Below are 62151 nucleotides of genomic sequence, written 5' to 3'. Positions count from 1 at the left end.
TTCACAAAGCCATATTTTTAATAAGAAAATAGAGTGGTCCACATTTCCCTGAATAAGCCTGAAAGGTTAAAGAAAGGTCCAAGCAAAGCAAGGAGTCAGATTTGGACTTGATATCAGCTGTGATAACATGCACATGTCCAGAGACAGCTGCTTGGCTCCAGTATTGTTTACCTTAGAAACGAGCCTAATTTATCACAATTTTATTCAAAAATCATAAATAACATGACAAAAGTGGAACTGGTCCCTGCAAGGCAAATAATTATATTCATATAAGCAAAAAGTGACATCAATCCAGTTCGTTTCTCGTGACAGTTAAAAGGTATTTTGTACTCAACTGTTACACTGTACAGCACATGTATAAACACAGATTATTATTGCAGACTTTGCTATCAGCTACTATACATAAACTAGAAGAGATGTTCATGCTGTAATTGCCTCTAAGGTTTTTGTTCTACTTGAATATTAACATTTACAAAAGCTGAAGTGGAGACCTGAATTCAAGCCAGGATTTCAACATGCAAAATGACAGGGTTCACAGGAAGGTTTTGGATCCTCCCCATTACTGACATTTGGAAGTGGATAGGAGCTCTGGAGAATTTTAAAACCATTCATAATATGAGTTTCTCTTGTTAACAGCCTTTGGTTTTCCCTGTGCCCACAGGCAGGTGATCTAACACGGGACATGCTGGTGAAATTTAGATTCACATCAATAAACCTCCTGTTAAGGAGAATTCACATTTTAGTTTCGGGTCACTTCTAAAAGAAGGTGGAAAAATGTACCTCAGTATTTGCTGATTTTTAAATTAAAAGCAGAGAACAGTTTGATTGCAGAAACTTTGCTCCAGGCTGTTCTTAAATACTCTTTAATTTATCAGGTAGAACTTATTAATTCTGTTCAATGTGAGAGCAAATCCCTTCATTTTGTCATAATTTTTGTGAAACATATGGGATATTTACTCACCCTATATGGGAGTCTTAGCACATTTCTTTACACTTTCCTCTAGCTTGAAACTAAACAAAAGCACAAAAACCGATGGAAGCCAGATTGATGGAGTGTTGGTGAAGGGATCCACAACTGTTTAAAATCCAGGCTTATGAATTAAATTGGGCCCAAGACAGCCCACTGCTCTGAGGAGGGAGGAGCTCTGCAGGAGCACTGGACATGGGTTATATTGCCAGGGAATATTCCCAACAATGCAGCTTCTGGGTCTCCTACCCCTTTTCAGTGTCAGAGGAGAGTTATGTCTCAGGAAAGGCAATGACAGAAAAATGCAACCCCTGCGTTATTGCTTGTGTAATTGCTTCACAGTGGTCCAGTACAGTCAAGTAAACAAATGAGAAGAAGGTCTGCTGCTGAAAGGGAAGCTCTGAGGCTGGGCAGATGGAGTGTGCCCTCCTGGAATCACCTGATAAACTCAGTTAACACAAATTGAAAGGGAAAACAAGTTGAAAGAGTCACACTGATCAAAGGGAAAACATCTACCGAGGCAAAAATTACCATCAGGTCTTGGAGCAAGACAAAGGTGTGTCCTTTGCCTTCCAGTCAAGCTCATGTACAAAATGGAGGCTGGAATTTGAGGACAGACACACACATAGCACATGCAAACAGTGCTCAAACAATGCCTCCCAGGTTAAATTCTCACAGGGTTTGATCTGGGAATGTGATGGAAAAATCATCTTGGGTGCTTTTCACCCTAAAGACTGAAACCCAAACTCAAAGCTTATTAAAACTCATCAAAGCTCATTACAACATGTACCTCTAAACTCTTCCAGCTTCCCTTTAAGACACAGTTTCTCTTAAAAGCTGCACTTAAAAGTTACATTGAAGTGGAATGTCACCTTAAGTAGAGCAATAATTATGCTCCCCATTACCTACATATACATATATATATATATATATATATATACACACATATCTATACATACATACATATATATGTATTTCATGGCAACAGAAAGTACCATACAGAGGCATTCATTCATATCTGCAGTGAAACAAAGTCTGTGGTGTTCAGTGCTGATTAGACTTGACAAAAGAAACACTTTGATTTAGGTGGGAATCACTTCAGGAGAAATAACAGCTCCAACCCCCAGTTCCAGAGGGAGGCCTCCCCGCCCAGTGCTGCTGAGGGCGGTGGCACTGCTCTCTAAACTCACCTCTCCCTTTTAACACACAGCTTTTCATGGAGCAAAAAGGAGCTCAAATAAATGGCTTGCTACAGGGCCTGATAAATTGGTTGTGAAATCAGTTTGTTAAAAGCGATCATTTTCGTTTTTCTCTTTTTTTTTTTCCTCCCAGGTCAGAAAAAGGGGTTCTGGCTTATTTAGGGTGTACAACAATGACAGCAGAACGCTCCTGGCAGCTCAAGGGCACAGACCCTGGCTGAGCAGCACCTGGGAGCTCTTACCCCAGCAGTGACAATGAGAGGGTAACAGAGCTGCAGCTGAACCACCAGCCCCTCTGTGCCGACTGAGGGGCAATTTTCTGCACACAGAAATTGGATTACACATCAAAACCTGCTGAGAGAGGAGAAGAGAAAAAGGCTCTGGGCAGGCTATGAATGTTAATAGTGAGGCTTTCAATATTAATAAGTGTTGTTAAGTGGCAGCCTCACACTCCTGTCTGCAGATGTGACTATTAAGGGCAGTCCCTGAGCCAAAACCGAAGGCAGATGTGGGCAGGACAAGGCCAGGAGACTTGGAAGAAATGGCTGGCCAGGACTGGAGTCCCCCAGATAGTGATGAAGGCTGGTTTGACACAGGGGACAGCAGAAACAGAGAGAGCATCTGCAGGAGGAACTGCAGTGGGGGAAGAAATGACTGGATTTTAAACTCATTGAAACTGGACCTGATTTTTTCTCTAGCTATTGAGGAAGAACAGCCACTGGAAACACTTATGGTGATAGGAATGACCTAGGCTGTGGAAGAACTGCAACACGAAAAGAAGAATAAAATATTGGGATAATTTACTTTGGAAAGGAAGCAAAACCAAATCTCCTCTGCTCTCATAAAAGAAGGAAAGACAAAACATGGCCTGGAAAGGGTGCTGGTCTTTCTGCTTCCTTGGATTTAGCACAAAGTGGGCAAAAGAAGGAAAAACAAACCATCTCCGCTCCCCAAACAAAAGGTTTCTGATCCAAAAGCAGTTCAGGGGAATACCTTTATCACAAAACTTGGAATAATGTGGAACTTGCTGGTGTAAATGGCTCTGAAGCCAGAAAGCCACTAGCAGTCAGTAAGGCACTGAATAGGCTTGCCCCTAAAATCCAGAAGACTAAAGACAACCTGACATTTACCTGAAAGGGAACAGAAAAAGCCCCACCTCAGTTCTAGAATGCATCTCTGTCTCCTGAGGATTGAGCAGAGACCAGCATGACTAGCTTCCATCTAGAATAGCATTTCCTGTATCTCTCCCTGGAGCATCAGCACCCACCACCTACCATTAACCTGTCACCTAGGGGGTTTAATTTAGCAGTTTCTTCTGCATTTAATGAAGAGAAAAAAATACTTCCAGGGCTCAAATCTCAGCTTGAGTGAATCACCCTGAGGGGAGCCTCCTTCCACAGCCAGGGACATGAAACTGAACGGTGCTGACGGCCGCTGTCAAAATTCTGTCTGGCAGAGCCCTGGGATGGCAAAGCCCTTGTGCCTGTGTCATTAGTCCTGCTAATTAGGACTGCTCTCATTATGCCAGACCTAGGAGTTCCTCTTGCATGGGGATTTCAGGCTGCCTTTGGCAGAACTGGTTCCACTGGCATGCTGCACCTCGAGCTGTGCAGTTTCACCTTACCCACACTTTACTAGGAGGAGGGTTCTTCTCTCACAGGTACAATGAGGCAAAATCTGGCATTTGCTGAAGCAGGCTAGGGAACAGAAGTGCCATTTAGGCTACAGTTGGAACTGGTATATTCCTGATCTATATTCCTTTTTTCCCAGATTTACTGAAAATTTTCCGGTAGCCACATATTCATATCTTAAATTGTGTACAAAAGATAATAATAAAAACCAACTGTGTGACAGATTATTCCCTCCTTTTTTTAAATTTTTTTTTTCAAGAATCTTTGGGTTTTTTTACCATTTAACAAGTGCAACATGATCCCACAATTCTTAAATGGACATGTACAAGTCAAAATGCCTTGTGCCTAAAACATCCAGCAGTTACCCAACACCTGCAACTAACCTGTTTATATCCCAGTATAACCAACAGATATCTTTTTTTTAATATGGCAAAAGTAATAAGATTGATTTCTCAATGAATCATGTTGCCTGCACTGGAAATATTATCTTTAGTATTTTAATAAATTGGTTTCTGGGAGTTGCCAATCTCTGACAGATAAATTAATGCAATAAACTTGTAATAGCTCAGAGCAGGTCAATGCTCTGGGAGCTGCTCAGAGCACCCTCAATAGCCCCCTGGCAGAAGTTGGTACAGGTTCTCTGGACAAATGTGTTTTCAGCTGCACCCTAGCAAATGATACTGTCCATGGGGTAGTAAACCCTCCAAAAGCAGCTCTTACAGCCAGCTGGGTACAGAACCTATGACTTGAAAGACATCTATGATGCCTGGCAAAGACATGTTTATTGGGGGTTTTACACCAGCATTTCTTGAAAGGCAAAACTATTTTTCCAGTTTCCTATGGTGGATAATTTAGTTTCAATCTGTAATATTCAGTTATTCCAAAAGGCTTTGTTTGGCTTGGGAATCTCTGTCACACAGCAGATTTGGCTGGGTTTTTTTCCTAAAGAAAAAAGGACAATGTACTCTCTTGTGTTGACAGAAGTTAAAAGAATTATTGTACATGAACTCACTCTTCAAATCTCTTTAGTGCTAATGAGATGTTTATGCACACACATCAAAGTAAAACATTCCCTATTTAATATTGAAAAGGAGTTCAGATGCAATAAACTCCTGAGGTCTAGAGCAGCTAAAGAGAAAATACTATTTCTTCTGATGTGCAGAGATCACCACATCTGTCTGTCTAGGAATGGCCAATTTTTGGAGACATTTCTTCTCTCTGAGGTCTACAAATACTCCAACAAAAGGGATTAAGGAGAAGCATAAAGCTATTCTAAAAGCTGTCCAAATTATTCAGTGATCACTAGGTGGTTTTATTAGTTAGTCTAGTAGCTTTATTTACTTGGAGTAAGGTGAGTCTTTTAAGTTCTCAGTCAGCACAAATAAAGTAGCACTTGGTAGAAATCATGACTGCTTTGGAGATGGAGTGCTAGCAGAGGAATACAACATTTCTAATGCATGTGCTTAAAACTGAAGATGTTTTTCATACAGGTATTTCTGGAGAGGGCATATATAAATAATATTTAATACCATTTAAACTGCTGGCTGGAATCAGAGAAAGGCTTGTTAATAGACGTGGGGCACAATAGCAATTTTCTACCTCAATGTATTGCAGCCATGGAAAATTCTCTGGAAAGCATCAGGCTTCAAAATCAATTACAGTTTCCAAATGAGGCTTGCTTTCATGCCCAGGGTTGTGTTTGGAGTGTGCCTTTGGGTAATGCCTTACTGTAAGGCATGGGCAGTGCAGGGCAGGATTCTGCCTCCAGCACTGCAGGGTCATTCACGTGGTCAGGCAGCTCCTGGGTGCCACAGGAGCTGGGACAGAGCTCTGTGGACAGGCTGGGGGTCTGCAGGGAGGGCAGGCCAGGTGCACAAACCACTCACAACCTCAAAGGTACTCCAAATGTTTCAGAGGCTTTCAGCCCCTTTCACTGTGGCTGCGGTGAAAGTCCTGGGCTGCAGACACAGCCAGGGCTCTGTGCATCCCATGCTCTGTGCATCCCAGGCTCTGTGCATCCCATGCTCTGTGCATCCCATGCTCTGTGCATCCCATGCTTTGGCAAGGGAAGGCTTAAGGCAGCGGCCCCAGCATGAACCTGAGCTAGAGCACATCTCAGTTACATCTGGATGTCAGAGATGTATGAGCTGGGGATTTTACAGGCACAAAAGTGAGCACATCACCACCAAATCATCTGTGAGCAAAGGTCAGGAACTGTGCTCAAGATTTTAAGGACTGGTTTGGAAACCAGTCCTTAAAAACTAAATCCCTTGGATTTAGTTTGTGTTTTGAGGAATCTGATCTTTGTACAGTTTCCTGGAAGCTGGACTCTATTCCAATTACTGACTTGATTAATATTTACACACACTTCCAGGAATCAGTATTGCAAGCTTTTCAGGAAAAAAACCCCACAAGAGAATAAAAAAGAAAGTAAATTTCACATTTACATCTCAAGCTTTCTTTTGTGATTTTTTTTTCTTTCTTTGCCAGAAAAATCTCACACCTGCCTTGGACAGGTGAGGTAAATGACATTATGGAAGACTTAAATTGTTTTCAGTGGTATGAACATTAAAGTCCTGTGCTTTGAATAGTTTTCATTGCAAAGAAGTAGAAATATTCATCACTTCTGTGTGATATTCAGATCATTTCAGTTAATGAGAATGGATTGACTGAGATTTAAAGAAAAACTTTCCAAGATTACAGACAGGGGACTTACAGAATAAACTGATGGCAAACCCAGAAGTAAAAGTGTGTTTCTAGTTTAGTTGTTTGGTTCTTTTTTTTAAACCTGCCACCACACTGAATCATCAAGGTGAGGATGCCGTTGTTCTTGTAAGATCTTGTGCAGAATTTTTTTCTCCCTGTTACACACTCCCATGGTGTCAAATGCATTTGTGAACCCATACAAATCACCCAGATCAGAAAGGCTTGGCAGAAAGAAATCTGATGTGAGATTTTGTGCTTTCATAGAAAAAACTTTTCTATCTCCCTACTGACTTCCATTTGCAGCTTTATTATTCCTCATTATTTTTACTTTCTCACTGGTATTTTACTTTCATCACCTGGATCAGCTCAGCAAAACCCAGAGAGCTGCAATGTAGCTACATCACAGAAAGGGGTGTGCACACCTACACACATCCACAACCACACAGAGCAGGTTTTGTTACTGCCCCTCTTCCCCCACACTTCTTTTCTAAAGGAAGATTTAATTTGACATGGAGATGTGTGTGATGATTAACTCCCTGCTGGGCAGCTACAGGGGTTTCTTCCCCCAGGGCTGGCAGCGATTTTTAGAGGAATGTGCATGGCACTTGCACTGCTAATCAGGAGAGGATGAGGTATGTCAGGAGGAGGGAGCCACCAGAAAGAATGGCTGCAAGGAAGGAATGAATATGCCCCATTGTCTGACAAATTATAGCTCCCCTCCATCTGGCTCCTTCAGGAAAGAAATCACAGGCCTTCCTTCACTTCCCAAGTGAATGTCTTATTGCTCAGCACACATGGACTCTGCTCACCTTTCTGCTTCCAGTCCCTTCTGCCTGCTCTGAGAGCCCATCTGCTACCCCCTGACAGCCAGGGCTTTAACCCACATCAGCTCAGCTCCTGCTCCATGCTCCCCTTGCACTTCGAGGGATACCTTCACCATCCCTGCTGTCTCTCCTCTAATTTCCACTCTTTAAATTTTTAGCAGACTTTTGGCATTTTAGTCCAACTCTAGCAAGCCCAGTATTGTCAGAAACATTATTAGGAACACAGTGACAGAGTCCTGGTGGTGGGAGAGTCTGCTCAGCACATGTAGAAGCCCTGTTACTCACCCCATTTTAAACGTTGAAGACTGAATAAAAGCTGTTTAATGTGCAATATCACCAAGAGTGTAGAAGGGAAGGGGAGCCAAAAGGATTCTGAGATTTTTTTCCTCCATAGAGCCTGTGCTCGTGTCCTGTGTGTTAATTGTGACTCCTTTTCTAAGGCTTTACAAATTGATGGACACCTCTCCTCTCCATGTTTTACTGCTCCTCTTTCACACTGCCTGCCCTCCTAATCCTAAACTGAGCTCTGTGCTGTTATGCCTCCTGATTCTACACAAGTTTGCTTCTTGAACAGAACTTTAATGGTTTTGTTAAATAAGTGTCTCCTTCAGTCTGTCAGCTACGATATAATTTTAGACCTTATGCAGAAAACAACACCAAGTACCCCATACTGATACACAGAAGAGAAATTCCTCCTCCAAGAAAGCCAGGAGAGGCAAAGTAACTGTTTCTTCTGTTAATTTTTTTTTTCATCATCACTGCTGTAGCTAAAACCATGAGACAATAAAGGATATCTCTCAGAAATGGCATAAATTTTTAGAAATTACCTTTTCTCTCAGGAGTCAAGTAAAACACCACTAAGAATGGCTTCATCACTCTGAAGTGAGACCTGCTTTTACATTAAAGGCAATGTATAATGTACATTCAAAAATTTGATAAATCAGACATAGGGTTAAGTAAATAAATGACAAGTTGCCATAATTTTAGAGTTTAGATTACACAGAAATCTATGCTTGACTGTCTTTGATACAATCAGTTTACACAATTTCAATAAACCATTAATACAAAAGAATCCTAGGTAGGAATCTTCTTTCCAGGGTGGTATTATTAAAGTACTTCCAACTTTTGCTTTACTGACATTGAGCCAGGCTGCATCCCACTGTTCAGGCTTTATAATTCGTTACCAATGCCTCTTTATAAAGTAAAAACTCGACAAACCAAACCACAAAACCCCACAAACACAAAAATCCAACAAAAAACCTACTCTTTTTCATAGACAAGATTGGTGATACAAGGTTTTGTTCAGTGCTCACAGATTTGTTCAGAAAATGATGATCTGATTTTAAAACTTCTCCTGATAAAGAGATGCTAAAAAAATATATTCTTTTTTTTTCTAGCTTTCTTCCCACTGTATTCCACCTCTCCTGATTCAGGTGGGCTGGAAAATACAGTAATTGGAAAAGAAATCTTGTAAAAAATAAGAACAAGAGGCGGTCCACTCCCACTCCTACTGAAGTCAGTAGAAACATTTCTGTTAGCTTCTGCAATCCCTGTATGCAGATACTGAAAAATCAGCTCAAGATTTCAAAGGGAAAAGTCCAAATCTTCCTTGGGCTGAATGTCAACCACTCATGATTCTACTGTGCCTGCTCTCCAGTTTACTCTCTGGTGCACGACCACATGTTCTCATACTTGCTCTGACTTCAGCTGTAATCCAAAATCTGATGTTAAAAATCACCCAGAGAATCCCACAACAACACCATCCTTCAGTATTGCTTGCTGAAAGACGGCAGAAACATTGCAGAATTATCTCTAAACGGTGGATGAGCGGATGGTGGTTGCTAGTTTGACCACAGATATACATTTTTATATATATATGTACATACATACACATACACAATCTCTATATACATATTTTAAATACAATAATTAAAAAATCGTAAAAAAACGAATTTTACTCAAATACCTGATTAAAGTGGATTACTCTTATGTTGCATTATGTGATCTACCCTGTTGGCAGGATGGCCGTGTTAGAAGCCCTAAAACCTACGTGAGCTGCAGTTAAAACCGGAGTCGCCCAGGAGCTACGTCGGGGGTGGGCCCTCATATCTCAGCATCAGCTTGAAGGAGCGAGCGAAGTTGTTGGCCAGGGTGCAGCTGTGGGTGTCCTCTGCCAGGGGCAGCAGGAAGGCCAGGAGCAGCAGCAGCAGCAGCAGCAGCTGCAGGGGAAGCGCTGCCCGGCAGGCGCGACGCAGGAACGAGCACACGCCTCCGGAGCGCTCCTGGGAAACACAAAGCAAAGAGCGGCTCAGGAAAACGCATCAAATACATCCACCTGCCAGGGAGAAGGTCACAACAGCCCCTGCTGTCCTTGCCTAGGACCCAGCCTGGGTGCTGGGCACACTGAAGATGACTGAAGTTAAATTATGTCTTTTAAGAGAATATTTCAATTTTCAAGAATTCCCCGCTGGAAGTTGTGTTCTAGAAGGAAAGCACTGCTGACTTTAAGAAGAAAATGATTGCTTCCAAGCCCATTTTCCAAAGTGGTGGTGCCCATGCCCAAGGTGCTGCCCAGTCCCCTCACAGCCACCATCCAGCACAGAGGTGCTGCTGAACCTCCACAGAAGGTTTGCTGCTCTCCAGTCAGTAAAACGAGAGTGCTGGTGCCTGGGAGAGAGGAACAGCTTCTGCTCTCCATCAGCACAAAGGAACTTCATCTGCAGCTCCTCCAGCCCCAAGGCATCTGCCCTGCAGCACCAGGCACTGGCTTTGGGGTCTGCAAGACTGGAGGTCAGGAAAAGGCCCCACAGTGCAGCCTGCCTCAGCCTGCCTTACACCTCACCAGGCCCAGCTTACAACTTTGTGTGATGCAAAAGAATGAGAGAAACACAACATTGATAGCGAAGGAGACGTTAAAGCCACATCTCTTTCTGTGCAGCCCTGGGGGATGCCACAAAGGAGTCCCATTACACCTTGCTCTATACTGGTGCACACCTAGAGTAGGTCAGTCAACCTCATCAATTTGATCTGGTTTAGCATGACCAGGAGAGAATATATCTATGGCCACAGAATTCAGAAAAGATTAATTAAGAAGGGAGATTTCCACTGGCAAGATTCCTGAGTAACTCTGGCCAATGAGCTGAACTGTGTAAGTTTCCAAAAAAAAGAAAAAAATCAACTCTCTTGAAAAGAAATCTGATAAAAAGGGCTCAATAACCCACTTATTTCATCAAACAAGGATTTATACAATGAACATAAATACAGTTCTTAATCAGCTACATTAGGCACCAGCCTACATCATAAATGTCAGCACAGAACATCCACTGGAGCGGGGCCCACGTTTTCCACAAAAGGAAATTAATTTATTGTGTTCAAGTCACAGGCAATGTCAGTCCTGCAGCAAAATTTGGGCTTCTGCTCCCTATGGGGTGTTTAACAGGCAATGCCTTTGTCCCACTATAGCACTGTTGCCTTTCTCCCAACCTGGAAATGAAATTTGAGATAATTTTGATAAGAAGGTAATATAATGAACATAAACTATCCATGGGAAACATCAGCAAAAAAGATATGGAGGAGATTGATGGTAGAAGAAAGTAATTATGCCTTTTGCTATTTTTAATGATCTTTTCCACCGCTTTCTAAATTACTCAGTCCCTTGTAACTCCATATAAATGCCTACAGAATTAATTACAAAGGTAAATATACAGCTGCAGTTACACATCACGAAACAGGTGTGCTGCAAAATCCTTCTGTTGTAGTTGGTTTGCTTCCATTATATTGAATGTCTGATGAGATTTAATTATTGTGTCAGGCAGATGTAGAGGCAGCAGAGCAACAGCTGCTTGCTCTATCATTTCTGGCCCACAGTACTGGGTTGTAATTTGTTCCCTGAGGCCAAGGAAAGCTCAGATCCCTGGACACTGGAACTGTCAGTGGATAAAGTCTACGTGCCAGGGTGTGAGTGGGACTGACTTTGAGCACCACTGGGCAAGTTCCCTGGGTACAGTGATTAAAGCTCCCCAACCTGGCTGCCTCACAGATGTCACCTGCTCCTTCTGTGACCTGTTCTCAAAGTACAAGGCATAAATAGCTGTACTAAGGAGACTTTCCCTTCTCTAGTCCAGACCTGAAATCCTTCTCCTCCCCTGGATATCATCTGCCTAGGGGCTGAACAAAGCCTGGAGGCTCTTCTGTGTTTACAGTAAATGCTAAATCTATTGTGCACGAGAGCAGCAGGCACAGCTCTTGTTTGGAGCTCTCTGGGCTGTCTCTGTAGTGCCTGAATCAGCCACTTCTTGGTGTGTCCAGTGTAAACCAGTGCACTGTCATCCACAGTTCTGTTTTCATTGCAAAGATTTCTTGTTCTTTATTCTTCATTGCATCCCTAATACGCAGCAATATGACAAATACATTTATCAGAGTGCTCCATCTATAAGGAAAAAGACCCTTGCCAGGTTCCAGAATCCATGAGCAAGTTTGTTTGTAGATATTAACAGGTGAAGTTCTGTCAGAGGAAGATGCAATTTGAGCTAATTCTGCACTGGGACAATTCAAACCATGCCCTTTGTCCTCCCACTAAGGCACAGTAAGTCTTAATGCTGATGTTGTTACAGCAACATCACTGACACAGTTGTGAGGACCACCAGTCTTCCTATCCACACCTAAAATTTCTGTTTTATTGCTGTCAGTCCTTTAGAATTGGTTTTGAAAGCTACTTCAGTCTGAAACTATTCCTTCATGGCCAGGCCAGCTGCAACACGTCTCTTCCCCGTTCCACCTTCCTGCCTGTGAACTGCTGGGAAGTGTGAGTGTGTCCAGTTGTGCCCTGTCTCTGCTCCTGCCCAGCCCAGGCAGCAGGTATCTAATGGGCACTCACACCTGGCACTGGTTTCCTGTGATGACCACACTGCCAGTCAGCCACTGGTTTTCCTACCCTGATTCTTCTACCAATGCAGCATTTGATTCAGAGCAGTTCACTGACTCTGCCTTGATTTCTATAGCAAAGACTATTAATAACTCAGGTAACATTTCAGTCTCAGCCCATTTCTCAAAGTGCTTTGCTTTTAGATACACTGGAAGAAGCTGTGAAATAGTATTGCTTTTCACAGCTCATCCTCCAGAAAGAATTAATGCAAAATGGATTTATTAACAAGCTCTCATTTGCTCTCCTTTGAGCTTTCTGCAGAGGAGGATACTCAAGCTAACCACAGCAGATCCTAGCATTAGAAATATCTGTGTAGACACAGTTACCTTGGGGCAGAACTTCAGAGAAGGAGAAATATTTTGTGTTTATTGGCTGCTTCTCTCCCACCTGCTTGCTGGGTTTATAGGTATTCGTGTTCAATGAACTTTTCACTGCCCAGCTTCTCTGTTTTGTTTGATCACACAGCAAGGTCAGAATGTTGCATTTTAGGCTCCATTTGTTGTCATGGGAATGACTCAGCTATAGCAAACATGGTATTATGATGCCTCTGCAGGACTGAAAATGAGGCCCACAGGAGCTGTGAGGGTTTGGTGTTTTCAGCAAATTTGCAATGATAAACCCTTAATAAATGAGGGCCTCAACCTGCACACACTGAAATCCACAGGAGATTTATCATTAATTTCAGTGTCTGCAGTGGGATTATGCACAGGAACGACTAAATAAAGTCAGGATCAGGAACTACTTGTCTGTGGAGGTCAGCAGGTATCTTACAAATGGGTTCATTGGTTATATGCCCAAGTTGTTGTGACATGAAACCTACATTAGTTCCATTGCTTTGTTCTTGATGGAACAATTGGTGATTTTTTGGGTGATTTTATGGGGTTTTTTTGGAGGTTTTTTTTTGGTGCAACTATGAGAGGTGTTAAAGGATAAAAGAGAATTGAAGGAGACACAGTAAATTTTAATAGGAAAGATGATACATTTGGAAAAGGCATGGAAAATTTGAGGCACTGACTGACTCCCTTTCAGAGTTGGAAAAAAATAGCACTTCAATTTTACTAAGTCAAGATATTCTTTTAGGTCTGTGATGTGAAAAAGAGATGCTTTCAGGTAACTATGGCCCCAACAGGAAATTCAGGAGGCCAAGGCACAAGCCTCATCTCTACTGGACTCAAAGTGATCAGGGTCCTGGAGTCAGGACACACTTCCAACCATTTAGCACATCACTCAGGGTTAGGAAAGGACAGCCTAACACAGTTCTACCTTTGCAAGAGACAGTTTGAATATATCATTTCCATATGAGATGGAAGGCTGATGATGAGAAAGATGAGAAGGTTGGAACCACAACCCTTGCTACACAGTGGAATTTCCCTTTCCCAATCACTCCAGCTACTGGCATCAGTACAGCTACCACCCAGCACCCACAGTGCCTGCAGTGCATGTGTCAGATACAGGCTCCATGAAATATTCTGAAATCAAATCTTCCTCTGAGAAAAACTGGCAAAGCTCCAGCGAAGTCAACAGAATTTTAATTTCCACCATCTTAGAATAACAGTTGGAATACCTGGGTATTGAGCCAAAGCGTCAGAGAGGTTTTTGAAACACACATGGAAAAGGAATAGGTTGGCATTTAAAAGGAAAATATACTTTTCAAGTTCACCATCAGGAATAAATGTGCTCCCCCTTCTCCCTCAAAATACCAGGACAAGCAGGGACTGTCAAGGGGGGGACGGCTGTGTTTTGTGTAATGCTAAATGCACGCTTGCTCCAAATGAACCGCTCTGGCTGTGAAAATTCACATTTGTACTTGATTCATGTTGGGGCATTTGAATGACAAGCATGGGTTTAGATCAGGGAGTGCTCAGCAGCTCAATCTGTTTGCAGTTAATAACTCCTGGCCAAACGCACCGTGGAAAATCACTTGGATGGGAAACAGCAGAAAAGCACTTTAGAACTTGCTACAGAATATTCCTGTGTAGGTTACTGAAGTGTTTTACTAAAAATCAGTGCCCCCCCCCCGGTTTGCTATTGACCACATTCCAGGATATAAGAAAACACACAGTTAATCTAGCTATTTGAGAGAGCAGAGCAATATAGCATCTCATAGCAGCCTCATTAGCAGGGTTTTGCTGCTGCTTGTATGTCACCAGCGTGCCTGACAAAAATCATACCTGCACCACTGAGTCAGTCATCCAGCAGAGAAAAAATATTTAGTCTGGATTTATTCCTCTTACCTCAGAGTATTTCCTGAGAAATGCACTGCTGCCTGAAAACTCCTGCTCTACCTAGGGATAGAGACCAGTGCCTTAGTGTCCCACAGTCATGACACACAGACACCAGCAGCCATTCCACTTCATGCCAGGGCTGTACCCAGCCCAAGGAGCCTCTGTTCTACAGCAGCTGGCACAGATGCATAGGTAGTAAGGCAAGCATAAATAATTTCTCCTTAATATTCTCAGCCTCCAGCTACTTTCAGTTCAGGCAGTTTCCTGAGCCTTGACAGGGCTTGTTCATCTGTTTAACATTCAGGGAATCTTTCTTCCAGCTAATTGTCCAGTTTCCCCTTAAACCTACACAAACTACACAGAGTCCTCAACGTTCTTTAGCAAGGAGTTCCAGCTGGCATGAGGAACACATCCTTTGTGTTAGCTTTGAACCTGGCTCCTGGTTTGCTCTACAACAAGAGATGGAGAGTCAGCCATCATATATGCTCTCAGAAAAATTCATGATGATGTGAAACCCTAAATTAAATGCAGGATAAATCCAGGCCTACCTCCACAGTGGGAAGGTCACAACATATTGGGCTTAAACTACAGCAATAGGGACAGAGAATGAAATTCTTAACAGGAAGAATAGCTAGGCCTTGGAAAGGATCACCTACACAGGTAAGGATTCTACCACTTCATTATTCCTCTGAGAATAACTGGAGCTGCCAGGAAGACTGAAAGAACAGCTTGCCATACTGAAAGGAACCTTTCATCCTGGAGATGGAGTGGAGAATGCCTGGACAGGAGCATTAAGCACCACCACTTGTTCTGGTGAAGCAGCTGCCTTATCAGTGGCATTATGCCTCTGAGAAGCCCTGTGTTTCTGCCACTTGGGATGCCACTGGGTACTTCCTCAGCTGTCACTCACAGAGGCAGGTTATTGACAACAAGAGAGCAGTTCCAGGGGGATCACAGCCTGCTCTCTCAAACTAAAGGAAATTGGTTTTTTTTTTACCTCAGTGTGAGATTGTTTGGAGCTGGCCTTCCCATCAGTTCTCAACTCAAAGCCACGAATGTCCCTCTCCAAAATAAAAACCACATTGCAAATCACAGCTGGCCTTCTCAGGAAGGAAATAATTTAGGGGAGTTGGATACTACTGTCACCACAGAGCTGAGCATCCAACATGCTCCTGGGCAAAGCCACAGGAGCGACAAATAATCCCACAAGCCACATCAGGAACTAAGATCAGCCTGTGTTGATTGGAGGTTACACGGCCTCTGCAGAAGGACAGCGAGACCCTGAGCTCAGAGCTGCATCTCCCCAAAAGCAAACACTGCCCAGGGTAGGCAACCAGCAGTGAGGAATCAGTGAGGGGGGTCTGGGACCCCACTGATCCCTGTGCTTATCATTCTGCTTTGCATAAAGAGCTCCCAGAATGAACCAGAATGCTGAGGAGAGGTTGACTGCAGCCATACAAGCAATTTTAGCTCTGATTTTTACACCTTCATATTGCTTGACTTTGCAACCTTAACATTCCTTTCAATTCTGAAATGCATAAGCATATGCATGTAAATAGGTAAGTGTACAGGCAAATTAAAGACTGTTTTCTTCCTTAGGGCAGATTCTGGAGTACCTCACCATGGCTGGGGGATAATCTAGAATCTTCCAGGGAGGCTTCATTTAAAAGAAGCAGAAAACAAGCCAGCAGTTTGTACCTGAGGTTTCAGCAGCCACACACAGTGGGTATTTCAGAATTTCTGCTGCAAAGTCACTTAGAACTAAGCACTGTGCCATATGCCACTGTGGCACAAATGGATTGATAAAGGTTAGCTTCTGTGTGCACATACAGCACGAGGAGCATCTCACAGCACAAGAGCTACAGCCTGATCTGTTACAGTAGCACTGATTCCTATAATTCTCCAGACCTAAGCAAGCAGAAAAAGACCTCAGTCTTCTCTATTCAGGAAGACAGGCAAGTAAAACAACTTTTCCCAATTTCCAACTTCCACTCATCCTTGCAAGTTGAAATAAACTAATTAAAATAAGCTAGAAAGAATAAAAACTGAAAGAAAGACACAATGTTCTGGAACTTGTAGAAGAAGTTACTGACATCAAAATCTGGTTTATCATGTCAACAATGTATGTGTCCAGCTTCTTTGCTGGAAACTTCTCTCAAGTGACTTCTCTGAAGTCAAGATCAAACTTTTCTTAAACTTCAGCAGTCACTATACATAATTTAAATATATTTGCATTTTATTTAAAGACTTTAAAACGTGATGGCTTACTTTTAAATAAATAATAGGTATAAAAATTAGAGGTAATGATTAGAAGTGTTTTTCTTACAGTGCCTTTTCCAGTTGTATTAAAAACCTGTTTTTTCAGGTGTACACTGAAAATTGGTTGCATTCTGCTATTGCTCAACAAATCTCTCTCTCTTTACCTTTCAGTTAGGACATAAAATTACATCTGCTGATAAAAATCCTTCTAAGCTATCTCCTTGGTGAAAATCTGCAGCTAAAGGACAGATCAGTTCACATAAAGCAGGGAGCACCAACCACCTGCCTAACTAGTACTACACAAGCATGAAAGGAAAGAAAGAACCTGGTGTGCTGGGAAGCAGGATGGCACCTCTGCTGCAGGCAGAGCCCTGAAAAGGCACAGGTGTGGCAGGACCAGATAAACAAAGAGCCCCAGACCTCTAACACTTGGGGACACTGTAATGTAAATTGGAAAATGACATGAAACCTACAGAAATAAGAGCACCCAGGCAGGGAGTCTGCCAGGTCAGTGATGTGAGGGGAAGCTTGTGAGCCTGCTAGAAAAGAAAGGGGATGCTGCTGCCTGGCTCAGCATGCTTGACAGTGGGTCTGAGTCAGGAATGGGCAGGTAGCATTTTTCTGGAGGTGGAGGTCTTTTTTAACTAAGTTTCCTTTCTGAGCAAATATCACTGTAGGGAGAAAATAAGTCTATCTGCTAATTTTTAATGCTAAGGTGTCCTTCATCCTGGTCATGGTATAATTCCCCAAACAGGTAAGCACAGGCTTATAGGCAGAGTGATGAAAAAAAAATAAAGGACAGATATTACAGATATTATCTTTCCCTATAAAAGAGGTTTTGAAAAGTGAGGAAAAGATACCTTTTAGTAAGTCTGTTTCATTTCACTAAGACTGTAATTGTACAGAAGATTTCAAGTGTGTAACACCTAGCAGGACCTGAGGAAAACACAGTCAGTAGAGAGGCAGCAGTACCACGGGCACTGCCACAGAATGCTGTGCTTTTCTGCCACGAGGAACTCCCATCATTTCTGCACTGGGGCAGAGCACACCACAGCCCTCTTTTCTTCCTGGCAAGCTGTGGCAGCTCTTGCTTTGCAGTTTCCTGAATGACTGAATTAATTTGATTGACTCCAGATCAATGGTGTCTCTAAATAAGATTAAATTACATGCTCCTTCTGTCTGTATGTTACAGGAGATTACTCTTAGCAGAATCTCAAAGGAAGCAATTAGCTGACCACTGATGTAATGAATTCTAATTATTTTGTTTGTACAAACAATAAAGCCAGATTGTTTGTTTAGCAAGGAAGTAATTACTCTGAGAACTTGAGAAAATAAATCAAACAGTGCTACCTAGACCTGTAAATAATGAGCCTTGTACTTCCTATTTATGCTAAGAATGCTCATGGAATATTTTCAGGTAGCTGGGAGCCAGCTTTTGAAAGTAACATTTATCATAGTTATTATTGAGCACTTGCTTGATTATGTTCTTGAGTGTGCTAGGTACCCTGCAGAAATATCCATCTACATTGGCTGTCACTGGCACCTGCTAAAAATTCACTGCAGCCAGTGCAATTTCCTGCAACTGCTTTTTGTTAATCAACAAGAAGTCACTCACATCACAATCATGAGGCTGCTCTGCTCCTAAGGGCACCAGTGGCAGGGGCATGTCCTCGGCAATGGAGGAATGATCAGGAAAAAAAGCACATTACTGTACATGGAGCAGGCTCTTTTCTGCCCAACATTTGGCCATGTAGGCTAGAAATGGAATAAAATCAGAAGGCAGTCAAATGAGAATGGTTGTAGCTGGGTCTTCCCCTTCTCCATGCTGATCTGCTGCTGCAAAATGTTCACAGCTCCAACAGGAGAGACAAGCAGAGTCACTGGGCACCTTGTGCTGCAAAAAGCAGAGAGCATTCCAAAAACACCCCAACTTCTGCCACTTCTGCTGATTTTGTGTGACTCAAGAGCATGAGGGAGCTGACAAATGAGAGATAACCTGATCTTATTTCATGCAAACTCACTGGTTGTTGCAAGCACAGTGATGCAGCCATCTGCACTTCCTGCAGATACCAACTCCTGAGATCAGCCACTCTCTTCAAGGTAGTTGGCTTCCTTTACCATGGCTTTGAAAAGATATTCATGCATACAAAAATATTTTGCTTAATCTTTCTTTCATTTCCAGCCACATTTTAGGTGGTAGATCTGAATTTAAAGTAAGCTCCATAGCCTAGAATTCTACACTTGGCCTGGTTTTCCTCTTCTCTTAGGCCAAACAGTGATACACCCAAAAGGGATCAACATTATTTTCTGGCTCTCTTAAGTGCTGTTCAAAAATCTTATGGCAACACTGCCTCACATCCTGATAAAACCTGAATGAAAAAAAAGAAAAAAAAGGAAAAAAAGACACTTCTGCTTCCAGCACTTGGATTCTTGTTGTAGTGTTACTGTTTAAACAGAGCATAAAAGCCCTGAGGTCAGTGAAATCTCACTGAAGTGAGCAGGGTATAAGTTACAGCAACATCTGCACTGGCTGAAGGGAAACTGCAAATCACTTGTTAGTGCAGTGGGAGCCATTTCCCTCATGCTTATGAGGTATTTCAGTTCTTCAGTCCTTTGCACCCTGAGCTGTTTCTCTTTGTGTTCAGTAGCTATTAAAAACTCACAGAGTGGGGATTTTTTGTGCTCTTGCTCTAGGCCTAATTGACAAATGTTTGCTGCCTGCCATTATGCTAAGACAGTACCTTTGAATATTAACTGAAGACTTTAGTCTAATTTGGAGAATTTAAAGGTGAATAAATACCATGTACCCCAGGGCAGGTGAGGCAGATAAATTAAAAATGGCATGTAACTGTACTGGAGACATGCTTATGCCTAAAGCTTTTGTTTTGTTTTCCCTACAAACAACTTGACCCAATCAAACAACATGAAATCAGAGAATTCCCTGGTCAGTCTTCTGGAATATCCCTGTGAGCCTCTTCTAGGGAAAAGAAGCACTACTAAATGTTTGGCTGCCTCTACAGCAAGTATTAAAATGTCATACTGTTTTTCCAGCCTGAAAAAGTCTGGTGACCTTACTGGCTGAAACAATTAATGCTGAGCCAGACAGGCAAGAACAGAAAGTCTTTGGGGGTCTTCTGCAAGGCTGAACTGCAGCCAAAACTATTGAGGAAGGTGTGAGAACTGCCTTAAAACTGGTCAGTACTTTGCTGGGTAAAAATATTGGAGCTGCTACTCCACATTTGAGAATAAGAGGAATATCTCATCAGAATGAGGAAAGTCTTGATTTCTGGCCATGCTTGAAGTGCACTGTACTGCACCCTTTAAATATTGGTCTCTTCTACAGAGGTGTTGCACCAGGAGACATCAAGGGTTTGATTTACCTTAAAATGACTATGTGACTATGATCCTGCAACACATTATTCATCCAATCTCCTTTGTGTTGGGCAAATAAAGCCTTGCTCTATTCCTTCTAAACACAAATGGAAAGTGAGATGACAATACAAAGCAGAACAGCTTCTATAAACAAAGGAAATTGTGACAGAAAAATCTGCTGACTTTATGAAAATGGGATCAGAAGAGTTGCTTGGTTTAATAAGAAACTGGCAGTATTTTGTTTTCTTTTAGCTTCTCTTTATCATCTCCTGTACTGCCTCTGTTTCTTATGTCATCACTTCAAAAAGAAAATCCATCACAGGAGGAATTCTGCTGCTTAGAATAAGGATTTAGTCTAATAGCATTAGACAAATCTCTTGACTTTCTCTGGCTTTCTGCATTAGAAAGGAGGTGGGCTGATTGATCCAAAGAATTTTTTTCAGAAGTGTCTAAAGAATTAGAAGCCCCATTTTCAAAATTTTTTAGTCACTTAACCACTAAATCCTTTAGATACATATTTTGGCTTTTCCTTAGTCTCTTTTGAAATTAAATTCGTATAGCATGTAGATGTATAAAAACTGAGTTTCCCTCCTCTCCCAGCAGATGGATATTTAGCTTCTAGAGATATAGTAAGCCTAGTTCAAGAGTAAAAACTCTGGAAAATCTTTCCATTTAAAAGTCTGGAGAAAATAAACAAATTCTCTAAGAGTGGCTCTTAATAAGCAAATTGTTTTCAGGAATCTTGAGAAAAGTTAAAATCATTTCCTGCAAAATATCTGGTCAAACATTTTTTAGCTTAATAATAAGAAACTGTCTTGCCTTTCTGAATCTGTCTGGTTCCTCCAAAGATCCAGCACCCTGTTTAAAAGAAAGAAAAACAAAAAGGCAGCATGAAGTTAAGAGCCCAGAGGAGCCTGTAAATGAGTATTCACCACACAGGGGATGCTTCTTTCATATTCATGGTCACCTGGACAGAGTGAACCAGCAGGAGATTTTTTTTTTAATGGGCTTTTTAACAACATTAGGCAGAAAAATGACATGTTTTTAGGTTCTTGACTACTTGAATCAGATGAGCAGTTGTCCCAGTAATAGCTTTGACTTTACTGACCCCTATTGACTATGTTAATGCTTACAGAAGGTTTTGGTTAACAAACCATGAGTCATTACAATCAATGGCAAACACAGAAATATGCTCTTTATTAATAAAAGTCATGCTTACCTTCCATGCATTTTAAAGGATTCATGTTCTAAAAAAGCTTTGGATTTCAAGAAAAGATTTCTCAAGGCAGAAAATTTTAAAATGTCTCAAATTCTAAGTGTTCAATTTTGAAAGCCCTCACATACAGAAAGTACCAAATGCAAACCTGTAAATTCCTTTGATTATGGTACCTTGAAGCTGCTCAGATAATGTGTGAGTAGTTTAACTAGAAAAATATTAGTTAATAATTATACATGTTTATGCTAAGAACCTGTGAGTATCTTTAGCATGCCCTGGAATATCTGATATATGATGATGAATTCTGCCACCCTTAGCATGTCTTATACATAACAACTAGGTAACTACTTTAATAATTTGGCTTTTGAAGTAAAATGTCTCCTCTTTATTTCATTCAAAATCATTAACCTATAAGGACAGTTTCAAGAGTGACTAGGTCCTTCTGTGCAGTTACTTTGAATCAGTTCAGTCAGTGACTATTCTGTCTCACAGCAGGAGACACAAATAATTGAATATATTCTTACTGCAGGAATGTAGCCATGATATTTTAGGAAAAATCCTTTCCTTAGGATTTTTCCTCCTGAGAAGCTGAGAGGCCTCAGGAACAAAATGTAAACAATGATTGTTTGCTGCTGTGGATTGCAACAGGTGTATCTGGGATTGGTCTCATCTGGTTGTTTCCAATTAATGGCCAATCACAGTCCAGCTGTCTCGGACTGTTTCGGTCAGAGACAAACCTTTGTTATTCATTCCTTTTCTATTCTTAGTCAGCCTTCTGATGAAATCCTGCCTTCTATTCTTTTAATATAGTTTTAACATAATATATGTCATAAAATAATAAATCAGCCTTCTGAACATGGAATCAACTTTCTTGTCTCTTCCCTCATCCTGTGACCCCTGTGAACACGGTCACACAGGAACTGTCAAAAATAACTCTATTGAGAATGTTGTGTGGAGAAAGGGCAAAAACCAGAAGTCCATCTGCCCAGAACCAGGCCCACACCCAAAGTACTCACACACACTGACACCCCTCAGATCCCAGCTGCATGCCTCTTTGCCATCTCCTATTCTGCTTTGGAACTTCCATCTCAAGAAATACCTTGAGCATAGCGTACAAAGGGAAAAACCACAAAGCTCTTACTTTAAGCAGACAGACATGAATACTGCTGAAGGAAGACCAGCAATGTGAAGCAACCTGAAAGAGCAATGGCAGAGCTCATCAGCTGTGGGCTGAGTGCTGTCACCTACCAGCGAGCTCAGGGCCTCTCTCAGCCTGGATTTGTAGAGCATCCATCGGTAGCGCAGGTCCTCCAGGTCCTCAGAGCTTCCCACCACAGGATGGAGATGCAGGAGGTCCTCAAAGAGATGCTGACCATGAGGCACACGAGCCTGCAGCTCCTAAAGGCAAAGGTAAGGCTCAGCAGCAGCTCAGGATTCAGGAAGGCCCCAGTTTTTAAATCAGCATTTGAAAAAACCAGTGGTTTACACACACATTTATTTTTGTTCTTTTGCTTTTTTGGCCTGAAATAATATGAAACTCACCTGTAGGACTCCTCTAGCCTTGGATATTCCTGTGTTTAGTTTCTAACAATCCAACAAATGTAACAAATTGTCATGGCATTTGGCTGTACTCCACAGGAAAAATGAGACCAAATACTGATTTGACACTGATTTTAATCAGCTTCTTTTAATGAACACCTTTGGCATACCACACTGGAAATGTCCAGCCCAACAGCTAAATGCCAGGTGCTCCTTTCCCTTCTACTCTGGTTTTGGCAGACCTTTCCTTGTAGAAAGGATGAAAATTGTCCTAAATTCCTGAGCTTCATCTAGAGTCTCATAAAGCAGCGTGTATGGTGTTTGAATTTTTTGTCTATTTGTTCTTGAGGATTTTTTGGGGGTTTTTGGGGGGTGGTGGGTTTTTGGTTGGTAGGTGGAGTGGTTCTGGGTTTTGTTGTTGTTGTTTGGATTTTTTTAATTCTGAAAGAATTCACACTTATTGCAGTATTTTTCTCCATTCACCCCTGAAAACTAACCTCAAGTTTGCTCTGGTGTGTCTTAATTTCCTCTGCAGAAGATGGAGTCCCAGCAAGAATTTTGGTCAGTTTGGTGTTTTCTCCTCGGAGCCACTCTTCAAAGCCATGTCGGAGCTTCAAGTGGCCGCTTGCAGTTTGTCCTTCTCCCATCTTCTCCTGGGATAGAGAACAACAGGAGCAAAAAAGCCCTCACTGTTATGTCAGACGTTTCCTCTGAAAGCCTGCCTGTGAAACCTTAACCTCCAACTTTCACATATCAGATGAAGGCAATGAAACTGTTCTTGTGAAGCTGACACGAAGGCAGACACAGAGTCCCCATCTCACCTGCTTATGGTTGGGATCGACATCCAAAAGGTGGAAAGCAGGTCTGGACATCCATCTGCTGTCCACAAATGCTCTTTTCTTCTTCTTGTCAGCCACTGGTCTATTTAACTGCCACTTTTTGAGGAGGCTTGGAAACAAAACCAGAGATATCAGTGCAGTGAGCATCCACACTTTGACTGGGGCTGTGGGAGACAGCTCTGGGGAAACAGCACTATTGTTGTTATTATTATATCATTATTAATACTAATAACACTATTACCATTGAAGTTATTCCCAACCAGAGTGTCTCACAGCTGCACCAGGACTCTAGTTCTAACATTTCCAAGTGTTTTGTTTTCTTTTATTTAGGGGACTAAAAATAATACTTTGACAATATACTTTTCCTTCTGGTTACAGGAGGCAGTACAATCAAACCTTACTCAGTTTTGCAATTTATTTTTTGTGCCTGACAGTATTGTAATTTATTCTTTGTGCCTGACATATTCTGACAGTATGTATGAATACAATCATACATACAGCACACCATTAAATATTAATACAGACAAGCAAATATGAGCAGCATTTCAGCACTACACAGTGGAGGCAAAATAAATTAAGTCTTCATTTCCCAGCTAAAGAGAAGATTTTTAGCTCTGCTTATACTTCTGCAGGCTCACAAAAGGCACAAATCCCATTGCAGATACAGCTCCTTGGAGGCATCTCCAAGGAGAACAGGAAGATGAGACAGAGCAGCACAAGTCACCCAGTCTGTGCCAAATTTCCTCTGACACAGACTGGCAGTACAAGAGTGAGCCAGGCCATAAGACACTGCCTACTCCAACACAAGGTAAAGGAAGATTCACAGACATTGTGGTTCACAGAGTCTTAAAAAGGTTTTCTTAAAAGTAATGATTTTCAGTTTACAGACAATTAAATAAAATTTCATCTTGCTTCTAGCATTATGGTAGGGCTGTTCACTTTCACAGCACAGAGCAAAAAGCCTCAAGTGTCTCTGTTCTTACTGCAGTAAAAAGAACCCCGTTGAAGGGACTTAAGGGAGACCTACATGAACACTTACCCAGTTGCCATCTCCTTCAGTGATTTCCACGACTCCTTCAGCTGATCCAGCTCTGCCTGGACGTGGGCAGTCTCCTCTGGAGAAGAATTCTCCATGACCAACTGGCCATGAGCTTCCACAAGGTGCAGCTGGATCTCCTTATCTGGAAACTCAGCCAGCAATCTCTGAAATGCAAAGCCCTGAAATTACTCCCAGGTATCCTGGGTGAAGTGGAGGCTATGTCAGACTGAAGGCCATGTTTAGTCCAGGACTATGCTGGTTTTGTTGGCACTAGCTAGAACGTACCTAGAGGGAAAAAAATATGCTGTGCATGCTTCCAAAGAGCCAACACAGGTCAAAGAACTGATGGAAGGACTTTGAGGGTGCATGATGTCAATGCACCTCCTTCTGTAGCCTTCCCATGAAAGATTTTGGTCTCCCATATGAAGGCAAGAACTGCCAGCTGAAGTATCCTGCTAGAGTGAATTTAGCACGCAAAGTGCTGCTACACAGGAAAAGCTGGCAGCTTTGGAACAGCTCAGTTCAACAAGCAGAAGGCCAGCTAAAATGGGAGATGTTCAATATATTGATGAGTACACACAGGCAAAGGCAGGTGTTGTTCAGAGAGATAATCCTGACAGGAACAGATCACCCATCATTGGTGGTCCCATCTCAACACTTACTCACTTCCACTGCTCTTGTCTGTTACATGGCCCCACATCCCACAGCACAGGGCAAAGCAGAGAGGCAACAACAGCCAGCAGTTATTGCAGTAGAAACACACATCATTACCCTCCTGAACCAGCAAATCCTCTCTAGAACCCCCCACTCTTAATGTCTGAATGCTGCAAAGTGAACAATTAACATCTTAAACTAAGATGTTTTTCTCACCTCCAGGTCTTCCAGCCTGCCCTCAGTGTTCTGCTCTCCATCAGCATCCTGGCAGGAGTCAATCTTCTCCCTGGTTACTGAGATCCACTGCTGGAGGTCAGACAGTTTGTCATTGTATGCCCAGTGCTTCTGAACGTGGTCTTCACTCTGCTGTATCATCAGCTGCAAATGATAAAAATATGTCAGCAACCAAAGACAAACCAAAAGCACTTTATTTACTGGCTCTAACACTATGATGGGCACAGAGCCTCATGGGCAAAAAGGAAAAAAGCAGCTATTAATGAGAGACTAAAAACTTTTCCTTTTAGCATCAGCGGTGTGGAAAACACCTCCAAGCTCCTGCAGGCCTGAATTCAACCACACGAGGGGGTATAAAGAACAAGAATAGCTCCCTTCCCAGCTGAAAGGGAATAGAGGCTTCACATGTCTGGGGTTTTTGTACCCCAGTCAATATCAAATGCATCTTACACCCCCTGAATCAGAAATGACTGTACAGACTTGTTTGGCAGAAGTTCAGTACAGTGATAAATGGGATGATTGAAATTGAAACTAGAATTCCACAGTGCATGTTCAGGTAACACTTCAATACACGTAATTCTAAGTGAACTGCATAGCTAAGGTAACTTCATGAGCTCTTCTGAGAATCTTCTGAGGTTGCCCTGGAGCTCACTTTATAGGTATGTTTGCAAGGTACAAAATGCCTCAGGACAAAGCAAGTATTTATGCAACTGCAGCATTTTTCTCTCATCAACTTTTAGATCACAAAGCCATAAAAACCCCAAACACTTTGTTACAAACCCCCTCTCCTGTAATCTCTGAAGTGCAAGCACCACCACGACAATATGAGTTCTTTTGGTCAGAAATCTCAGGCCCACTCCAGAAACAGTTTATATAGACAAAATCCATGTGGATGGCATCCTATCCCCAAGGGAAATTACATTAGAGATAATCAGAGAATCCTGGGAGAGTTATGAAAGTCCTAAGAATCCAGTGCTTTCTTTCCCTGAAATGAAAGTATCTGTAACTCAAAGCATGTAATGTCATATGCTCAGAGATGTTTTAAAATATTTTTAAATAGAGGCAACTGACAACTCCCCAGGCAACTAAAAACTTCCTTACCTCCAGTGATCTCTTCAGGGCCTGAGAATCAGATGAGAGTTGGTTCATTTCATGCCTGTGTGCGGTATTTGACTGAACAAGCTTCTCTACCTCCTCCATGTGAATTGCAAGCTCTGCCAAGTCATCTTGGATCATCTGCAGAGGAAAAGACAGATTGCATGTGTGTAGTGTGCTAGGTATGGCATGGATTTCAAAAACATACACCAAAGGTAGCTTCATTTGACAGTATGAGGAGAAAAAAACCAGCAACAACCACTGTCTTTAGAGAAAATGAATTGCTTTGATGCCTAGGAGTAAATGTTTCTGAAAAAATAGTTGGATGCCCTTTATGTGTTACTGGGAGCTAACAAAGAAGATCAGTTGCTGAGAAGTGCCAAAGGAGCCATGGCATAACCAGCAAAGAACTGTGGTGATAACACCCTGTGGTCAGCAAGGATGAAGTGCCACAGCACAGGTGAACTGTCACAGTCACCATGGCACTCACATCCCCTCTCCCTTCCCCTCCTGCTCCTCTCTCCCCTCTCCCAGGTATGCAATCCCACTGGATGCCTTGAACTCTACTGCATGTTGGACCCCTTGCTGAGCCAGTTCAAAACACTAACCAAAACATTATCATCTTTGCCCATTGATTTTATCTTGGACAGCTGAATCAGCCATGGAGTAAATCCAGAACATGTCACAGCTAAGTGACAAGGTAAAGAGCAGGAAGAGCAGGATACAGAAGGAAGTGGAACAGTGGAAACTCTTTTGAGGGAGTTAACCTGAACCAACCTATCCTGTGCAGTTTCACTGCTAGTGGGAAGTGTCAGGGTACACTTTCTTTAGCAATTAAACTAGCCCAAGAAGGTGCCCCAACAACAGCTCCAGCTGCTTCTTCCTTCCCCCAAGCTCAGTTTGCCAGGGCTTCATCTGCACTGCTTTAATTTCATTCACTCATGCTATAAACGGGACCAAATGAAATTATCTAACACACAGTTGAGGGGAAAGGTACTGAATTCCCAATGCTAAGACAATATGAACAAAAAGGAAGCACAGTTAGCTGAGGATAACATGGCCAAGCAATACTGTAATTTACCTGGAGTCTCTGGAGTTGTGTCTTTTTACCCAAGAGGTCAGGCCGTGGTTCCTTCTCCAGATCTAATTTGGCTTTGATGGCAGATAATTTCTTCTGCAATGGTGCAAAACCAGCATCAAAGTTCTTATGTTGCAGTATCAAATTCTAGATGGAGAAATAAGGAAACAGGTCCAGCATTTAACATGTATGCCTTGGCATTAGGCTTTGTCAATAATATCTGCTTCATATTCAGGACAAACACTGAGCTACACTATGCAACAGACCACAAATTTATTTGAATATTTGATCAACCTGGAAAAGGGATTAGTACTAAATTTATATGTATAAAACTGTCTTAGCAAAGAATTCATCTTTGTCTTTATCACAGGCAAAGACAGTATATGGGTTTTGTAGTTCACCTGGAGCTTGCTCTTGCTTTGCAGCAGACTTCTGTGTAGAATTTCTCTCTCCTTAGAAGCTTCAGCTACTTCTTGAAGGAAAGACACTGCCTTTTCCTCACCAAGAACATTGTTTAGCACATCTTTCTTTAGCTGTAACATCATCAGCTTTTCTTTGAACTGGGAGCTTTCAGCTAGAGCAGCCTGGAGGAGAAAAGTTCTTCCAGTGAGATCATACCAAAAAAATAAATCACATAATCATATTGTTCTCACACAAGTCACACAACCAAAGCAGTACAACAAAGTCAGGTAAAAACAGCATGCTGGGCCAACAAGGGGTCACAGAAGGTACCTGGACAGTGCCCAATTAAAGGAAAAATCTTCCTGATAATGTTAGAGGCACCAGAGCTGCATCCATTTTGTGACAGAAAGAGAGGAAAGCTGTACTATGGAAAGGGTTGTCTGTGCAGAGGAGAGGCCTAAACAACCAGCAGAAAGGACAGCTTGAATGCTCATCCCGAGGATAAATTCCATCCCTGTTCACAGACACATTTATTCTGGAGACACAGGGATGACAAAGTAACAAACACACCTTGCTGGGAACATGCACTAATTGTGCATTTTAATCCCACATCTATATCACCACATAATTCTTTAACAGAGCCCACAAACTTCCCATCCAGGGAGATCTGGGCCAATCTAAACAACATTATCATCGTTGTTAAAGACATCTAGCACTTTCTGCAGCCTGCTCAGCTGACAACTCCAGTTATCCAAAAGGAAGGCAGAAAACAAGACAAGGTGCTACAGCTGGAGCCAAGTGAAGAGCTCCATCCCTCCTGTGGGGTTTCCTGCCACACTGGCAGCACCTTCCAGCTGCTGCTGCCGGGCAGCTGTAGGCAGGCTTGGTCAAACCCACATTTCTGAACTTAGCAACAGCTTTGCTACCTCAATGTGAGCCAGCTCTGGCTCTGGAGTCTCCAGGAGCATCTGCACCGATGGCTTCCACTGCTCAAAACTTTGCAGGGGATTTTGGATGAGTGTCCACAGCTGGGTTTCTGTATCAGCGCTCATTTTAGAAGTCTTGCTTCTAACACTGTAAGGATAAAGTGACAACCAAGAGAAGGATTATGAAAAAATCCAAGCCCAAACATTCTATTCTCCAAGGCATGAATTAACACAATACTGGGGTGTAAACCATTCACAACACAACAGCCTCAGTCTGTTTTACTGCCTGAGCCTGCTGTGGCGCACCAACAGCTGCTCTGTCAGTCAGAGACATCTGACAAAACTTTATTTAGATGTCTCAGGACACATTTGTCATCTGTGCAACTGTGTATCAGGAGCTGCTTTGCTTTTCTAGCAGCCAGCAGTCTTCCCTTGTATGTGAACTTTCTTGGCTGCTGTCACCAGTGTGATTTAACAAATCATATTATTGGAGCAGTCTCACTGTCTCATGGGAGGAACAAATCGAGAGGGTCTAGAATGTAACTGTAGTTGCCTGTAAAAAACAAGGTTTTGTTTCTTTAAAAAATTACATTAAAAAGTCTTTGATAACCTTATGTTAACACAAAAAGTGAAAAATACATTTTTATTTCAGATACAATTATTTCAAGTTTTGCAGAACCATTTGAATTCATATTAGTACATAGAGGTGATTCTGATAAAAAACCTTTGCATTTATGTATATGTATTCACATATGTATAAATAATACACAGCTCTATTATTGGGGAAAAAAAACTAAATCAGCAAACCTTCAATGAATATCCAGGCTTCTCTAAAGAAGGCTTATCCCAAACACAGCCAAGTGACAAGGCCCAGCAGTGACACACCCCGTGCAGCTGCCTCCTGTTTTTCTCAGCTTGCCCGACCTCGCAGTTTGCAGAATCCTGCCTGCTATGGCAAAATGCAGCCCAAACTTTATGTTCACAGGGAACAGCATCTTGCAAACTCACAGGACATGCAGGTGAGAGTAATGCCAGTCAGGATCAAAGCTGCCTTTCCATAAACACAGAAATCTTACCTGTGTCACTGGGCCATGACGGGCTGAACAAAGGCAAGTTTGCAGAGGCCAAGAGCTCCGCAAATAGAAAGTTCTGCCTTTACTTAGTGTCCTCTGCTATTTGCTCTGCTGCCCCTGCCAGGCTCAGTGGGAAGCTGCCAGACTTCCCAAAGAAGCTCTGGAGAGAAGCTGGCAAAGAAGCAGCTGCCATTTTCTACTCAGACAAGTCCTGCCTTCTTTGCTCCTCTTCCAACTTTGCCTACTTGCTAGTTTTTAAACTGCAATCCTTTCCCACCATGACCTATAACCCTTCCAGCAGGACAGCATACTGTGCACAGAGGGAAACAAGCTGGGATACAGGAAAAGAACTGACCTTCTTTTTTCCCTTAAAAAAATGATCCTTTCTTCTAGTTTGCACAATTTGCTGCAGCTTCTTTACTTCCTGATTCCAGGCAGCCTGGAAACGGAAACACTGAAGTCTGGGAGAGGCTAAACTTTCAGAGTTTCCAACCCAAGGCAAGTTGAAAACAGGAACATGCATATAAGCTGCCAGGAGAAGGGGAATAAACTCTGCCAAATAATTGCTAAGGCTGGTGAGTCACTGCAACAAACTCAACAAGGGAGGGCCATAATTCTTCTGAACCGTTTACTACCACAGCTCCTGTCCTGATTTTCTAGTTGCTGGCATGAAAGGCAAGCAAAATACATAAATTATTATTATAAAATGCTAATTAGATCAAATTAGCTGCCAACAATCTAATTTTCGTCAAACCATACACAACATTAATGATGTAAGATCATTGCTTGAAAATGACCAGGAGCCTGCAGCTCCTAGCAAATGGCTAAAATTACAGCTTGACCGAAACACGGAGGCGGATGTAATTATCAAAAGCTTTTTTTTTCTACCCATCACCTCCAATTGGATGGCATACCACCTTTTTTCTTAGGCCCCTGACAATCCCTGAGAGAAGATCCCCCCCACCTGCCCACCACAATCAGATTATTTCCCAGTACCTTTGATACTGCTGTATTGCAGAGACAACACTCTCAGCATGTGGCTGCACATCTTGGGAAAACCGTAGCAGCTCCTTAAGCTGAGCCTTCAGCCTCTCAATCTTTGACTCTTCTGCAGCCAGAGCTGCTCTTGTTGCCTTAATTATAAAAAAAATTAAGGGATCACACCTTATGTAGCGTCTGCCATATCAAATAAGAAGTAAGGCTGCATCTCAGGGTATGCACAAATCCCCTTTCAGTGTTTTTTTCCTGGTTATAAGGAATATGGTCTTTGCTAAGGCAGAAAACATTTTCAGCAACAGTGTTTTTTCCAGCAGGCTCTCTCTCCTCCCCTCACACTGCCCAGCCTCTGCATCTGATCTGCAGGGTCCACTGTTTGAAGAGAGTGAATCCCAAACAGGCCTGGTTTCAGTTCACTCATTGCAGTATATAACATGAGCATGCATTTTTGGAGCAGTCTTAAAAGCATCTGTTTGCCTGAACAGATCTTTCTCAGAGACTCACATATAGAGAATGCTAATTCTAGGGTGACTCAGGGAAACAAAAACAACTAAAACCCATGCAAATGTAGCTGGATTGAACCAGTCTAAATTTTTTTGATCCTTTTTGCATATACTTTTCCCAGTTAGTCCTGCATAGCTCTAGATATACAAACAGCAGTGAAAGGCACTTTGAGAACAGATAATAAATGCAAAACCAGCCCTCGAGAGAAAACTAGTAGCAAAGATTCTTATTTACTTAATGTGTGACAATTTTTTTTGCACTCATTTTTGCAGCAGATTGGTTTTGGTGTAAATACTGGATTGTTACAATCTTGGGACTTCTTAGCACTGGTGATGTGTGTGCTAGTAAAGGGAGAGAGGTACCTGTCTTACAGAGGTGATGGGTATGACATAGCAATGGTCCTACCAAATACCCCAGAAATATGTGCACTTGTGTCTGTATATATATTCAGTGAGGCTTTAATTTCCTGCTTCTTTTTAAGTGGAGCAAATTGTGTTGCTTGCTCTGCATTGTGCTCTTTTTGCAAAGGATCCCTTTGAACTCTAGGCACAAACTGCAGCACATCCTCCCAGCCTGCTCCTTCTGTGCAGGGTAAGATGGAGGCTGGGACAGCTGATTCCACTGTTGGCAGTCATATTTTCCTCAGTGTGCTTCACACACACTCAAACTCCTTCCTCATCATCTCTAACCAATGGGACAGGCATCTGTTGGATGTGACTGTGCATGTTCAGTCTCTGGTTGCACTTGATCCTCCACACAAAGGATAACAACTTACATTGCATTTTTTCCACAGAGTTACAAACTCATCTTCAGTCTTTTCCCCTTCCCCAGGGTCCAGGTCATTTTCTAGTCTCTGTAGATCTTTCCTCAGCTGCTGGATGTCTGCTTCTAATTGTCTGGCTTGGGACTCATAGGCACTTTCAGATTGTTGGATCTTGAGCAATCTCTCCTCCTCCTCACTACTCAGCAGTTTCAACTTTTCCAGAGCTTTTCTTAGCTCTTCAAGTTCATCCTTCAGTCTTGCAGATCCAAGTGGAGAGGTATTCTGAATCACCTCTGCACACTGATTTTCAAGGTGCTTCCATTTCTTTCCACCACTTCTAATGTCTTTGGCAATTTCCTGCAAAAAGAAGTGAAGTAAAGATTACCTGCAGGAATAGAAAGCTGGGGAAAAAGCTGAAATCAGTAGGAAAAAAGACCACCTCTCCTCATTGTACATATTTTGGTTTTCACTTATTATTTCAAAATACACCTTTTTTTCAAGTGACCAGAAGCCAGGGTTAGTCATCTGACCGCCTTCTGAGTCATGCTAATTGTCATTGATTCTGAAAATATTAGTTTTCATTAATGCTTATAACTTTAGATCCCTGACAAAGAGAACAGGAGCTAGGTGCAGGCACTACACATATATTAATAGTTGGATCTCAGAGATTTTAAGCTAAACATTAAAAGCATTGGCACCAAAATAAAGGATATTTTTCTCAAAACTGGTATTTTCATCACCAGCTCTAAACTCTCAAAAACTGTGAACCTTCAGGGTCTAACTGGATCACGTTTACCAAATCTGATTTATTTAAACAAGATTCTCGAAGAATCACATAACCGTTGGAGCTCAGGCTTTAAGAAAAACAAACCAGACCAGTTTGTGACTCATACTGGAAGAACCATACATACAAACACTTTCAGGACCTCTTACAACTCATCTGCCCTAGCCCATGCTAAAATCACCATCTATTTTGTATGAGTAATTCTTCTCTCAAGAACACCCTCGATTGGTTTGAGCAGCACACACGGGCATGAAAACCACACAATCCTAGCTCCCTGTTAGAGCTGTATTGTTCAAGGACCTTCAGTGCCTTTAGCTTGTCCTCTGCTGAAGTCTTGGTAGCTCCTCCAATGCAGCAGTTGAATTTCTCTGTGACCCCACTCAGCCACGACTGAAACTGGTTGACACTGGCGCTGTACTGCTCATGTTCCTTGGTTATCGTTTCAAGCAGTTTCACTCTGTTCTGTAACAAGAGACATCACAAGTGCTGAGAACTGTGCTTATCTGGCTCTTTTTCCTCCACATTGTAACCCAGAATTTATAAACAAGACTCCCTTTTCACAAGCCCCCATAACACTTGGCCTCCACAGGAATTCAAAGTTTACCTCGAGAAACACAACACAAAAGTACACAAAGGCTTGCTCCTGTCTGGATTTTGCTGCGGGCTCTCAACGTCTAAGTCTCCAAGAACACAAACTGCAAGGCCCTGTCAGCTGATTTTCTGGCTTTCCAAAACTTCCTACTCTCTCATTAGAAAAAGAAAAGAGACAGAAGTTTGTTTCTGGTTTTCACTTTGAGAGACAAGCAGTTACTCCTGTGGGTTAAAATAAAGATGAGCACATTTTCTCTCTCAAAATGAAAATAAAAGAATGCAGTAGAGGCATGAAAATTGTATTAAATAGTTTTCATTATTTAAACAGACTGCATTGAAAATGACCATCACCTGCAATTGTGTAGTCCAGGCACTTTTGTACTTAGCAGGTCACAAACTATTCTGTGGCAGTATCTCAGACTCTGGAAGCAAATTCAAGCCAACAGAAAGCAGGCTCCATTTTTCAAGTTACTACCTGTGCACCCTATAACCAACAATCCCTGAATTTACAAGGCCCTGCACATCATGAGCTGCTGCCTGCTGATCCAGTCTGGCACTCCTCACAGAGCCACATTTGCTTAGACTGGCCTTGTTTGCCAGCCCAAGTTCAGGCCCTTTTCATTTTGACACAAATCACCTGCTCTGTTGTTTCACTAGTACAATATTCAACCTAAGTATTATCTTCTGCAAAATCAGATGATTTTTCCTGCCCTTCTCCAGTTGGCATGGAGAGCAACTGAGGTACACTGTGGTTACATTAGATTAAAAAAAAAAAAAAATCACTCCTTGTGCAATCCAGTTAGAGCTTGCAGCTCGCTTAAAAGTGCCCTTTGCTCTCAGAGACAATGGCCAAGTTTCATTTTGTGTGATACAGGACACAGCACTGGCCTCTGAGCAGCCGCCCTCCAGGGCGAGCAGAGTGACAGCCGCAGCGCTGGGTAGAGCTGAAAACCCCTTTGCATTTCCCCTGTCCCCCTGGACAGGTCCCCACGCCTGCCCACCTGCCCGAGGTGGCAGTGAGCCATCTCCATTCTGCCAGCCTGCTCTCCAGCCAGGCCAGCAGGATCCCCCGTGTCCTGGGGGTGGCAGTCCCTCTGGGACCCTTCACCTTTGGAACAGGGCATGCCCATGGTGCGCTACAGAGCCACCACCCTGCAAGGGGAACACCACCAGCCTGCTCTTCACTGCCACTTCAGTCCCTGCTGGCTTTTGCAAATCCTGAGTGACTCCCCTCAAGTTAGCTGACTTGCTGTGGGACAAAAGAGGGGCAGCTAAGGGACACTGCTTTCCATGGAGAATGAAATGCTGCCCATTTATTAGAGCATGACCTTTAACAGCACCAGCTATACACAGGTTTGGATGGAACCAAAGGGCAGAATCATGACTGCAGACTTCTGTGGCCAAGATGTGTCCAGCAGAATGCCTCACTTGCTAAATCCCCATGTGTCAATTCTCAAACCTGCAGAGGCTAAACAGTTCATGCTTCAACATCAAGTCAAGGATTGGAAGAAGACAACCTTACAGCAGTGCAAAAGGGCCACACATCAAAGTGACCCAATTCAGGCTAAGCTTATTGACTCCAGGGAATTACATTATTTTACTGGCAGAAGCTCCAAAAGGCATAAATCAGAATAACAAGGCAGAGATGTTATTAAGCTCAAAAATCTTAGGCTGACATACAGGGGGTTCAAAAGGAAGTCAAAACAACCTACCCTTGGCCAGCTAAAATAAAGGAATAAGCAGCTTGGGTTGGTCTGTGAGGTCAATAAATAGATGCCATGGATCTGGACAGACTGTGCCAGTTGTCAGACAAAAGGCTTCCAAAGAGTTGGCTGAGCCCTCCCCCCACAAGAGGTTAAGCAGGAAAACTTTCCAATGATGAAAAATCAAGTATCACCAGCTCCTGTCTGGTTAGCTGCTTGGGGAGCAGCACAGTGTGAAATTCAACATCCACATGCACTAGGCTGAAGTGAGGAGACATGAAGCAAGGACATGGCCCTGCAGAGAGTCAGAGCACAGGCAGGAAAGGAATGGGTTTGCCATGGGCTGCAGAGAAAGGGATGTGTCTGGGCAGAGTATTCCAAGCCCTGGGTACTCAAGGACAGTGGACAAAGGCTTAGGAAGCCCTCTCCACTAAGCTCCCTTCACAGTCAGGGAAGGAAATTGGCCTCCTCTGGAAGGCAATCTAGAGCACACAGAGCAAGCTCCTACTTTAAATCCCCCTGTAGAGTCTCAAGGAGAGTACAGAAAGCTCCTGTAGCCCCTCCTGATGCTTTTAGTCTTACCTTTGGGGTACCTTAGCAAACTATTTTAAGTATCTAGATTTCAGTTATCAGAGACAACATGGACTGAAATTAACCTGATGTGCTCAGAAGTATTTAATATATTTCCTAAATATCAACTTCCCATACATCACAACTTTTCTTGCCATCTTCAATCATCATTTATGCTGAAACATACAACCATTCACCTCTGCATATTTTTAATTTCCTGGACAAGGGAAAGCATGTAGGAAATGACTGCCACATCTAAAAATATTCCTATCGATGTAATTAAAAGATATGCTTTTAAAATTTGGGAATGTTAAAGACACATGTTAGCACTAAGGAGAAAAAAAACCTCCCACATTTGCTCATGCCAAAGAAGCAACATCACAGGCAAACCATTTAAGAAACACTGTCCAAGAGCCTCCCTTCTGATAGAGCTGGACAACTGCACAGGGTCTAAAAATGCCCTTCAAACACCAGAGTAATCCACAAACACCAGCGAGCCTCCTGTGCTCAGGCATTCAGCTGGCATCTGCAAGTCACATTTATTTAGTCTGGCCTCTCATCGAGTGAGGGGCCAGAGCAATCCCCTGACAACTCCCGTGTCTCTTTCATTCATTCACTCATTCCTCCTGCCCACTGGGACAGGTGGCAGGGTTTCCCTAACAACTGCTATACTTTCCAACACAATTCCCAAGGTGCCTATCACCTTGGCATCAGATAATAAACTCCTCATTTACTTCAGTCGCAAAATCCAAGGCTTTCCAACTCCCTTCTTTGTCCATATCTCCTGGAAGAGGAATTTCTTAGCTGGATTGTCTCACTCCATCCTTCTATGAAATGTGGTATTTATAACCAATGCCAAAGAAAAGCTTTTCCTAGCGTCTCAGTTGGCTGGAAACATAAAGACATATTTTGTCTAACTAGTATGAGCCACTTCCTGATCTCATTTACACCAGCACATATCCAAGTCGGTTAGAGAAATCACACCATGTAAAATCAGTCTCAGAGAGGTCACATCCTGGCTTTGAGTATTCAAATTACTTCTCTAAAAGAACAGCTTTATTAAAATAACTACTGACTGTCTCCTGCTTCAAAACCAAAGACAATTTTGGTGAGGAGGGAGTGAATGATAATTTTAAATGGCAATCCAGACAGACAACTCCTGAATTCCCAGGAACCTTCTTATTTGTATATACAGATGCCTTGTAATCAAGGGATCTACCTTTAAAAATAAATAATCAGTGTTGAGGCCCAAGTCTGCTGGTGGCTTCTCTGTGGCAGCTGTAGCTACAGAATTTCCAAACATACTCTAGATTTTGGAGAGACATTAGCAGTAGTTGTATATTTATGGCTAGAAAAGTACCTGAACTACATGCTCACAAAAGATGCCAGCTAAGGGGGTTTTTGTCACTTTTGGGTCTTGGGGTATTTTACTTCAAAAGAGACAATGTATCTATGGGGCAAGCAGGGCAGTGGAATGTTGTTGTTCTTCCAGTGTGACCTGAAGTTAACTGTGCAAAACAGCATCCAGGGAGAGAAAGCATCCATCACTGTCAGGCTCCAGCTCTAGACTGGTGTGTAGGTGTGGGAATTAATAGAAGGCAGCATTATAACAGAGGCAGACAGCAGAACCAATGTGATGAAAATGATTTCTATTTGCACCAGGTAATTCCAGCCTATGAAATTCTGGAAGTCACTGAGCAAAAACTAGGTTTTAATTTCTATATAGATGTATCTAAACATCTATATAGATGTATATAGATGTTTGGTATAGATGTATCTATATATATTTAAAATATCCCTTTGAGTATTCCTATTGATTTGATTAGTAAGAAATTGAATTCTTCTGCCCATCCACAGATGTCTGCCCCTCAGCCATTCCACATGGTCTAATCCTGTCTTTGAGTTTTAGAAGTCAAAAGTACAAGCATTTTCTGAAATTTCTATTCAGAAACAGGGTGGAAGGAAAACACTAGTATTAAAAGATGAAGCAGGATGTCTTACACCAGCCTATCTAACAACTGTTCAAGCTGGAAGATTAGTATAGGGCAAGAACTAGTATCTGTGTGCATGAAAATCTTTCAGAGAGTGGAAGTGGCCACTGAGCAGTGTTGGCCAGAGCTGACTCCCACCTCTGTGTTTCCCAGTCCTGCAGCCAGGGAGGGCAGCTCAGGGTCTCAACTAATCCCACTTCCTCAGCAAGGCTGTGTCCATGTAATATTCCCTGGCTCCTGGCATCTGGTTATACATGAAGCACTAATGTGCTGAAAGATGAGGAACAACTCAAACTTTAAGCAGAGATGACCTAAAGCAATATTCGCTAGGTCACAGCAAGCAGCCTGCAGTTACTTTGCAGCAACACACTATAAAGCACCATGTAAGAGCATCCCAATTAACATCCCCCCAGGACAACAGCTCGTCTTGGGACTTGACAATTGTTTCAAACAGTCCATTGACTGAAAGAACAGGCGTCCTCAGCTCTGCTCCCTTGTGCAGCCCTACCAGGTAAGCCATAGCTCAAGAAGAAGTAGCAAACAACACCACAGATGGGAGGAATTTGAACACCTCCCACTCTTTATAAGTGTACCTGAGCTTCTTGTCTGATTCCTTCATATTCCACCCTCATTTTCTTCTGAGCATCCTCATCGACGCTGGGGTCACCTATCCTGCTGAACAATGAAGCAGCTTCCTCCAGCAGCCTTTCCAGCAGGACTGACTGATTTAGGACATCATTCTGCAAAACCTGAGCGTGGCTCAGCTGCCACTGCTTCTCCTTTAAGCCAAGCTGCAACTCAATGTCAGGCTCCAAGGTGACCCTCATGTTGTGAATCCAGGTGTAAAACTCATTCTGGGCTTTCAGGTACTCGCTCCAGTGCAGCCAGACCCACTCAATGCGGCTGTTGGGGAGAGCAAGAGACAGGAGTTAGATGAAATGATGGTGGGAGCAGTGGAGACCAACAATTTCGAAAGGCCTTCAAAGCAGTGCACAAGGCTCTCAGCAATTTTAACTTGCTCTGAACTTCTCGGCGTTTGGATTCACTTCCCAGGTCCTCTCTGCTTTGGGGAGGAAATATTCTGTAAAAGGCCCTGACCAAACTCATCATTGCAGACCATGGGGTGGGTGGGCCAGGTGGTGAAGGCACAGCACTGAGGTCTCACTGATCCTTTCTCCCCACACAGTCCCCAGAATGCTCATGGGACTGGGATTTGCAGGGATTTGCTATCTACAATCCAGGGAGCAGAGAGAAGCTGGAAGCACTTTAGGAAAGCACTGGAGGAAACAGCTGCCTCAACACACCCAAGAGTGTGTTTGTCTCACCTGTGACAATGAGTAATGTATATGGCTGTCTCTTCCCACAGGGCTTTAATGCCTTTCAGTTTAGAGAGTACCTCATGCTTCTTCTCCTCACCGATGCTGCGAAGAGCAGCATCTGCCTTCACAAGAACCAAGTCCATTTTCAAGCTGCCTTCTGGTTCCAGGGCACGTATTTTCTGTGAGAAAAACAAATGAAAGAAAACAAGCATAATTGATGAAATGTAAACTTTGTTTTTACCCAGGAATCATGAACTCATAGAATCATTTAGGTTGGAAAAGACCCTCACAATCATTGAGTCTGGTTGTTAACAGGACACTACCAAGGGATGGAAACATTCCTCTACAGCACAGACAATTAACCCTTCCCACCTAACTCCCTGCTGCAGCTTCTCCTGAAAGGAAAATAGGAACGTTTTTTCAGATATGTTTATTTTTAAACATCCTAAAGGACTGAATTAAATTGAAAGCCACACAGCAGTTGAAAAACATTTAAGTTAGCTAAAAAAACAGACCATCCTCTATGAAATGCCTGTGGCTGTGTTTCCATTGCTGTCATAAGGTTACAGCACTGTGTTGCCACAGGCCAGCTGCTCTTCCCCATCTGCCAAAGCACAAATAGGAAAACTCCACAGGCTACACTGCAACCTCTCAATTTTAAACTATGCTATAAGAAATCATGAAGCATATTAAGAAGGCTTCCTAGTGCAAATACAAGCTGGCTTAGAAAAGAAGCCAAGAGAAATTAACTAGTGGAATTTTCTGCCTGCTACCAAATTTTGCTTCGACCTTAAACTGCTAAGTTATGAATTGGTGAAAATGTGTATCTTACGCAAATAGGAATGCCAGGAACTGAAAGTGGAGTCATCTAATTTTATGTATCCAGAGATGGAAAAATCAGCAGAAGTTCTGTACAATTTAACAGATTAATTATCCCCCAATTCAGATGTCAGCTTTCAACATTACTTTATCCAAACTTCTGATACTATCAAATTAGCTTTTCTTGCTGCTCTTCCATAAACTCCTGGCAAACTGCAGACTTTCCAGTTTGAAGAAAAAGGCTTCTACAATGAAAACACCAAGATTTCCAAAATCAGCGATTACTTTTGGTAAAATTAGGCCTATGGGATTTGATCATGTCAGCTATTACAAAGGTGAGACAAGTAAAAGGCCATTGGATCTCCAATCCCACATTCTGGGAAAAGCAAAGCCAGTGCTCTTTTGGCATGTAGGCAGCACACCTGCCTGTGATATATCAACAGTTGTTTGGAGAAATTATTTACTAAGAAAGGTGTGATTAATAGAATGTGGGGAAGAAGGGCAAAGGGCAGGGCAAAGCAAGAAAATACAAGCCACAGCTATCATCCAACAGGTAAAGTGTAAGAGTAAACTGCATTCTAAGCCTGATACTCTTCCAGCAATTAAAAGCAAACAACAGCTGAAGAGAAAGCAGTGGCTGTACAGTCATTTTTCTTTTTCAAATCTGTTTTTTACATTATTTGTCTTATTGGCTGACATTTTCATTAACGAATTAACAGAAAATAAACCACAGGAAGGAAGCATGAAAAAAACCTGGCAAGCCAGGTGCAAAAAAAAAACCTGTAAACTAAACAGCAGATTTGAACACAGTCAATAGGTGAAGCAGTGAGCACATCGTGAGGACATCTGAGCTGGAGACAGAAGCCAGGCCCAGAGGGGAGGCAGGATGAAGGAGCAGGAGGTGGTTAAGATACACATAGGAAGAAAGAACTTGTTAATCTTTAGAATGATGAATCTCCAAAGTCTGAGTTAAAAGAATTTCTTAATATGACTTTCTGCATGTTATAGACCTCCTGTAAAGCCCACAGAAGTAAACAGGCTTCAGCAGTTCAGGCCCTATCACATCACCACAAATCTCTAGACCCTATCACTTGTTATCTCTGCCATGAATATTCCCTCTTTGCCAAACTACCATTGCTCTACTCAGTTCCTGTGTCTCTTGTGTGTTTCTTGAGATTCATGGTTTCCCAGATGAAAGAAAAAGGTAAAAATAATTTAAGGTCAGAAAAATAAAACTATAGATGAAATGCTTCAGATTTTTATGACTGACATGCAACTCTAGCCAGGATCCATGAACAGTCTCTATATTATGCCACAGGCAGGATCCATCCTCCAATAAACCACAGTTAAGGAAAAAGGCTGAAGACATCCCTGTAAACTACCTCATCGTCCATGTAAGCCTGGAACTTTTTTTTGTCAAACTTCAGAAGAGGCAGACCAAATATAAGTAGACACACAAAATGAGAGGCTTTGGGGTAAGTAACAATGGGAAAGATCTTGCCATTTAAATTAAAGAACAGATTACTTGGAATTACAGGTAGTAAAAGTATAAAAATAGTTTAAATGTTAGTCATAGAAAGATCACCACTCCCTCCAATGGTACAAATGGGACAAACAGGAGTGTATCCTTCTCTGAGATTACAAGACCTAGATAACATCTAATGAAACTGAAGTTAATGAATATGAAATCACTCCAAGAGAGCAGGCACAATCTGCAACAGGATCTCACTGAGAACACTTATAAAACAGATTAAGTAAAACCAAGGAAAAAATGAGAACTTTTACCTTTTAATTGAACAGATCATAAAGGGGATCTGTAAACCCTGTTATCATCAGGGTTATGGAAAAGGACAAAGGAATTACTCTAAAACAGCCCATTACCCAGACACTGCAATCTTTCTCTATCAGTGCCAGAGTGCTGGAGGGGGTGGAACACTAACATGATCTGATTCTTTTATACTATATGCTGGTTGTCTGCAAATTACTATGGTAATTGCAAGCAGCAACCAAATTGTTCCAGGCTTGAGGAGAGTGTAAACATTCTAACCTGCCAAACCTGCTGCTAGCGTTCCAAATCAATCTGAAACGCTTGGGAGCCAGCGATAGCAAATTGCCACCCTCTTTTTCTACATCTGTAAACAATTTGCAAATAGAAAATTTAAAAGAATACTGATGTGAACCATCCACACAGGCCCAATGCTCCAACAAGTAGGGGGAGCTGACAATTTCCTGATGGAAAACTCCTGAGTGAGAGCCACCTCTGAATCCCATTGCCCTTCCCTTACCTCAGTCTCTCTCAGTCTGGCTTCTAGGGCAGATCGAGGTCCTTTGGTGTTGTCATTGATCCTCAGTCTCTCTTGGATGGCCTTCATCCAAGCTTCTGCATTCTCCACGCTGCTGTCAAATTCATCCTGGAGCTGCTGAGTCATGGCATTTGAGGAAGCTGAAAGGACAGGAAACAGGGAGGTAAGCAGGTTTTGGGTAAGACCTGAGCAGGAATGAAAGGTAATCCAAAGCTAATGATGTTGTGGCTTTCCTTTTTGAACAATAATAGCAAAAAACTGCAGCAGTATTGCTGTTCAGTTGAGCACAGAGAACATATTCACACTGCAGCTTTCCCAAATGAAATATACCAGGAAACAAAAAGAAGGTGGAGAACTGAGGGAGGTTCCTTTACAGTAAACAGACTTAATTCAAAGCTTTTAAATGAGATTAATTTGGTGTTTGCGTGTAGTCCAGATTAGCTACACCAAACACAAACACGTTCTGATTCTTCCCAGAGTCATGTCACTGTAGAACTCTCCCAGTGCCCTTCCAGGCTCATGTACTGAGCACCTGACACCAGAGTAATGAAGTACTTTGGCACATGCTTAACTTAGAGGTGCATAAACTGCTGTTGTAGAGGTGTTAAAGCTGCTGAGAACAGGATGAGATGCTTAACTCCCAGTTAACCTCTTCTGCTGAGACCATGCAGAGGCTGCCTGAATGCACATGCAGCAGTCTGGGACACACAGGAAATGGGAACTGGCCAGCAGCTTCCAAGACAAGCCACAAACAACACTTCACAGGGGATTATCAACCCTGATGGATGTCTTCTTTTGCCATCTCTTTTACTCCATACCAGGCTCCAAGCGTTTAATTTTGCTCTCCTGCTGCCCATTCCCAATCAACAGGAACGTATGATGCTTGGTTGCTCTGTTGATGTCTCTGTTTAGAGCACAAGCTCTCCACTGCCCAGACAGCCTCCTTTGTGCCTGTACAATGGAGCAGAGCCATCCTAGGCTCACCCCTAGGACTGCTGGACTAAACTTCACTAATAAGGATGAGCCATAACAGAGCACCCTGTAGGTCAGCTCCATTGAAGCAAACAGAACGAGAGCCACTGCCACTCAATGGGTTTGGATCACATCCTGCAACCACTGCCAGCCAAGCAGCCAGTGTTTTGTGGAAAATAAAATATTCTTCCTCTTTGTTATTCATCACTGAAAGATTTTTTCAGCACAAAGTTTGAGACTTAATTACTGAACCCAAGTTTGTTGTGCAGAATTCAATTCCAGAGAGCCCCTCAGTTTCCATGAAACAATTCATGTGGAAGGAAGTGCTCAGTGTGAGAGGCACAGCATGGCTCCTGGTGAAGCTGGACCAATGGTGGTTTGCAACCAGCAGCTCAGTCTTTACAGTATTTACATCCTCCTACTCACAAGCAGAAAGCTCCCCACCATCCTGCCAATGTTCCTCTCCACAAGGTGAAAGAATTCATGCAACACTAGAGGTCCTTCCCTGCAGCTCCCAGTCAGTTTTCTCCCACATTGGACCAGAGAAAACAAAATGTCAGTATTCACAACAGTCTGAACTGTTGCTTCCTGAAGGCTGTCTACTCAACAGGTCCCAGAACAGAACAAAAGAACTGCAGAGCAGCTACTGTCCCCAGCTGGGGACAGCTGGAGCAGAGGATGGGGTCAGACCTCCTGTGCAGACCAGCAGAGTTGCATTTTCATGACAGAGGAAATTCCTCCCTAAGTGAGACGTGTCAGACAGGACAGAATCTAAAGCTGTACCTCTCAAAACCTGAGAGTAGCTTTAGAAAGAGTGACCTCACCTTGAAAAGTTTTTAAAAATAAAACAGGATATACTGGATTTAGGGTGGTGTGGCATAGGGCAGCTACTCCCTCTCTCCAATATAAAAAGCATGACAGGATATATAATTAAAGCTAAAATCATTGACTTACATCACAACAGTACTAAAGAGGAAGCCAGCTAATGGAATAATGTTATTTTCAGTGAATTGCTAGATAGCTGTGTCCTTCTCCAGCTATGACTGGTTCAGAACTGGCATTTCTGAACTACAATAATCCAGTTCTTGGAAAAGAGCACATATCTCACTGCAGTAGAAAAACCAACTCATGTTCCCATTAACATTTCTCACTATATCTGGCAGTTGTAGAGGGACTGTCCCCTAAAACTCCCCTTGTTACATACATACATACATTTCTAGGCAAACAGTTTCTGAATGCTCAAGTATGAGCTGTGGTGGTTCCAAATTATGCTCTTGTGAAACAAAAACTCACTGTGCATTTGCTGGATAGACCCTGACAAGAAGTGGCATTCATTTCCTAGGAGAGATTTCTATTCCTGGCAACATCCATATCATATTTAAAATTGGCTTCAGTACTCCAGTCATGGAGTAGCCAATACAGAACATCATGTTATCCTAGCCCTACTTTTTACAAGAAGTTGAGGGCAATCTGACATGGTTAAGAAGCAGTGGAAAACCTACTGTCATCCAACAGGAAGAAAACCCCACTCACACTCTGGCCTCATGCTGCTGCTCTCTGAGCACAAGGAATTTCTGTCAAAACCTCACAGTAACACAGCCTCCCCCAACCCACACACAGTCAATCCACGTAAGCAGTCAACACAGGAAACCACAAAAAAAGTTATTTCAATATTAAGAGCACCAGCTTGCAAAGGAAGAGAAACACTTTGCTACTCCAACTGCAGGCAATAAAACATCATTGACTGATTTTAACCAAGACATTCCTGTATCTAGTACCACAAAGATGATTAAATTTAGCATGGACTCAATGCCCAGGTGGATTTCATAGTAGTTGGAACCTGCAATATCTGACATGGGCTTGGGCTGCCTTTTGAGACCTCCAGTCCCTCCCTCTGTGCAGGGCAGCCAGATGCTGGCTGAAGCAATCAGCTACAGCGCCTGACTTTTGTTCTGGAACCCTTCCCAAGCACTAACAGCATGGTTTATACCTGCAAGGTAAAAGTATGATTTCTGACTTACTCTCTGTTTGGGAGGAAGAACAACTGCTGTCTATTTGAGATATGACAAGATCTGTAACTCCTTTGCAGTTCTTCTAAAGCTGGGACTAATGATTAGAGGATAAAAGTTAACCATTCAACAGAATTCACCCAATTTCCGTTGCATCATTGGAACTAAAAGATTGAGCAATACTTCTGGAGATGAAATTAAGCAATACTTCTGGACCCTGATCAGCACAAAAAGGACAAAGGAGACATAGTGGCTCCTGGAGCAGAGCTAAGCTGTGGAGCTGGGCAAAGCCATCATTCAGACACCAACCTGTAACAGCAGCAGACCATTAGGGACACCTGTACAGTGGTGCAACAGCCCCTGTCCCAGGCTCAGCCTCTGGGAACCACTGTGCCATGGAAAGTCTTCCCTTGATCACCAGTGAGGTCCTCTGAGCAATTTGTACAAAATTGTTTTTCTCACAGTTATTTTCAAATGCATCCAGCTGTTCATAACTGCTTTCCATTTAATGCCACTTGAATCAGTGTATTAATTCATACTGTGGAAAGCACATGTGCACTGTAGAAATCACTTGGCATCTCTATACATGTTACTAAATGAGGGCAGTGACTGTGTGTAAGAAATTCTGGCATAGATAACAAGATGCTGAGCAAAACCAAGTTTTATTTGTCCAGATGCAGGAACAGTTTCTTGGCAGAGGTAACGAAGAAGTGTATTTCAGGGTGTTAAACAGAACTGGCCCAGGACAGCTCCTGCAGTATATCCACAGGTTACTGCACATTTTAGGAACAGGAAAATGTAAGACAGGTTACCTGCAGAAACCTGTAGCTGACCTTCTCCCACACCACTACTCCTCCTGCTTTCCCTGAATCACCCCAGTGACCCCCAGAACACGGCGTGGCAGCGTCTGGGTAGGCACACACATTTCAGTGCCACAGAGAGATGATGCCTCAGCCCTTGCCCAGCTCTGCCAGACCCACTGCACAACCAGGGCTTGCTCTGGTTTGTCTGAGGCTCACTTACATGCACGGGATAGCTGCACCTTTGCAGGAGGGAAAGGTGAACACCTGACACAGCCCACCCTCGTCTCAAGTCAGCATCGCTCCTCTCCCCTCTCTCACCCAAGCACAAAACCTCCCAGCAAGGAGGGAAGTCAGAGTACTGCTTCCCAAAATCCTGGAGAAGGAAGGGGCAGCTGGAAGGATGCTGGGGAGCACACCCAGCTGAACACCACAGCATGAATTAGTGAGACCCAAAGCAACAGCAAGCTGGGTTTAGCTTTTAAAATCGGCTCCAATTGTGCTGGGCTGGGCTGAAGAGGTGCAGACAGCTTTGTTTTAGCTGTGGTCTTGGAGCCATCTTGCTGAAGGAGCAGATAAATGAATTAGCTGACTGCCCTGCCTCACAGCTCTGGGAGCCATGGACATCTCTGGGTTTCCACTGCAGACCCTGACACAGACACAGGCAGAAGTCACCCCTCATGTGACCCACGTGGCACTTGCTGGGCAATTTCTCAGAGCAGTTCCTAAGTACAGCCACTGCAGGAACCATGCTAGTGCATCTGGTAACTCTTCTGGGACATGGTGAGACTTACTTATTTAATATTTGTAATACACAACTGAGACCTTTTAGAGTTATTTTGCAAGTGCAGTGTCTTTTTCTTCGGATTGTCCTATTATTTTGCAATGTTTCCTAATGAACTATTTTCTCTCTGCCAGTCATACTGGGGGTTCTGTTTTTTGGTGGTTTTTTTTTAAATTTAAATCTCTTAAAACATTTCTTACAACCACTCCCATTTTACACATTCTTTGAAACCCTACATTTATAGAACACAGGCTTTAAAATGGTTTCAATATGTCTTGGATTCTTATATTCATGTACTACTTGACTAGTTTCCAGAACCCTGTTCTTACAAAAATAAAAGTACAAAAATGCTCCAGGAAAATTCAAACCACTCACCATTAGGGAGACTATTTTCCAATTATTGAAATACTTCAAACTTTTCATAACGCTTTTCATTTGGTTCTGGGATTGAATGTGGGGAAAAAAAAAGATTTAAAAAAGCCCACTGAACTGTATCAAATTTTAGACAAATGTATGAGTGTGGAAGTAATTTTGGTTCTGGGAATTGTATCTGGGATAATTTAGTAACTTTTCAGCTTCACTAGATACTATAAAGGGAGCTCTGAGGAGGCACAGAGCTGGGAGCTCTGTCTGCTTCAGGCTGGAGCAGAGGTCAGGAGCTGGCACAGACCACAGAGCACTGACCCTGGCCTTTCCAAAGCTGAATATTCTTGGTCCAAAGCTGAATATTTCCAAAGTTGAATACTCCAGGAGGAGCTACTGTGAATTTTGAATCCAGCCAGCTTTACCAGCCTTCCTGAAAGCCTCCAGGACAGCAGCTGCACCCCTGCAGAGCCCAGCTAACCTGCCTGAGTAGGTGCAGAAGCTCTCAAGGTTTCAAATAAAAGGTGTAGTTATTTCCAGCACAATCTTTGAGAGGCTCAAACATAATCCTATCACTCTGGTCATCTTCCAACACAGCCCTCTCCTGTGTCCTGGCAGTGAATGTTTATGACAGTCAGCAATTGTTTGTCCTAATTAATGAGCTAGATTGTGAATAGGGTTTTTTGGAATAAACACATCCATATCCTCGTTACAAGCATCCCCTTCACCCAAGGAATGCAGCACTCTGAGTACATCCAGCACTCATCCATATCATAGCCTCCTCCCTCCCTTACAAAACAATCCACAGGAAACCTATGGCTATAATGCAAGGCATTCTGCCACAATATGATCACACCTGACAATATTCTCTTTGTTCCCAAAAACTGAAAAGCAGAGATATTCTGTGCAGGCTAACTCTCAAAAAAAAAAAAAAAAAGCCTGATTTTTTTTCAGCCATTTGTTTAAAAACTGATTTCAGACTTTGGTGAGAGCCAGTACAAGTGGGATATCTTTTTGTTTCCTAAGATTGCTGGGGAAAATATATAATTCCCAGGTCTAAAAAGCCATTTCCTTAAAAAAAAAGGGATTGACATTTAAAAATAGTTTTATACTTGAAAGGAATCATAGCATAAAAGTAAGGCAGAATTGAGTCTGAGGCCATCTTCCCTTCTAGGCAATGATAATCAATAGATCTGATCACAGCATTTTTATTTTTCATTTCAATCTTTGTCATTTGGAAGTAAAAATAGTAAGTGAGGGCTCTTAATTACAAGTCTTTCCCCATTTCCATACACTCCACACATAAATTTCTGCATTTCCAGGTCACTCTAGGAGACAGTTTGGTCTACCATGATTCCACTAGGTAAGTAAAATGAAGGGTTTAGTTCTGGCCTACAACTTTATTTTACCATCAGGGAGACAGAGTATCTGCATTAGATAGCTGTCTGGTTTAGAGTTTGCTTTTCTGTCCCCACATTATTGAGGTATAAACAATCTTTAGAGCATTTATTCAGTCAGCCCTCCTGGAAAGTAAGACTATCCTATCCCTTTTACAGATAACAACTTGGGTTCAAAGACACTTTGTTTCTTGCCTCTGAGCAATAAGGAAATACTTGAAAGACAAGAACAAAGTCAAAGATTCTGTTCATAAATGCTGCAGAAGGTGATTTTCAGCCTCTTCTAATCTGTACCACTTCAAGTGTCTCTGCTGAGAAGCAGATATCTTTTTAGTGACTTTAAACTTAATGACAAGGGCCTTCATTTTCCTAGTTACCATTCACAGACACTTTAGTCTGGGAAATCACAGGTTTAATGCCTCTGCTCTACAACTTCAGGAATGGTTCTTCAGGTCCAGGGAATCTGATGGGGAGATTACCCAAAAGATATCTGTGGGTTTACCAGCAATCTACATCTTGAGCAGCTGGGGACAAGTTCTCGAGTAGATTTGGTTTCAACTTTTGTCAACACCCTAAGTTTTACCATCAGTCAGCCAACAAAAAAGCCCTGCAAGCCAACAGCATTAGTCTCACAGTCTCTGGAGACTAGAATTTATGTACTCAATTATCTGCCACTTGTCCTCCAGAGGACTGTATGATCCCTCAGTACTGGGCGCCAGTCACAGCACTGATATACTGATAATAAACCCCTGTGGTACCTGCTCCTTGCCAGAGATCAGTGGACAATTCAGAGTGATAATACACCTGATAATCATTCCTCTTTTGCTGATCATATTAGTGTGCACAGACAACCTCATTTTCTCAGAGGTGTGGTTATCCCTATTTGCCAAATATACTTTGCAAATTATCAGTCTGCAGACTATTCCCAAGTAACTCTTCCTGGCAATCCTTCATACCCCAGCTGTGCTGCTTAGCTTTGGTATCACAGCCCTAATGAGAAATTGCCCATCTTCCCTGGCTAGCTGGGAACAGCTCTCCTTGTTTGTGTGCAGTTTGTCATATGGTAGCTCCCAAGGGCCAGGGCCACAGTCAGGACTCCAGAGTGTTAAACCACACGGGACCAGTGAGCTGTCACAGCACCCTGGCTGAGCAGAAGTGCCCTACAGTTATAAGGATAATACCTCTGTCCCAAAGAGATTACAGAGGACGAGTTGCAAGGGGTTTGGCAATGACAGAAGGGATCAGTGTGTACTTAGGGACACAGAGTGATGGAAGGAAGAAGGGGCTGTCAGAGCCTTCAGCTGCATTGCCACTGCTCTGGGCAAGCTGCAGTGCTTCCACCCCCATGCCCTCCACCCACCCCATGCAAGCAGAAATACTCAGAGAGAGACCCTCAATCCCAGCTGGAGCACGTGGCCTCAGCATGGGCTGGATCTCACACCAGGAGAGGGGATTCACTGACCCACAGGCTGTGGTGGGACACCCTGGGTGGGAGCCCTGCAATTCCATAGCCAGTCATGCAAGGGAGGGGCACTTCCAGGCAAGGAACCATACCAGAGATGGGATAATTCACCTTCTTCAGGAATCCTGTGTTCTGAAGTGGCCCACAGTTGTAATAGGAATGCTCAGGCCTACAGGATGTCAATCTGTCTGCAAGTCTGTATTCTTTCCTATTCCGCATCACTGTTTCCACATTTGGATCTGGAGGGTTTTTAAACATGCAATATTTTCCCCTTACAAGATCAGTGTTAAAATATTTTGTGACTATCATTTGACTATTTCCCCTCTCAGTGTGTAACTTGGAGCACTAAGCACATGGCTTTTAAACTCACAAATCTTTAGAGTCAAGTATATACCAGAAATATTTCTTAGAAACAAAGTCACTTGCAAGTACTTTGCAAGTATGCTCTAAGTGCACGGGTCTTTTGTCCCGTTTAGAGCACCTGAAGGACTAACTCTCCAAAACAAGATTGCTCAGATATATCTTTCAAAACCTTAGCAGTTCAATTATGCTAATGATATATTTAAACAGTGAAAGTGAGGCTTATGGAAAAAAAGTAACAAGAAGGACTATACTAATTTTAGATACTAAAGCTGTTGATTAAGAGTTATTTTTCTTGGGATCAAAGCATATGCTTATGGAAAAATTAGCAGATTTCAATTTGGATGGAACTGAAAGATCTGTTTATATAAAGAAAGACAAAAACGACCCCTGAAAGAGATGAACACTTGAAATGCTGTCAAGAACATACAGGAGGCTATACCGAAACAGTAAATAGCTATACCTAAACAGTCAGCACTCTGTACATAATTAAAAGTAGTATTTGCATTAATCTGATAATATCAGGCTTTATATTGCAACACAGCACTGGTTTGTGTTCAGAGAAACCCACAGGCAAACAAAGCCTGCCTGTGTCCCAAACAAAACACACTATTGGAACCGTCAGCAACCTCCTCCCCAAGCTCAGAAACAAAGTAGACCACTGCAAAACGCTGGCTATAAATTAATTTTGAGCGGTTGAGAACACTTTTGGAATTGAATTAAACAGGCTGCGTTCTCGTGACTCATTTTTGCCGGCAGGGTTGCGGTTCCCGTGTGCCAGTGTCCCCCCCGCAGGTGGGCGCTGCCCGGGCGCTGTCGGGGCTGAGCCGGCAGCCGGCGGCACCGCTCGCACTGCGCGGCGGGGGGAGAGCGCCGTGCTAGCGGTCCTGTGCGCCTCATCGGGACCGAAATCCTGGCGTCTCCAAACCCAGAGGGGATCCGAACCTCCTGCTGCCGGGATTCATCAGCCCTCCAGCAGAGTAAGCCGGCGGCAGGAGCCAGCAGCGAGCCGCGTTTGTCGCAGCCGTCCCCAGCCAGGAGCGGAGAGCTGAAGCTGCGACCGCGGGCAGTGACCGCGCTGACAGCACGGTACAGCCAGGGCTGCTGCTGCTGCTGCTGCTTCCCACGCGTGTCAGGCACCAGCAACTGCATTTCAGAAATGGAGTGCGGCTGAGAGAGATCAAAGCTCTTTTTTCCCCGCAAACGCCCGAAGAGATCAGGCAGCTGTGCTCCATGCGGACCCCAAGGGGGCCTCAGGGCGTGCTGCTTCTCAGCAAGTTTGAAAATTCCACCCTAAATATTACAGGACGTATCCCTGGTCCCCACTGAGAGCTAAAACAGAGATACGTTTAGGGCAACAGGGGTCCATATCCGCCAAGGGTTGGTACACACACACTGGCAGACATAGCACTACCTCTTCTCAAGTACTTGAAAGAAGGAAAATGTATAAAGCTATAGATTTGTTTAACCCTAGTAATACGAGAATTCTTCTGCAAGGAGTAATAGACATCATGGCACAAACTCAACTTTGGTATAAAAGAAATAAAAATATCTCCCTGCTAGTCTCCAAAGCTATCTTCTAAAGATAACACAAACACCTGCTGTATTTTAAAGGCATTTCATATCACTGAAATTTTTCTCCACTATTTCCCTTTCAATTTACAGATCAGGGCTCAGCAGGTACCTTGCAAAAGGTTGATTCATAAAACAGGTGAAGCCAGTGATCATCTTCCTGAAGGAAAATATGTCCAGCTCTGATGAGGACAATTGCTGAAGCATCACAGAGCAGAGCCTCCAATGACCTTGTTTGGGTCCAATGAGCACAACACAAGCAACAGTGTTTGTGCAAACCATTCTCCCTAGTTAAAAAATAAATCTGAATTTCTTTAGTCCCCTTTTGTACTTATTGCATACCCCCAGGCCACATTTCAATAGTTATATATGTGACCTTAAACTCAAACTTCAGGGAAGGGATCTCAGCAGTCCTAGTTCAGCAAACATTTTGGGGCTGTAAAAGCTGATATCACGTCTTGAGTGCCAGCCACACTCCCAGCTCCCAACAGACTCTCTCTGTTAACTTCACCAACCGTCCCTTATCTCCAACCCTTCTGCTGCACACACTGTAGGGATATTTTGGCTTCCTTTCTCCTGCCTTACATCAAGGAGCTCCCCATCCTGGCCTGCTGCTCACAAACCAATTTATCAGGCCTTATTTCATTGCACTGGGCCCTCCCCCTTGGGCCCCCACCCTTTCCCCCAGCGCTGTGGTGCTGTGCAGGCTGGGGGAGGCTCTGGAGAAAAGCGCGCGAATGGGCTGATCCTGGAGCCCTTCACCAGCTGGCTGCTGCCACAGCCCTCTGTCATGGCTCTCCTGCAGCAGGCCACTGACTGCTAGTTCCCCTTTCACTAGAATTCAAATCTGTGAAATTTCAAGACACTTGATCTCTTTAACACTTCCATGTCTCTGGGAAATTTAATGCAAAGCAGAAAATGAGTGCAAAAGTTACTAAGAGGCAAAAGATACCGACACACTGCCTGTCACAACCATCTCACTACATTATGAAATAAAAGTAACCTTGTAAAAACCTTACCAAAATCCTGGGAAATCTGGTAAAAAGGGTAGGTGAAAGTCTCTGGTGATTCCATCAAAGTTTCCTGATGGCTTCCCAGCATGGCAGCCACAATCCAGCCTGGCCTCCACTGGGTGTTAGAGCAGCAATTCGGCACAGTTGGCAGCACGAGCAAGTCTGGCACGAAGAGAAACCAGTGGCTTCCTCCTTACTAAGGCAGGAGGAAGCACAGGACTTCCTCTCTGCCTCCTCCCGTGCTGCAGGAGTGAAAGAGGAGATGGCAATCCAAAGATATATCAGTGCAGAAAAAAATAAAAAAACAAAAAGAAAAAAAACCCAGAGCAGGGCATGCTGCCACTGTTTAAAACGTAGGTGAGATTTAAATAGCAATAATCCCCAGAAACTATCTAGTTCAGGTCATCAACTAACAAGCTGGTTAATTCCTGTAAGGATTAATGCTTGAAATTATTATGCCTGACAGATGTTTGCTGAATGGGAACTGAATACACAGGATAAAGACCAGCAAGAAGTAAAAGTGCAGACAGGTACGTCAGAGCGGAGATTTTAGAAATCATTAACTCACGCTCTAACATAATAATAATTTTCCTTATCTTCCACTTCTTTTTTTACTCTCAAGGTCTCTAGCAGGAAATTCCCTTCACAGACTGACACACTAATCTACATTCTTCTCTCAGTTACAATCATGCAAGACAAAAAGGAGGTTAGCTGATATTTTCAGGAAATACCTCTGCTGCACAATTTGGCTGAATGGAATATACAGGCAGGCATTGCCTGTCCCTCACAACACAGCACATGATGAATTCTCCTTCCCTACTTCCCCAAAACTACGGAAAATATAAGGCAGCATTCCCCCTTGATTAATTAAGATCCTGCTGGGTACTCCTGCTTTTAGACATTCAATAAAACCCACTGGTTTGGTCTATCTTGCCCACTACCATTTGCATCATCCTAATGGTGTAGATCTAATGCACTCCAGGACCAAGACAGGTGCCACTTACTCAAGGTGGTGTAAATCCAAAGCAGGTCCATAAGGCCAACAATCTCTCAACCATGCCATACTCTATACTACACTGAGAAGTATTTCCAGAATTACAACTAATATGGAGGAGAAGTGGAGAAACCAGTGAAAGCAAAACATGGGGGGAAAGGCTGGTTTGAATTCTACCTCCAAATTAGAAGCTACAGATAAAAACATGGATAAAACTGTGAGCCTCTCCATCCATTTTGGAATCAGGCAGCACAAGGGAAGAGTATGGGGAAAAACTGAAGAGAGGAACAAAGATGGATGAAAACCTAGGTGGAAGAACAACAGTGGAATAGAAAATGTTTATCAAGCTAACCTATGAAGTTGCTAATACAGAGAATTAACTGAAGACCAGTAGCCTCAGAAAGGCTGTGACCCCATGTACAGCAGTGATGTCAGCTCAGCCAACCAAACAATTTCAGTTAAAAAAAACCCCAAGGGACAGAAGAGGAGGAACAGCTTAAGAGTTAGCAGTGCTGATTGGACCTCTAGAGAGGGAACTGGTATATCAGCTCTTTTCCAACTCTCTTGTTAGCCCTTTGCTAACATGAATAATCCTTAGAACTATATGAATATCTCAAAACACATAAGGATAAGAACATCTCAAAACACATGCAGACTAAACTATATGATGCCTAGGGGATGTAAACTGGAGATTGATCCACTTATCTGAAATCATGGCTGTTTTAGAATTGTGTTGTTTGAATGGGGGGTTTTAAATGCCTATAAGTGAACCCCTTTATCACTTTTCACTTGCTCTCTCTCTCTTGGGGTATATCCACACTCACTGCAAATTTGCCATAGTCCTGACAGGAAAAATTAAATCAATATTTTTAAAAAAGCACTGAAACTAGTAGTACTGAAGAAGCAGAGCATACGTGGCTAATATCAGCTATGCATAGCATCTTCTAAAGCAAGGTAAGAATCAATCTCTTTGGATGACTAATCTAGAAGGCAAAGGAGCTCCCCTGGTGAGCACAGACAGCCACAAGCTAGAGGCAGCAATGAGAGGATCAAACCAACAGTGAAAAATGTAGCATTCCCACAAAACTGCCTCTAAGTTGGTATTACAACATATTTAAAATATATAAATACCACATTACCACTTGAGTAGAATTCCCTTTAGAGTGAACTTGATTTTACATTTTTTCATATTATTTTAAGGAAACCAGGTTCAGCAAAATATTCCAAATGTCCCAACAACATCTGACCTCCCATTCTCTTTTTTCCCACATAAAGAAGTCCATTTTCGGTTTCCATTTTTCCCACTCTTCTGGCCAGCTATCATTTCTGTTGTGGTAGCAGAAAGCATTTGAATGGCTCCTTCTTCGGGCTGACACGTCTAAGCTCAAAGAGGGATCCAGTTACATCTGTAACTGTGGTAACATCTGCTGTAGCTGTAACTCTTGTACACATCTGTTGGATGATCTCGGATTACCTGGCAGCCCGTGGGCACTGAGAAGGAAACATTTCTGCAAACCCAGTGCAGCCCACGGAGTTAAATGACTACACTGCCCCGCTGATTAGCCTACTGTAAGTGATACTCAGGGCAGGGTGGCCTCATTGCCCACTGACAGTCTGCATCTTTGAGCAGGCAGGGATGTATTTGTCCTCTAACTACTCAGGAGTCAGACTTCATCACCCCAGCAGGGTTGCAAGGGTTATAAATTATAGTGTTGTCTGAGCTCTGACAAAGAGCTGTGAAACTCCTCAGACAGGAAACAGAGCAAAAGTATAAAAATCTTTCTTCAACCATAGCAACTGTGTTATATATTCTTCCCACTCTGCAGAACATATTTCTAACTATGCTTTAGTTGTGAATTAGAATAACATTGGTATAAAGGGACTGTCAGTGCAAGTGCTTCTCACCAAAGAATCTGGTTTGGAATTGCTGTCAAAGGACTTTTCAGAAAAGAAACACATCAAACAATCAGGTTGTCCTAAGTACTGGGCTCAGAGGTACTGGCAGGGACAGCACAGACAGGTGTCAAGCTCTTGATCTCTCTTTCTGGTTTTACACAGTTTCACTCTGTGTAAATAATGAATTTTTATGAAAAACCTAATCATTATGCACAGCCTAATGACTCAGGTGTCCCACCTGGCAAGCTGAGCATCTTAAAGGTCTGGCTTCGGTCATCATTATGCTCTGTTCCATTCAGCAAGGAAGAACAAACAAACAAAAACGTATTTTGATTTACCGGTAAGCATTAAAAGAAACAAACAAAAAAATTTCAACCCACACACCAAACCAAACCGAAAAATGTCAGATCTGGTCTGAGCAAGACTAAAAGAACCAAGAAGTAGGTTAGCTGCTGATACTGTTGCTTAACTGAGAAAAACATCTATCTGCAAATCCCCAAACTAAGGTGTAACCTGCTAGTAGCAATAACAGCACTTCACAAATACCAGTGATAGCTGACACAGGAAGGGCACTATAGAAAACAATAACCTGCAGAGCACTGAAGCACATCCAGCTAGATTCCTCAACACTGACTAACTACAATAACTAACCAACAATTCAACAATAAAAGAACTTAAAAAAAAAAAAAAGGGGGGGCTGTGACATTTTAAGTATTGGGATTAAACGTGCCGACATAATGACTTATAAAAGTGGTTTTAATAAACACCTTCAGCTCTTTCATCAGGCAGCAAATACTACTTCACTCTGCAAACCAGAATGACAGCACCAGCTCTCTCCCATCATGAAGTATTCACAGAATCATGGAATGGCTGAGCTGGGAAGGGACCACTGGAGCTCATCCAATCCAACCTCCCTGCTCAAGTTGGACAAGCAAAGACCCGAGGGAAGAAATAAAACAATGCTGAAGGCAAAAATACTATTAGGGTTGCTGGTGGCTCCATACCAAACAGGAAAAAACCAAACAAAACCAAACCAATCACCCAAAAGAACACCCCCAAAACAAAAAACCAAAAAACAATGAAAACCCAAACAAACAAAAAACCCCAAACAAACAAACTAAAAAATAACCCAAAGACACTTGAAATATTTTCTTTTTTGTTAGGCTGCAGACAATTTCTGTAGATTGGCATTTCACACCAGCAGTTCAACTAATGGAGTCGGAAGGTTTATAATCTGAGAAGACAAGGGAAAATCCCAGGCTCTGGTAAAGCCAAGGGCAATACTGTCACAGAGCCAAGATTTCTACCCTGACTCCTGTGGACTTAAAAGACAAGGGGACAAGTAAATTTTTCCTTGGGTGCTCTCTTAATCTGGAGATCTAAATTAATGCGCGTCTGCGGCGTTTACTGAGCCAGGGTTATTAGCCAGGGTTAAAGTCTTGTACTTCACACAAAGCCTGTGCTTAACTTGCTGCACCTATACACCAGTTCTGCTGACTTACATAAGAAACATCACCGACATTTGCCAGCTGCTGTCATCTGCCATTCATGTAACCACTACCAAAGACTCAAGTGCTCATGCAAAGACTCTTGGATTAAGAAAAATAAGTCATCTAAGCTAAAGGAAATGCACAGCCTGGGGAAGAACTGACAGCTTCAGGACTGACAGAAATGATTTCTTTTATTTAGTCACAGAAACTTTAAGGTAGGAGGATATTTTCTCACATGACCCAGTCTTTGCATGTAAATGATTTGAAAATGCAGTGGGTACATCAGTGCTTGTACACTTTCCACCTTCAGCTTTCCTGAGCTCCTTCAGGCTGCACCCACAATGGGACACAGAGCCTGCATAAAGACCAGCTGTTACATCTCTCAAACTGCCCCACAGTCAGAAACAACACACGTTCTTATGATACAATTGCCTCATTATAATGGCAGGAAAATAACACAAGCATGTAATGCTTTAAATAACATATCACTTCCATGTGAGATGGAGATAACACACAGCCAAAAGGAACCCCTACACTTTTTTCACTGTTTAATTTATTATTGCTCTTGTGTCAGTCCAGTGAATGAGACAATCTTTTACGGTTTAAACTCCAGTGTTGGTTTTAAAATAAAACAGTACCCAGATCCACTGTGGGTGGTTTACTCTGTCACACCTGTGACACCCTCCCACCTGGTACCTACAACACAGCTGCCACACACATCAAGAGTTCCCTGTGAGATAAGATGTTAGTGTCCCATTTCACAGATGAAGACACTAGTGCTCTCAGCAGCATCTACCTTTCAAATGCAGCCTTTGACAGACCCAGGAACACACAAAGCATCCAACATCACTGGTTCAATTTTAAACCTCTGACTGTACAGGCTTCTTCAAGATCACAGAGATAACTTGGGGCAGGCAAAGATGCATTAGGGAGGCTTAGACTGGAGGTTAGGAAGCACTTCCTGCCTAACAGGGTGGTCAAATACTGCAATGGGCCTCCTAGAGAGGTGGTCAATGCCCCAAGCCTGTCATTGTTTGAGGCATCCAGTGCCCTTAATAACGTGATTTAATTTTTACTCAGTCTTGAAGTGGTCAGGCAGTTGCACCAGGTCTTGTTGCAGGTCCCTTCTATTCTTATTATAATCATAATCAACCACAAGGGGAGCAGCAGGCAGCCTTGTGTAAAGCGTGTCTAGGATTCCCTGGTGACAGGCACTAAATCTACTACGTATAACAGTAAGTTCCCCAGCACAAGGTGTCCCACGTGAGCCTCTCATTCAGTTTGTGCTCCCAAGTATTACTGTCATGGTTCTCAAAAGGCTTTCTGCAAAGCACAGCTGTAACAGTAGGTATTTCACCTTTCAGTGCCACTAAATAAACACTAATCAAGAACAAAACAAACAAGCCACAGCTTCATACCTGAATTCTAATCAAATTACAATCTCCTGGTTCTCCTGCTACCTCTTAATTTTTTCCAGTATGTTTTTTATGCACCGGTTCAGTGATAACCAAGGCTGAGACTGCCCTGTAATCCTCAGTGTATCAAAGCAGAGATTCCCTTGAAAGTCCTTGATATGAAGGACTTATGTCAAGTCCACGTCTTCTGTTTAAATGTAACATAGAAAAGAAGCTTGTAACAGCAGAGACCTTAAAAGTCAGCTCTGCCTAAGGGAAAGAAATGTTCCCACACCCCCTTGAAACCAATGCACTTCCCTTGAAACACAATTAAGCTGTGTGCACAGACAGAGACATCAAAGATTGCTTATCAGCCTGATATGGGGTGTCAGTGAGAGCCACCATCCCTGTTAGACCTACCAGTCTTTCCTCAGAGCTGAGGAGGGGCCTCTTCAGATACCTGAAGGCAAATACCCCAGGGCTCTACTCTGTGAGCAGCTTTTCTGTAATTCAGGCAGTACCATCCTGTGATGCAATTTATTAGCAGTACAGGAACATATGACAAGCAACAGCTCAGGCTACTTAATGTCTACAAAGCAGGGAATCCACAGCAGTGTCTAGCAGCCATTGTTGCAGAATCATCAGTCCCTGTGGAAGGCGAGGACTGCCTTGGAGCTCCAGCTCTGCAGGAGAGTGTGTAAGGAGCAATCCTTATGTAAGGATCCCACTTTCAGTTTAAAAGACTCCATCTCATTAATACTTCAACTGCTATGCCCTCAACAAATACTGGAAAACAAACAAGAAGAGTAAACTTTCAAACTAAAGAACAAGACTGTGTTTAAGTTGATGCTGACAACACTGCAACTAGTCATGGAAATATAAATTATAAGTCTGCATATGCCAATATCAGCCTCAGGCAATAAACCTGTATTTCAGACCAAAATGTAAGCAAAATTTAAGTCTGTGACATTTGGGACCTATAACTAATCATTATCAGGCTGTTTTGAACTTTAAACACTGCATTTGATGGCAACTGATGACAATTTTCAGTTTTTCTCATGTCATTTCAAACTACTTTAACCAATATTAACTGAAGACACTAATTTCCTATCATTCAGCTGTTTGCAGAGCTGACTTGCATGATCAAGAGACCCTGACCACCTGTTTTGCATGTTTTAATTTCCTGAAGAACCTGAGACATTACTAGCCATCAGTAAGCACTACCCTGAAAGACATTTTCCTTCAAGAGTAAGAGTATTCCACTTATTGCACTCCAAAGACAGCAAGAAGGTTTTTTCAGCCAGACTCAAAGAGGTATTAAAGGACCTGGAATTCATTCCTGTTGACCTCAGATGCCTGATACTTTGTGTTCATATAGAAAACATACCAAGCAAAAAAACTCCCTTGCCAGTTGCACCCTCTGTTAACATTCATTCCTGGAGCTCAAGAATTTTTCCTGCTACAATGTGTTCTTTTCATTTCACATGCCTGACTTAGCAGAATTCACACTCGGCCCACAATCCTTACGTGGAGACACACAACGCAGTTATAAGGGGCCCTTTCTAAGGACACTACTGCACCTGTCCATGGCAGAACACGTTTGAGAGGACAAGTTAAAGCTGTGCCACAAAACCCCATCTGCAGCTGACAAGGACTAACAGTTGAAAACCCCAAATCAAAACAGAAATCCAATATCTTGTCATTGCTACCAATGATCTGGGATTTGTCCTGCCACAACACATTATTTTGAGTCAGGATGAATGGTCACTGCCTTTGCTCGGTTTCATGGGAATTATGCTTATATGATGGCAGTATTGAAACTGTTGGCCAGTTTTGTCAAAATAAAATAAATCTAAAGACACTAGAGAATGTGATCATAGTGAGATCATAGCCCTTCTGTACTTGTGCAAATGTGTGCCTGGCAGAACAAAGACAGGAGTTGTGCCCTGGAGATGCAGGGATGTAAAAACAAAGCACTCTGTCACCAGGCCAGCTCAGGAAATCAGATCTACAAGAGCTGTGTTCCTTGACTGATTAAAAGTATACATTGAATTGTACCAAGATTTTATGTTCCCATGTTCAAAATGCAATGGATCATATCAGTGTTACTTGTATTCTTTGAAGTTTTAAGGGAGATGCCAGTTCAGGAGCATTTACTCAGAAAACCCTTCTCCCTTTCTCTTTACAGCTTCATTTGCACCAAACACATTATTCCCAAATGGAGGCTGTCAAATATGAATGTATCACTCAATCACTGATCTAAAAACTTGGGAAAATTAGCAAGTGTCTGATTTTAGACTTGCTTTTCCCTGTTGGCCTGCTTCTACAAAATTTGCAGGAACTTAATTACCTTGGAGCTGTTCTCCTTATGTCATACATGGCTGAAACTGAGAAATGGCAAAAAATATTACATAAGGGACACACACCAAGACTCATGTGTACACATATATTAAGTGCTGGCAAAAAAACTTGTTTCCAACAGATGTCAGTTATCTTTCTGAAGCTGCAATGCAGGTGTGGAGCATCCCCTCAGGCAGTGGAATTGCTCTCCAAAGTCATGTGCATGCAGGTACAGCCACATTCTGAAGCCAAGCATCCACAAGTGTATACAACAGTTTTAAGGATGATTTGTAAGCCACAGATAAGTGGAGGAGCACAATAAAAAAAAGGCTTATTCCCAAAGAAAAGCTAGACATTCTTTCCAATGAGGTTAGTGCACAAAGACCACACAGAGGACATGTGCCAGGAACAGACTTGGAGGTAGGGTACAGGTCCTGGCCAAGGTGAGAGGGAAAGGAGGAGCAGTGAAATATGGCTGAAGGGAACAACTGGAACTACTAGAAGAAATACAACAAGAGAGGCAAGCACCACAATACCACACCCTGAACAGCATCTAATTCTGTCTTCCTTGGGACTTTGAGGGGACTCTGGGTCTGATGAGTCACAAACAACATGGAAACAGCACTGGGTGTAGGGGAAAGCTGCTTTTATAGAGGGACCATTGGGATTGTCAGACTCCATTTCCTGACAGCTAGTTTGCAGGGAACAATGCTGCTGTGACTCACCAAAAGATGTTTGTTTCTTGTGGAACAAAGAGTCA

At 42.7% G+C, this 62151-nt stretch overlaps 1 protein-coding gene across 1 annotated transcript; it reads right to left on the bottom strand.

Annotated features, from left to right (window-relative positions):
• Positions 1 to 1976: 1976 nt before the first annotated feature.
• On the bottom strand, positions 1977 to 42677 carry SYNE3 (spectrin repeat containing nuclear envelope family member 3). The gene is made up of 17 exons (XM_084208484.1): positions 42528 to 42677; positions 39430 to 39602; positions 38698 to 39007; positions 33550 to 33711; positions 32478 to 32822; positions 31199 to 31335; positions 29130 to 29277; positions 28203 to 28385; positions 27805 to 27948; positions 26730 to 26864; positions 25611 to 25772; positions 24741 to 24904; positions 23684 to 23810; positions 23360 to 23515; positions 22572 to 22721; positions 20927 to 20965; positions 1977 to 9609 (listed from the first exon to the last, which is right to left on the bottom strand). The coding sequence occupies exons 1-17, from the start codon at positions 42669 to 42671 to the stop codon at positions 9412 to 9414; spliced, it is 2877 nt and encodes a 958-aa protein (XP_084064610.1). The 5' UTR covers positions 42672 to 42677; the 3' UTR covers positions 1977 to 9411.
• Positions 42678 to 62151: the final 19474 nt, after the last annotated feature.

This window comes from Fringilla coelebs (genome assembly GCF_963513975.1).
Source record: "Fringilla coelebs genome assembly, chromosome: 6".
In the NCBI taxonomy this organism is placed as follows: Eukaryota; Metazoa; Chordata; class Aves; order Passeriformes; family Fringillidae; genus Fringilla; species Fringilla coelebs.
Note: the sequence above shows the minus strand (reverse complement) of the source record. Positions and strands in the feature narration are given on the sequence as shown.

Bases quoted from the DNA above. Each gene is read 5' to 3' on its own strand.
- SYNE3 (XM_084208484.1), bottom strand. From the start codon at position 42,671: ATGACTCAGCAGCTCCAGGATGAATTTGACAGCAGCGTGGAGAATGCA. The intron at 28,386-29,129 runs GTAGCAAAGCTG...TTTCTCCTCCAG, and splicing joins CAGAGCTGGCTCACATTGAG to GCTGCTCTAGCTGAAAGCTC. The intron at 26,865-27,804 runs GTAAATTACAGT...TTTCCTCTGCAG, and splicing joins CACAACTCCAGAGACTCCAG to ATGATCCAAGATGACTTGGC.